Source organism: Callospermophilus lateralis, chromosome 2 (assembly GCF_048772815.1).
Source record: "Callospermophilus lateralis isolate mCalLat2 chromosome 2, mCalLat2.hap1, whole genome shotgun sequence".
Lineage (NCBI taxonomy): Eukaryota > Metazoa > Chordata > Mammalia > Rodentia > Sciuridae > Callospermophilus > Callospermophilus lateralis.
Window position 1 is genome coordinate 190,159,676 of NC_135306.1, and position 61,091 is coordinate 190,220,766.

Below are 61,091 nucleotides of genomic sequence, written 5' to 3' on the forward strand. Positions count from 1 at the left end.
AGGAGCCTGGCGCACGGTGGGGGCTTCTGTGAGTCCAGGTCCCCAGGACCCGCGCCTGGGCCAGGGCTTGGCCAGAGGGAGTGGGTGCAGGGGCTGTTTGACCCGGGACAAGCTGTCGCAGGGGCTTTAGTGTCCTCAGTGTTCCAGGAACAAAGCAGCCTGGGAGCAGAGGGCCAGGACAAGCTGGACCGGACAGTCAGGCAGACGGAACCACGGAGGTGACCCAGCCACTGCCCAGAGGCCACCAAAGCCGAGGGGAGAAGTAGGGGTTGCCAGCACTCCCCAACCTTCAGCGGGACCTAAAGGTGGACGGAAGCTGGTGGGGGGGGCAGTTTGGCAGGAGCTGTCCTGAGGTAGAGCAGGCCAGGAGGGCAGGGGACAGACAAGGGCTTGGCCTGGAGCTAAGGGGTCTGACTCACTCACAGCGGTGTCCAGGGCTCGGACCAGGCGCGGCCCAGCCCGGGGCGCCTCACAGAGACGGTGAATGAGGAGTCGGGGTTCAGCACCCTGAGACCCGCTCCCGGGGCCAGGCCTGCGGGGACTCTGGGATCTGTCTCTGTCCCCCAGGTCCCAGGGCACCTGGACTTCTGGGCACTGTAACCCAAGCCCAGGCCCCTCCTCCAGGTCCTGGGAGCAGCAGGAGGAGGGAGGAGGAGGACGCAGCCAGCGCTGGAGCCCTGCCCAGCCCCCCCATCTCGGCCCCAGGGCTCCGCGGGGAGCCGCTGCCTCCCGCCTGTCAGTCAAACCCCCAGCTTGGAAGTTCAAGCGTGGCCAAGGGGAAGCAGATTTCAAAACACACCTCCGCCCCCTCCCGCCCCGCCCCGCCCCGCTCTGGGCTGACCCAGGCTCCCGGGGGCTCCCTTGCCCAGAGCCTGTCCCCACAGAGCTGAACCCTCCCCAGGATCTGGGGCAGAGGCCAGGGAAGGGGGTGGGGTGGGAGGGACCCTGGGGGCTGTTCCTGGTGGTGAAGGCCATCAGGGGGTGGGGCTGTGGGGGACAGGGGACAGGGACCTGACCCCAGAACATCAGTGAGACCAGAGGCCTGCTTTCCACCCATCCAGGCTTGCTGGCCATGTGTCCATCTCATCCCAGCCCTAGCACACCCTGAGCTTCTAGAAGATTCTCCATAATGAACTTGCACCTTCCACTAAGGGGAAGTTGGCCAGACCTCGACTCTGGAGGTGAAGGGGTGCTGGGCTGGGGACCTGCTCACTGTCAGAGTCCCCCCACCTTCCTCTCAGCTAAGAAGCTGAGTCCAAGCCCTTGGGACCCCATCATGATGCCACCTTCTGGCTGTGTGACAGTGAGCAAGCCGGTCACCTGTACAGGCCTTAGCTTTTCTCACCTGTAAGACGAGAAGTCCTCTCTCTTCTACAGGGTGCTGGGGGGCTGGAGGGAGCCACGTGCCACAAAGGAAGCCAGCTCAGCCCTCCACGGGACCCAGGACTTCATGCTGGCACGGTGACGGTGACGTGAGGCAAGCCTGTCATCCGGGTGGCTCTGGAGGCTGAGGCAGGAGGATGGCGAGTTCAAAGCCAGCCTCAGCGACAGTGAGGCGCTAAGCAACTCAGGGAGACCCCGTCTCTAAATAAAACACAAAATAGGGCTGGGGTGCGGCTCCGTGGCTGGGTGCCCCCCGCGTTCAACCCCTGGTATCAAAAGAGCGGGGGAGAGGGGCTTGCAGACACCAGCGACCTTGTCAACCGGGTGTCAGTGGCGTCTGGGAGCGTGGCCGTGGCCGAAGACTCTCCACAAATTGCCCGGTGTCCTGTGACGTCTCACGATTTCTGCAGAAGCTGACAGAGACCCAGGGTGCCCAGGGCGGAGGCCGGGCGGGAGGCTCTCGGGGTGGTGGTGGGTTTCCCGGGGCCTGCCCAGCACCCCTCCCGATGGCCCACCATCAAGGACCATGAACGGTGACAGCCAGGAACGCGCTGTCCCCTTTACTACAGCCTTGCTTTCCCTGTGGAAAGGGCTCTCCCCGAGAGCGCTGGAATCTTGAAGAGGTGGGTTGATCCCCTGATGTCTTCACTGTCAGGACACTTCCTGAACCAGAGATAAAAGGTCCCCTTCCCGGGATGAAAGGCCCCCTCCCCGGCTCCAGGCTGGAGATGCCTCTAATAGCTCAGGAGCCTCCCAGTCCTGCCCCCCACCCTACCCTCCCCCACCACTCCTCCCCTCCCCTCCCCCCCACCCCTCCCCCGCAGAGGAGAGATCCACCTGGGCCGTCCCCTCTGATCCCCCGTCAGCCCTCTGCAGGGGACAGAACGGGGAGACCCGCTGCTCATGATGACAACGAAGATGACATTGTGGCAGGGGCCAGAGTCAGGGCTGTCGGACGCCAGGGGCCGAGGGCGTCCTCAGGAACAGCCACCCTCCGTCCTCTCCTATCACCCTGTCCCCTGCAGGGCGTCCCTCTCCCCAGGCCACCAATGATGTTCCCTCCCCCTGTCCCCGGCACCCCCACCTGCGCTGGGCATCCGCGCTGGGGCGTCCACTCGCTGCCTCCCCAGGCCAGCAGGGATCCTGGGAGCCCCGGGGCAGGACTTGGGGTCCACAGCTGGTGAGCAGGGTGACGCCCAGGTGCCGCCAGATGCTGTTGTGGGACCGAGAGGAAGATGCTCAAAGGACCTCGTCCCCGTCCCGCCAGCCTCCAGCCTGTCCCGGACAGCCCCGCCCAAGGCCCCGGAACCAGAGGCCACGCAGGTGTCCCCGGGTGTCCCCTGGCGCTGACTCGCTGTGTGACCAGGGGGAGTCCCCACGCCGCGGCCTCGGCTTCCCCCACTGTCCAACGGGAGGCTGGTCCCCAGCAAGCGCCTGGCCATGGCATCCCTGTCCCATCGTCCCATCCTGTGTCTACCCACAACCCACCTGGACCCGGGTGCTGAGTGCTATTCTTTAAATAAATGCACTTTTCAAGTTAAAGAAATTCATTTTATTCTATTCATACATTTTGGTGCCAGGGATTGAACCCAGAGGTGCTCAACCACCGAGCCCCGTCCCCAGCCCTTTTGATTTTTAATTTAGAGACAGGGTCTCCCGAGTTGCTCAGGGCCTCACTACGTTTCTGGAGGCCGACTTTGAACTTGCCGTCCTCCTGCCTCAGCCTCCTGGGCCGCTGGGATGACAGGCGTGGGCCACGGCGCCCAGCGACAGAAATGTGAGAGGACGCCCCTGACCTCAGCAAATGGGGCATCTCCGCCTGCCACGTTGGGTAAGATGCCGCGTGGCTCCAGCACAAACCCGAGAGCCGAGGGCAGAGGGCCGCTGCCCGGGGAGGCCGGAGGGCGTCCGTCTGCGTGAGGATGAGGGTGGGGGAAGCAGCAAGCTCCAGAGAAGCAACTCAGGAACGGCCCTTGGGCTGGCGGCTCGGCCTCCTGGAGGAGCACAGCTGGAGGAGGGGTGGGTGGCCCTGGGCTCCAGGAACAAGAGAGGAGGTCAAGTACTGCAGTCCCACCAGCCCCTTAGAGGGACCCAGGACCTCCCACTAGGCCTCATCTCTTGGAGTTTCCTGTACCCCCAATAGCACCAACCTGGGGACCAAGTCTCATGACTCGGTGGGGTCACACTCAGGATCTAAACCGCAGCAGGCATCAGCCACGCGGGATCTGCAAAAAGAGCATTTGGGGTGGAAAACAGCGCATGCAAAGGGCCTGAGGCAGGAGTGTGCCAGTGTGTCTGGGGGGCAGTAAGGAGCCCAGTGTGGCATGAGCTGGGGGAACAGCCAGGGCCAAGCTGGCACAGGTGGCAGGGGCTGCATTAGCAGGGTCAGGCTGGGAGTCTGGGGAGGGTCTGACAGAGGCCCCCTGTGATGCACCTGCGACCCCAGCTCCTCCTTGCCCACCTAGGAGGAACCCAGGCTGGAAGTCAAGGCCCCTAAGCTGGGCCGCAGGGACCCCTTCCCCCGCCCTCTTCCTCCACGGAGGAGGCAGCGCCGTCCACCCTCCTGGGGCTCCCAGACCAGGGGACACACGAGGGAAACAACAAGGCAGCACAGTGGCCTGAGGAGCTGGGGAGAGGTGACTCTGATTTGTGACTAGGGGAGGGGTGGGCCCACCTTAGGGTCCTCGAGGACACTTCTTTGGGAAGGGACGTGGTGCTGATGCCTGGCACACTGGATGAAGCGTTCTCCAAGGCAGTGCAAAGGTCCTGGGGCAGGTGAGCAGCGGAGAGAAGCCCTGCAGCGGGGCCACCCAGGGGAAGGAGGAGTGACGGGAGGAGCAGAGGGCAGGCTGGGCCCCGGGTGGGCCTGGGCAGCGCCTTGGGCAGGTCGTAGCAGGATGCCATCTCCATCTTCAACGGATGGCTCCAGAGGCTGAGAATGGTCTGGGAGCGTGGAGGCCACCGCAGCTGTCCAGGTGAGATGGCCAGGCGGCGGGCAGGAGGTGGTCCGGATGGGACGGAGGGAGGGTCTCACTGGGCGTCCATCTGGGGGGCGTTGGCAGGAGTTGAGAGTGGACGAGCTGTGGATGGAGCACCTGGCAGGCTGGGCACCCCGAGGGAGGGCAGTGTCCTAATCGCACTGCGCCCTCCTGGAGGCCAGGCCTGGGAGAGGGGAGATCCCAGCCACCGCCACCGAGCACGCAGTTCCCCGAGTGGCCACGAGATGGCAGAGCGGCGGCGCACGCCGAGGCCGCGGCCACAGGAGGGCGGGACCCAGCGCGCAGTGGGGCCTTCTGGGTGGGGTCAGCCTGGGGGGTCCGCGCGACCCTGCGGCGGGGCGGGGCTGCCAGGTGGCCCCGCCTCCGAGGAGCGCTCCCGCTCGCTGGGTCTGGAGCCCAGGGTTGGGGTCAAGGCGACCCCTCTACATCCACGGGTCACTGGGACCCGCTGCTCTGTGCCTCCACTCACAGGGGACCCGGAGGCGGGCGCCACCTGTGTGCCTGTCCCTGAGCTGGGCGTGGGACACAGACGGGAGCCGGTCGCGGGCTGCTTCAAAGGAGACGGGGAAAACAGCCAGGGAGCGGGGTGTGACCCATCGGGAGGAGCAGGCAGGCCCCAGGCTGATGGGGGTGGCCCAGGGGACGAGGGGACACAGAGGGACACAGGGGAGGCCGCATCTGAGAGGAGGGAGGGCAGAGGGCCCGACAGCAGAGGCCGTCCAGCAGGGACGGGCTGGTGCTCACCGGAGGGCCGAGGAGCCAGGGGGAGAGAGGGAGGCACTAGACCCCAGAGCTGGAATTCCAGGTGACAAAGGTCCATGTCCTCCACGGCAGCACCTGGAGACCCCACCGAGGGTCTAACAATAGCACATCATGGGCCTGGTGACTTATTGTCTCCCTTAAAATTGGGAACAGCTCAATTGTTATCAACCAGGATTGTTTTCTTGGATAGGGATGAAGAGACTGAGGGTCAGAGAGGGACACTGACTTTCTCCAGGTCCCACAGCTGGGAGATGAGGGAACCGGAGCAGACCCTGGGAGCTTCCGGGTCTTTGTGTGAGGAGTGAGAGGAGCCGCGGGGAGGATGCCAGGGCTTGGGCCTGGAGAGCAGGCAGGCTGGGTCCCCTCTGGGAGTGAGGCCGGCCTGGAGTTAATTACCGCTGGGAGGGGAGAGTGAGGGCGGTGACCTCTGGGGGACCGATGGCCCCCATGGACATCCGGCCCACTCTCACTGGCCTGAGAGAGGCTGAGGGCCAGGGTCGGGGCGGGTGCAGGTGGCCGGGAGCAGCCAGCTCTCCCTGCGAGTGGAGGACTGGGCCCGCCCCAGGCCCCTCTGCAGGACCTCGCCGTCCCCCCTCCCTGGCTCCTCCCCAAGCCTCCTGAGGTCCCTGGGGCCTGGGGGTGTGGAAAGGTCCACGAGGAGGGGTCTGGGCTGAGGGAGGACAGCGGGAGCCCAGGGCTGCAGCGTCATCAGGACTCACACTTGCTGAGCCCTTCGGGATCATGTGGGAAGGGCGGCCGGGCAGGGGGCCGAGCCCACGTGGGACCCGGGGCTCTGGCAGCTTTTCTGTTGGCTGTCCCCCAGGATGTGGCTTGGAGAGGCCCCCCTCCCCCGCTTAAAGGGCAGCCTGGAGACACCTAGTGGAGGCCCATCCCACTCAACCGAAAAAGGCCCAGAGAGGGCAAGGGACCGCCTGAGTCACACAGCCAAGGAGGGTGTGGGGACAGGGTGAGAGGGGACGCCGACCCAACCCCCCTCTCCTCCACTCCAGCGCATCTGCCTCTCAAGAGAGGCCATCGATCGCCCCAGGACCTGCTCAGGCAGGCACAGAAGGGTGTCACAGAGGTCCACTCAGGCCCCCGGCTCCCTGGCATGGTCCACAGCCCTTCCTCCTGTCCCTTCTCCCTCCGAGGGCCAGGCTGAAGTTTCCCTTTATTTCCACCCGAGAGACGGAATCTGTGGGGTAGAGGTGTCTGGGACGGCCCTGCCGTCCCCAGGAAATGCAGAGTGGACTTAGAACCTGGAGCGAGAAAGCAAGTCCAACCCGTGGGCGGTCGGGTCAGGTCTGGCCGGTCATCTGGTCCTGTCGTCGCCGTGTGGACCCCACTCTGCAGGTGAGACTCAGGCTCAGAGCGCTGAACGAGGCTCCTGGCTCCTCAGGTAGGACTGGACTCTGGGGCTCGAGGCTGCGGTCCCCTGGGGGCTGCCCCGGCCTGGACCATGGGCAGGACTCCGGCCGTTTCAGAGGCAAGGGCGACACCTGGTGGATGATCGTGAGCATGACGTGCAGCCAGGTGTCGCTGGGGAAGACGCGGGGCGTCAGCTCGCGGGCAGCTCCTTCCGCGGGGGGCGTCTGCTGGAGGTCCGCTGTGTGCCAGGCACGGTTTGAGGTGTCAGGAATGACACTAAAGAGACCTCACCCTCGAGGAACCTCTGATGGGAGAAGCTACACGACGGTGACATGTAGTCATTGTAGTGTGGACTGTGGAAACCAAGGTTCCGCTCCCCCCAGAGCTCCCGTCTCCAGAGCCGTCGTTGGAGCCGAGCCACACTGCTGCGACTGTGCAGATCTGGGGACGGTGTTTCTGGAGGGAGGGGCAGCGAATGCAAAGGTCCTGGGGTGGAGAGGGGCTTGGGACATTAGAGAAAATGAAACCGTGACTGAGGTGTGGGCAGGGAGGGGTCGGGAGGTTGGCAGGCGCTGGGTCGGTCACCTGCCTGGAGTGACACTGGGATTTCTGCCCAGGACCCGCTTAGGACCCCTTAGGAAAATGTGTGGGCGGACACATGACAGGATCTGATTGGCATTTTTAAAGGGATTTTGTGGCTGCTGCATGGAGAGAGAGGCCAGGGAGCAAGAGTGAAAGCAAAGCGAAGCTGGAGGGACACCATGGCGAGGGGCGACAGGGTGGAAGGAACAGAGATGGAAAGAAATGGGGGGATCCAGAGGCATTAGGAGAGGGAGTCGCTGGGCTCCTCGGTGGGCTAGAAATGGGGAGGGCCCAGGAGAGGGAGGGGACGCGGAGGGACAAGCGTGGACCGGGGGTGGAGAAGAGGGAGACTTGCCCGGGTGGCGTGTGGCCAGAGATGAGGCTTGAAAAAATGAGACTCGGTGCCCTGGAGCAGGCCAGACCTGCAGCCCTGAAACCAGGTCCTCCTACTAAGAAAAGTGAGCCATGAACCGGAAGAGGAGAAAGAACCCTCCAGCACCCCACCCTCCCAGCACCCCACCCTCCCCATGACCAGCACCATCGCTGTCGTCACCACCACCGGCAGCAGTCCAGTCACCCTAACCTTGATCATTTCTATCACCATCACCACCATGGTCCTTGGTTTTAAACGTCGTGTGTGTGTGTGTGTGTGTGTGTGTGTGTGTGTGTGTGTCTGTCTGTCTGTCTCCTGGGTTGTGAAACTGTCCTTTTAATTTTTATTTTGAGGCAGGGCCTTGCTCAGTTGCTGAGGCTGGCCTTAAATTTGCAATCCTCCTGCCTCAGCCTCCCGAGTCGCTGGGATTACAGGTGTGTGCCGTCACGTCTGGCCAACTTTATCCTCTCTGTAAAGCCTGAAGCCCTCGCCCTGTGGCCTCACTCGTCTGTCCATTCCTCCGTGATGTTGAGCTCACTTCCTGCTCTGCTCTTGGGGTGGGGGCATCCCAGGGAGGAGCAATTTTCACAGAATTAGCAAGGAGTAAAAGCTTGTTTGCGCAGTGAGGGCTGCAGTCAGGGCCGTGTACAGGGCAGCTTCCTGTTAGTGTAACAAAGTACCTGAGATAACGAACTATAAAGACAGAGGGTTTGTTTGGGCTCACAGTTTTGGAGGTACGCATCCAAGATTGGGTGGGCCCATGGCTTTGGGTCCCTGGAGGGCAGCAGGGTGGCAATGGCAGGGAGCCAGGGTGGGGCAAACTGCTCACCGTAGGGCCAAGAAGCAAAGGAGAGGAGGAGCAAGCGCCAGGGTCCCACGGTGCCCCTGGTGACCTGAAGAGCTGCCACCAGGCCCCTCCTCGTGCAGGGCCACAGCACCTCCCAGGACCCCAGGGCCCGTCAGCAACAGCTCAGCATTGGGAGATTCACTGAACCCCAATGGAACAAAGAGAAGCCACAGAGAGACGCTGTCGTTCTGCTAACAAAAGACCCCAAATTCAGTGGCTTCAGCAAGATGGAAACCGCTCAGGCCTGCCTGGCCCTGCCCCTGCCCCTCCCTGTCCCCGAGTCCCTGGCCTTTCCTCATGTTCTGCACCGTCCTCAAGTGCGGTTCCTGATCTGAGTCCAGAACAGCTGGCTGGCCCCGGGCATGTGCCCATCTGGGTCACCTCAGAGGGGGGCTCTGTCCTGCTCCCTGTCCTCTGAGGATGTGGCTGGGAAGTCACAGACATCACCGGTGTGTCCCCAGGGAGAGAGTTCTCAGGCCACCGAGATGCCTCTGGGTTCCCTTCTTACTTGGGATGTTCATAAAACCTGCTGCTCACGGGGGGCTACTAAAGGCCAAGTCCTAGGCCTGGACCTTCCCTGTCCCTTCCGGCCTCCTGGGTTGGACTCGCTCTCTCACAGGAGCCAGGCGCAGGGGGAGGGGAGGCGCCCGCTGTGCGCCGCTGGCCCTGCGCTGGGGCTCTCTGTGCGGCCGCTGTCCCCCAGGCGCCGCCCTGCGACTGTCCACGCGGGGCAGAGGGACTCGGGGGTCAGAAGGGCCGGGCTCCGGGGCCCCCCTCCTCTTCCTGGCTGCTTGGCCTCGGCCGCCGCGACTCAGACTCGGCTGCCCCGGGTTTTGGTTTTCCTTCTTAGAAGGCGGGAGCCAGAGCGCAGCTGCACAGGACGCGGGTGGCCTGGACCCTGGACCGGCCGCGCGTGCGCACAGCTGCCTTCGCTGAGCTCCAGCCCCGCGTGGGCGCTCTGCCCGCCAAATCCTTCCTCCGGGCCATCGTCCATCAGTGCTGCGCTCTGGATGCCGATGCACGTGTGCCATTGGTGTGGTTTGTGCACAGACCCGTGCGCACCTGTCGCCCACTGTGCGGTGCTTATACCGAGGCACGTGTATGAGCTGGTATTTTTTTTTTTTTTGCACGTGGGGACGCTGCCCGAGTTCCGGAGAGCGGCCTTGTCAGTCCCAGTCATCGACTTCCGGTCCCTGTGACACCGGGCAGCCCCGCCCACCGTCCTGTGACGGGCAGCACCTGCCACCGGGAGGACCCTGCCCTCTAGTGGAGAGCCCAGTCAGTCCTCGTTTCACCAAGGGATGGAGCCGTTCGCGGTCGCTTAACGTGAGAAATAAACCTTTGCTGTCCGTCAGGCCTGGGGGCTTCTTGCCGCAGGTGACCTCGAAAACTGATGCCGGACAAGGGCAGCCTTCCAGCCCTCCTCCTAGACGCCAAGCTCACTCTGCCCGTGGACTGGAGTCCTGGGTCAACCTTAGAACACCAGGTCCCTGAAGGGCCCTCCCGGGTCCCCCGAACCCCGCCCACTAAGTGAGCCTGGCTTCCTCTGATGTGTCGCGGCTGAGGGCCAGTAAGGGCTCTCCCTGGAGAGTGGCTTGCTTGCCCAGTTCCTGGGGATGCGGGTCCTGCGGGGACAAAGCAAACCAGGCTGGCCATGTCACTGCTCCTGGAGCCTTGCTTACACATCCCCTCTCCCTGCGGAGGCCAGTGCGGAACTAAGGGCACCTGGAAGGGACAGATGGCACTGGGCCAGCGGGCGGCCACAGGGCCAGGCATTGAGGGGGATGGGAAGGTCATTTTTGGGATGGGCACCGGGAAGGACGCGGGCACTGCTGGTGAGAGGCTGCAACGAATTCTGATTCCCAGCCGCCTGGAAGCCAGCCTGAGGCAATGGCCTGGGCCCCTGCTCCAAGCTGGAAATGGGGGTGCACAGCAAGAGACCGACTCTAGGAAGGGCTTCCCAGGCTCTGCTGCTGTGGCCCAGCAACCCCCTGTGGAGGTTCCCTGGGGACTTGCAAAGCTGCCTTCCCCGGGCAGCAGATGGAGGATGGTGACAGTGATAGCCACCCATGAGGCCAGGGCTGCAGTGCAGCTGGAGATTTTCTTCCTGGACCTCGGGCTTGACCCGGACCCTCCAGTCACAGCAATTTAGGGGGCTTTGTCGGAGCAGGTTAGTAACTGTCTTGCAGGAGCAGCTGGGTGGCACTTGCCGCGCGCGCGTACGACTCTCACCTGCTGCGGTTTGTCACTCCATCTCAGTATTAAGTGGAGAACCATCAGGTCCTTTAGGCCTCCAGGCACCCAGGGGGACTAAGATCGCTAGCCTTGGCCTGTCAATCCCACCACCCAAGTGTCCTTGTCTGCACAGGGTGGGGGGTCTGCAGGTGGAGCCTGGTGCAAGACCTAACTCCACATCCACTGTGGGCAGCCAGGCTGGATGACCCTCGCATTCTCCTTCCCTGAGCAGAGAGGCTCTGACCGACTCTATATCTCACAGTGACCTAGACATTGCCCGGGTCCCAGAGGTTGAGGACACATCTTCAAACGTGGGCGTGTGGCCCCATGGATTGAGCTACACTCACCTGTCCCTTTGTGATACCACCCCTTGGCCCTGTTCAGGATGGAATGTTCCATGAAATGCCCTTTGTGTGTCCCCTTCTTACTCTGCCCTTGGGTGTGGCCTACCCAGATGTCAGTCGCTAGACTCCACCCTGAAACCTGACCCCTTGCCTCATTTGAATGGCTTCTCCTCTATAAAAGGGGTCAGCAAACGCTCGCTTGCTCTTTCTGCAGACCCTTAAGGTCAGAGGAGCATCACAGGACCCCCCAAGAAAAAGGTCTCTCTGCCTCTTGTGTGGATATTTCGTGCAGCCCAGTGTTAGGGGCCGTAAACAAGTCAAGATGGCGCCTGGCACTTTGCCAGAGGGAGTGGTTTGAGAAGTAACGCCAGCGAGCCATTAAGATGATAGAGATTCCTTAATGACTGACTGCTGTGTCTAGATTATGTCAATTAAGTTAAGCTGTGTGTAATCATTAAGATGATTCCTTATTGGTTGACTGCTGTATCTAGTAAATGTTAATTGAGATAAGCTGTGTGTAATTAGTTATGTATATATACCCCTACTGTCCTACAATAAACGGCTCCCACTGCATCAATCTTCACAAGTTCCTCGCCCCCCGGTTAGTTTGCCCAGCCAGCCGGGCTGCGGCAGCCCAGTTCCTCTGGAGAGACCCTGAGTGTTTTAGTTTTGAGAAACAAGACAGTCCACGCTCTCCTGGTCCTTGGGCCCAAGGGAATAAAGAGACCAGGACAGGTGCACTCCCGCTCCTACCTGGTGTCTTTCCTATGGTCTGGCTGCTCTCTATTGGCTGCAGTGTGCACTGTGGACACCAGAGGGCGGTACATGCTCAACTTAGAGGGAAGCAGCAGGAAGTTTGTTTTCTTGCTTTTTCTCCAGTTTTCTAGGAAAAATGACTTGGACACAAAGCAAATATTGTGTGTGAAATGCCCTCAGCTCACAGGTGAGGGAACATGTCCAGAGAGGAGAAGGACCATGCCCAGGGTTAGTTACCTGGCTAGAAAGCAGAGCCAGGACTGAGTCAAAGCCACTACTTACCAAGGACCATGAGGCTGTGGGGGCTTTCCTGGGGAGGGTTGGAGAAGGGAGGGAAGAGGGGGTGTGGTGTCCCTGCCTCCCTGTGTGGCACTGAGGCTTCTCCAAATGCTCTCAGTCTGAAGGTCAGCTGTTTCTATTGACCCCTGTTTGCCAACTTAGGTGCCCCCCAGAACCAGGCAAGTTGCAGAGATGAGGGGAGCAAGTTGGGTGGCAACAGGGAGTGGTGGGGACTGCAGCCGGCGAAGGAGGTGAGCTGAACTGCAGGTGCCCTCTGGGCCCAGGACCAGCGCCCTTGGCCTGTCTGAATGCACGTCGAGATGTCTGACGTTCCTATTTGTCAACAGAAGCCGTACATGCAAATGTGAACGTGAAATTTCCCAATTCTCCAATGCTGGCCACCAACTCAAAATATTTTCACTGTGACTCTCTGAGTCTTGGCTTTCTTAACTGTGCAAGGGGAGATGTCTCCACGGTGGGCTCTGTGGATGGCAGGGGTGTTCTCTGCCACCTCGGCCTGATTCAGGAAAGGATCCCCCTGGTTTGTGGAGCTGTGGTCGGTGTGAGAGCTCTCCTTGCTCCTCTCCCTTCTGCAGGGCCTCCTTGTCCTGCTCAGGGACTTGCGAGGACCCTGGGGAATCTTCTTTTTCTCCTTTGCTGTTCCAACAACCCTTCCCTGTGAGCATGAAGGCTGTGCATCTTCTCTCCACAGTGATCCACTGGGGTCAGTAGAAAATGACAGGACTGTTCTGTAGAATATGGTTTATGACACGTATCACATATTTTATTGCTTTATTTATTTTACACATTTCTATATCTTTTAATTCATATATTCATCTTTTACGTTTTATTTTTGCATATGGTTCATAATATGCAAAATGACTAGTGCATACACGTTAATTATAAATAAAATAACACCTAATGGGGGTGTGGGCTGGTGACGGGGGTGCCCACCCCCCACCCTGGGCTTGAGCTGATGCCTGGAAAGGGAAGAGATTCAGCTTAACAGGAAATCGTGGGAAGGGGACAGCAGTTAGCCTTTCAATCAGCCACCAGAGGGCCACAGGTTGTAAAAGAAGTAAAGGCGTGGGCCAGCTCCCCGATAGGTCAAGTGTCCCCGGCTGCGGCTGCTGGTTACCCGATGAGCTACACCGGCTTGAATTAGTCATTTTAAAAATGCCTGGTGCAGGGCGACCACCTCCTGGCCCACTGAGGCTGCCATCATCATTGTTATCCCTGTTATTGGGGCGTTGCTGGGCAGGTCCCCCCACAGAGCTGCAGGTCCCCTGAAGCCAGGGCTGGTGGGATTAACTCCTGGACCTTTGAAGGTGGCAAGGGGCAGGGTAGGTGACTGACATCGGAGTGAACACCCCTCCCCCACCCCACCCCACCCCACCCCCGGCCCCCGCCCCAGCCCTGACCCCGCTGTAATGGACGCAGAGTTCAGACCCCAGGAAGTCTCCAGGTGAGACAAATGGTCAGTGGCCCCTTCAGAGGCAGGACTTCCTAAAGCTTAGGCATGAACTGCAGGCGGGGGCTGGGCCCAATGGGAGAGGAGACTGCCCCCCTGGGCTCCCTCCCAGCCCACCAAAAAAAGAAAGATAGAGGGAGGGAGGAAGGAAGGAAGAAGAACAGAGAGAGACGGAGAAAGGAAGGAGGAGGAGGAGGAGGGAGAGAGGGAAAGAACACACTGACCGTTCAGCGCTTCCTGGCCGGTGGGTCATCAGTGGCCTGCTCAGATCCGTCCCTGGGTCCTGCCCAATTTGAGTTTTTCCCTTGGGGCTCAGTGTCTGCAACTGAAAGTCGGGCTGACGACACACCATGTCTCTCTTTATCATTTCTCAGGTGACCTTGGGGAGTTTCTGAATGTCTTGGTGCCTCCATTTCCACATCCCAGCAGTGGGCCTCGGGACCTTGTTAGGACTTGGAGAGCACAGGGCCACTTGAGGGGAGGAGGTGCTAACTCTTGAGGAAATACCTTTTTTTTTTTTTCTTTAAATCAGCTTAATCCGGACCCCCAGCTCCCATCAGAGGAATTCCGCTGTGTCACTCTGAGACCCACAGAGGCGGGCTGCATCTGTCCCGCAGCCTGTTCTAGAACACCTGCCACACCCTCATCAGGACAGGGACCCAGGGACCACGTCTGTCTCCTCCCTGGGAATGGGACGAGCCCTTGTGATGACCACCACAGTTGAATGCTGAGGTGCTGAGGAGCAGTGCCACCCCGAGATGCCACCGGGGCCTACGTGTCCTCTTGCTCTGAGACCCAGCAGGCTCACTGGGGGGAAGCCCGGGCCACCTGTGGCAGCATCCCGGGGGGGGGGGGAGCGCAGCCTGAGGTCCAGGACTCCTGCTGGACCTCCCCTGACAGCTTCCTGGCCTGGGAGTGCACCCTCTGGAAAATGAACGCCCTGTCCCCAAGTGAGCCAGGGGACACTGCACAGAGATCACCCCAAGAGCAGCCTGAGGGGCAAAATAAACAGTTGGGGGGGATTTGGTGTAGAGCTGCCCTGGTCCAGGTATGGTCTCAGGTCCCCCCAAGATTCACATGCGTCCCGCTACGTCTTGTTAAGAGGGTAGGAATTAATCCAGCCGCCGTGTTTGGAGGGGGGTCTCCGGGAAGTGATGCGATCTAACAGGGTGTGGTGGAGCCCCATGACTGATGTGCTAGTCGGGGGTTCTCTGGGGGGCAGAGTCAACGGGAAGCATGATTATGAGAAGGGGATTTGATCGACTGGCTTACGCGACCAGCTGGAGAGTCCACGGTGGCCGTCTGCAGGCTGGAGAGCTGGAGGGACCAGCAGCTCGCAGTCCAAGAGGCTGAAGCCCCAGAACAAGAGAGAGCAAGGGTGCACCCCGGCCCAAGACCATGCTTCTGGGGGTCACGGGCGCAGGAAGTCGGCTTTGGAAGACAGAAGAGTCGAGTCTGTGTCTGCTGCTGCTTCCTCGTTCTCCCAACTTTTACTCCCCCCAAGCTCCCATCCTATTGGACGGTGCTGCCATTGACACACCCAGAAGCCTCGGAGTCTCCTGGGTCACTTGATCCAATCAAGTTGACAATTCAAATTGACCTTTGCAACTAAATACTGGTGGCTGTATAAGAAGAGGGAGAGAGCGACAGAAGAGATACAGGCACCCTCGCTGCCCCTTGCCATGAGCTGCCTGGAGACTCTGTAGTAAGCCATCCCCAAATGGGACCCCTCGACCTTGGGCCTTCAGAACCATGGGCCCAAATAAAACTCTTGTCTTTATAAAATTACCCAACCGCAAGTGTTTCCTTAGAGCCATGCAAAATGGACCGAGACAACAGCACCAGGAAGCAACCTTACCCCTTCCCCTCCCACCCTGAGCTGGGCAAGTCTCGGGGGCTTTGCTAGGGGGCAGGCACCCACAGGAACCTGCTGCTCATGCTCCTGCCAAGGAGGGCTCTGGGTCTCCCGCTCCACTGCTTCTCCTCCACACTTGGCACGTCAAGGGGGGATTTCTGAAACTGGGGCCCTGTGGGCAGACCCCTTGGAAGTCTCGGTGTCCTCCCAGAGCTGCTGGGGGTCTTCTGCCCAGGCTTGCTGGGTGCTCTGATCACCTTGCCCCTGGAACCAACTGTCCCACTAGGCAGAGTCTCTCACCAGAGGCGTCACTGCCTTCCACCTGACAAAATGCCCAACGTCACGACAAAGTCCGGCTTCTGCTGGGAGAGAGGGGAAGAGGACAGCTAGAGAGCATCTCACGCGGCTCTGCAGCCATGGCTCGGCCACACACCTACTCAACCAGGTTCCAGGCCCTGTGCTGGGGAGGCCAGGCCAAATGGCAAGTGCCACCTTCTGTGTCCCCCCAGAGCCCACGCCCTTTCTGGATCATGCTTCAGGCATCGAAAACCCTGGAACTCTCGGGCTGGGCTTCAAGGCCTGGGTTTCAAAGCCAGTTCCCAGGCTGACACAGGCCTCCTGCCCAGGTCCACCCTCCTGAGGATGATCCTGTCCCTGGTGTGTGACCCCCGAGGGGCCCAGCACTGGCTACAGGCAGGGCGTGTGGACAGTGTGGGCAGGTGAGCTGCAGGGTTCACATGCCCCTTGTGACCCAGGGCAGAGATGGAGAGAGTGGAAGTGGGGTGGGTGGGCTTGACCTCCCCCCCATGCTCCTGCGCAGAAGTGAGGGATCCTACATTTGAACATGGTCTTCTTGATCCTTTTAAAGAACATTTGTCAAGGTACGAGGATGAACTTTCTTTTCTTTTTCGTTTTTTTACAGTCTGTTAAATATTTAGACACAGGGTACGTGGGCCTTAATTGGCCGTCTCAACTTGGGCTTCCCACACAGGGTAGTCTGCATAATGGGACCAGCGCCCAGGCTAGGACTCCTACAGGGAGATTCCCTTCCATAGGCTGCAGAGAAGGGTGGGGGTGGAATATGGCCAAGATCCCAGAAGCCGCCTGCATTCTGCCCTCCATCTCATTTGGAAGAGGTGGCACTTGGGGCTCAAGTGAGGAATGTCTGCCCAGGGAGCAGGAGAGGGCAGATGAGATCCAGCTGTTCTGCCAGCTGCAAGCCACCACCACCAACACCCCCAGCTGGGGTTGGGGAGAAGATGTGGAGCCGGGGGAAGAGGAGGTTTTTGATACCCATTTTACAAGGGTTGGGTAGGGGACAGAGCTGGAATGTAGCCCAAGGCAGAAAAGCACAGTGGTTCTCAAAGTAAGGTCCCTGGACCAGCAAGCAGCCTTAGTACCTCACCCAGAAACCTGCTAAGGACCTTGGCCTCCGTCAGGATAGACAGTGTCCCTCTGTGGGAAGGACAACCCCGTGGGACACTGTTGGACTGTAGGGATTCCCTAGCTCCACTCGCCCAACTCGGTGTGAAAATTCTATAAAACAGACGTTTTACTGGGTAGCAAACATTCACTGGGCACGTGCCCAAGCAGAGGGCCAGACACTTCTGAATGCGCTCGCGTTCCACCTTCAGCAGCCAGTATGGGTGTTAGTCCCCTTTCAGGGCCCATGGTGGAGAGGTTACCTACCTTGCTTTGGCCTGGGTTGGAGCTGCCAGGAGGCTGCCTGGTTCCGGGCGATCCTCAGACCACCTTCCCTCCTTCACTGAGCCCTCGACAGTGGTTCTCAAGGTCTGGACATCATTCAGAATCACCTAGAGGCCTTGGGAAAACCGGTTGCTCCAGAGTTTCTTATTCAGAAGGCCTGGGTTGGGGCCCCCAGATATAATAAATTCCTAATAAGTTCTCAGGGAATGTTGGCGATGTCTCTTGTCCAAGGCCCATGCTTTCAGGGCACTGGGCTGGGCTGGGATCCAGCTTCCTGGCCTATTTCACCCAGGCACAACAGGCAGGGTCACACCCTCCCCACAATGGCGTTGTTGTGAGATGCAATGAGATAATGGGGCGAAAGAGCTTCGTCAGCTGCACAGGTTAATGGTCCTGGTCATTAGTCTGGGAACCGGCCTGAGGCTGGTCATCTAGAGTCTGTGGGTACGCAGGGCTGGGATGCAGGGCAGGGCCCTACAGCCTTCTGGAAGTCTTTGCAGCCCACCTTCATTGGAGGCCACTTCTCCAAGGAGAAAATTCACGTCCAGGGCTCAGGGCCCAAACCCCTCCTGCTCCCCCTCCCTTGCCTAAGGCAGCCTGCCCCACGGAGCTGGCTGGCCTGGGCCACTTCTCCAGGGGCCAGTCCGGGCAAGCTGGGGCAGCATTAAGCCTGTGATTCAGGGCTTGGGGCTGGATCCCGCTCACCACCGCCTCCAGCATGAGACGCCCAGACCACGACTTCCCTTCTCTAAGCCTCAGGTGGCACATCTGTAAAACGGGGCATCGTGAGAACTCCGTGAGCGGTGGGAGTTCAAGGGTTAGTTCATTTACAGCAGCTTGGCGTCCAGCCTGCTTCCCGACAGGCCTTCCACCAATGGTAGCTGCTCATTTTTTTAAAAAAAGCGCCTGGCCCCGGCCGCCTCCTGATAGAGCCGCTCCCACGCCGTCCCCGGGCTGCACCCGGATACAGCCGCCCTGGGCAGCCAGCGCGGGGCCCAGGCCGGCGCCCTGAGTGGGGCAGCGGGGCCTTGGCCTGGGGAGGCGCCGGGACCCCGCGGGGAAGGGGCGTGGCCGGGGCGTGGCCTCGCCCAGGCGGGCAGGGGCTGCCTTGGAGGAGGAGGAGGAGGCGGGGACGATGGGAGGCCCCGGGAAGGCCGCCAGCGGGTGTGGACCAGAGAGGCCGAGGGGGGCGGGCTTCCTTCCCGGCGCGACCTGGAGGCGGGAGGGGCCGGGATCCCGGAGGGAGGCCAGCACGGGGCAGGGCGAGGGGCGTGGCCTCCCCGCCAGCGGGGCCCAGGGGCGGGGCCGGCGGGCTCGCGAGGGGCCGCCAGGGGGCGTGTCGGGGCGGGGCCTCCGGGGCGGGGCCTGGCGAGGCCGCTGCGCTCCCTGAGCGCCTCCCGGAGGGGGACGGCGGAGAGACCCAGCCCCGGGCTGCGCAGTCCGACGCGGACAGGGGCGTGAGCGAGCCACCCGGACTTGCTGCAGCGCGGAGCCGAAGCCCAGCCGGCAGGTGAGAGGGGCTGGGAGGCCGGCCGGAGAGGCAGGGGCGAGTAAGTTTCGTCCCGGTTCCGCCGCCGCCGCCGCAGCTTTCTCTCCACCAGCCACAGGTCGGGGCAGCGGGCGGCCGAGTAGGAGCCGCAGCTGCGTCCCGGGCCCCTGGTTCTCCGTTTCCTTCGTGCACAGCGGCCGCTGCGTGGCCCCGAGCCGGTCCCGCACCGGGCTCGGGATCTCTCGGGTCCCAGGAGGAGGAAGTTGAGCCAGGTGACTCCAGGCTCCTGTCCTCACCCCGACCCCGGAAGGTGGGGGCCTGCCAGGAAGCCGCGCGCTCTCGGACCCTGCGCTCCGGCGCGGTGCCCTCCTTGCAAAGCAGAACCCGACCAGGCCACTTGCTTGAAAGATGGCACTGCTTCCCCGATGGGCTCCGACCCGAGAGCCGCGGCCGGGGAACCCACAGCAGGGGGTTTTCGTTCTGTCCCTCCTCCAAATTCTGAGAGCTCCGCGGAGGGTCCCCAGAGACTTCAAGTCGGAAACTCTGCGGGGCTTTTCCAGGTGAGCTGTCCTGAGGGGCCCGAGCCCAGCGGACCAACAGTGCTCTGCTGGTGGTAAATGGGGAAGAGAAGGGAAAACCCCACGGAGCCCTGCTCCCAGAGCAAGCTCAGGCCCCTGGGGCTCATGTGACAAGGCCAGAGTTAGTTTTGTGGGCTGAAAGGCCTGGCGCTGGTGTTGGTGTGTCCCCTGTGCTGGCCTGGTAGCTGGGATCCTAGTTCTGTGGGCAAGGATTTGGGGATCAAAATCCACTTCAAACTTCAAACTTCAGTTTCCTTGTCTGTAAATTGGGGGTAATGGCAGGACCCAAGAGAAGTAGCAGGAACTGCATAAAATAAGGTGTATTCAGTGCCTAGCATGGTGCCGGCACCCCGGGAGGACTAACTACAGGACAGCTACTTGAGGTGGCGGGGTAGGTGATGGACTGGCTGCCACCTGCTAACAACATCATTTGGTTCATTTGGGGGTTGGGATTTGTGTCACCTGGACCAAAGAGTAGCCGGGTTTTCTGTACTATTGTTTGAGGCTGCTAGGTGTTCAATTAAATAAACCCAAACCCATTTACTGAGCACCTGCTATAAATAAGACAGAGCTAGCAGGTGCAGAAGTGAACGATTGAGACCTGGCCCTGTTCTTACCCTGAGCTGCTGACATTCCCACCATGTCCCTGCTGGAGATGGTCACTTAGACCCAGGGCCCTGGGACATGGTTTTGTCAGGGTCTGTACTGTCCTGGTGGCTGGAACCCTGCTACTCCATTGCATGCTTGGCTGGGGGTGGAGGAGGTGAGGACAGGAGGAAACCTGTGTCTGTCTGAGCAGGGTCTCACATCAAAGGACACTGAAGGAGCTTCATGTCAGCTGCCTGCATCTTCTAGGGAGAGGAGCTGTACACTGTAGAACAGGCTGGAAAGTCCCATGGAATAGAGGCTGACGGAGGCTGCACACTATGGAAGGGGACTGTGTGTGTGTGTGTGCATGTGTGCGCTTGCGCGAGTGCATCCGCAGGGCAAGCAGAGGTGTTCAGGAGAGGAGGGGGGAGACGCTTGAGAAACCAGGGCAGGGGGTGAGACTTGAGCAGTACTTTCTGCCGGGCTCCCCAGTCCTGGTGGGGCTCAGGTCAACCTGGAGCACAGACTCCTCTTTCAGTGGCAGGAGGTTAGAGGTGGGTGTGGCGGGGAAGGAGAAGGTACAGGCGGGAGGGAGAGACGCCTTGTGGTGCCATCATGCCTAGCAGATATCTAACTCCAGGCCTCACACTCTGGTCGCCCTCTGGGAAGGGGCTCAGAGACGCATAGCAGGGACTCTCTGCAGAAAGAAAGGGTTGAGGGCTCTTCAGGGCCCAGGAGGGGAGAGTTGGGGCCTCCACAGTGGAGATGGCGTCTTGGGTAGAAAGAAAGGGGGGGCCAAATCTAGGAGGTGACCCCTTCCTTTCCCCACTCCCCAGGCACCGCCCTGAGGTTGGGCGTCTGCTGAAGTCTGAACTGCGGGGTGGGGGGTAAGAGCAGGAATGGGGGGTGTCCACCCGGCTGGACTCCTGCAGGGCCTTGGATGCCCGGGTGGGAAGTTCAGATGTGAGCTGTAGAAAGTGGGAGTCACTGAAGGTTCTCGAGGGACACAGAGTTGGCACTTTGGAAGGGCAGTCTGTGGCAGAGGTGGGGGGGCGGATCCAGCCGTCAAGGGATAAGGAACTGATGGCGGCTGTGGTGATGGGGACAGGAGCCTGGGCTCCTTGGGGACGTTGGCCCGTGGGCGTTAGCAGCCCCCCTTACCTCTGGCCATGGGGGTAGGAGAGGCCCCACAGGGTGGGGTGGGGCGGGGCAGGGCGGTATCCCTGCACGTCCGTCCTTCTGTTCCCCACCCTGCCTAGCCCCTGGCGCTCAGCAGGGGCTCAGAGGGCAGCGGAGTGGGGTGGTGGGGGTGCCCAGTGACAGGGAGGGAACCACTGGGGAAGGCCCTGTGTTCAGCCATGGAGGAGAGCAGGTGGGCCTGGAGGAGGCTGGGCTGGCCAGCGGAGGGTTTAGGATCGGGGTGGTCTCCCACCCAGCCCAGGGGGCGGGGCTCACAGGTCCAGTAGAGTGTCCCGCAAGGGCCAGGGGCCTGGTGCCCTTGGGCTCCCCTGAAGCCCAGCCAGCAGGGGCAGCCCCTCTGGGGGCCTCACATGAATAGGAAGTCCCATTGGCCACCTCTCCCCACCCTGGGGACCCAGCCGTGTCTGCTGAGGACCAGACACAGCTGAGCAGACCCAGCCCCGAGGCTGTCTTCCAATTTGGAGCAGCCGGGCTCTGTTGGCACTCCTGGTTGGTCTTGGCCTTGGCCCAGCCCCTGCTTCCTCCAGCCTGTGGAAGTTGTGATTTAGGGAGCTTCAAAGGGCCAGAAGCTGTGAGGCAGGAGACTGTCCAGGTGGGGGGGGGGCCTTTCATCTCAGCAGGAGCTGTCCTGCCCACCGCTCCCCTCCCCTGAGCCTGGGTCTAAGAGCTTGGAGGGGAAGCCCAGAGGTAAACAGCCAGTGGTGAGGGATGTGTGGTCCCCGCCCCCCACAGGCTGCCCTGCAGAGAGGCAGCCGGCCACAGACCAGCGCCTGTTTGGGCCAGCTGGTGTCTCTCAGGGCTGACTTGTTCCCCCACTCATGCCCAGGATTCCCCCTAACCATGATGATTTCCTGTCCCATCTGATTCACTCTGTGCTGACAGGGAGAAGCAGCTGAGGGGAGGAAGGAGGCCTAGATTCTGGCCTTGCAGTAAGTTCCAACTATGCTTCTATGCTGTGTGACCTTAGATAAGTTCCTTCCCCTCTCTGGGCTTCCCTTCCCTACTCTGTTGATGGCCTATCCTTTACTTGGCTTTAGGGGCATCTGTCCTTTATACAGTAGGGCACTTGTGAGAATACACACCTATGCACACGTGTGCACACACACCTGCTATACAGTCCCAACAGAGCAGGGCTGGGTAACTCCCCTGGGGCAAAGGATAGTTGTCCTGCCTCCCTGCTCTTCTTTCCTGGCCCCTCCCTGAAGCCCCTACCTTCTGCCTGTGGCACAGGGACAGGAGACAACAAGATGGTGCAGTGCTGGGCTTTAGAGCCCTAAAGCCCTGGCTCTCCTCCTTCCTAGTTGTGGGACTCCTTCTGACCCTCGGTATCTGAATCTGTAAGTTGGGCTGATGACAGTGACCTCATGGAATGTCATGCAGCTATAACAGAAGTGACGTGATATACTTAGCATTTTATACCTGGCCCATGGTAGATGCTCAATAAATGAGAACTGTCGCGACTCTGCGCCTGGCTGACTCGTACCGTGCTGCTTCTCAGGTCCCGTGACCGTCCGTCCTTCGTGTGCCTTCTGCGCCACCTCTCTGCCTCTCCAACATCCGCGTGTGGCCGTGACACCAGTTATCTGTGCGATGCTCCCCAGCTCCTCCCGGGGCTGGTTCTCCCCAGCAGGGCCCAGGCTTCAGGTGGGGGTCAGTCTGGCCAGCTGTGGGGACGCCCTTCCTTCCCGTCCCGGCGCACACCGGGAGCCCTCCGTCCCGCAGTGGTATACACAGTGCTTCCGCGAGTCCTCGTGGCAGGGACTGTAGCCTGGACACCTGGCACAGGGCCTGGCACCCAGCAGGCACTCGGGAACCGGGGGACCGGAAGCAGGACCTGCATGCCCTGCCTTGCCCTTCACGCCTGTCCTCCCCGAACCTGAACCCGGGTCCAGGCGGAGGGAGTGGCCGCTGGGCCTGCATCGCCGTGGCGGGGCTCTCTTCCTCTGCTGCCTGGCCTTTACCCCGCAGAGAGGGGAACAGCCCGGCTTCCTCCAGCCCCGTGGGGGGCCTTGTGACCTCTCCTGAGCCCTGACTCAGCCAGAAAAGTCACCTCGGGTCAGCTTTTATTTGTGGGTAGTTCTGCCTGAGGGGCACGGCGGGGGGGAGGGAGGGTGGCCTCCATGGTGGACATCGTCCATGCAGACCCTGGAGGGCCCTCTGGGTGGCACCTCTCTCCTCTGGCTTCTTGGCCTCCTGTGGAGGCATCTGCTGTTTCGGGGCCCAGCTCTGGCTTTCCCTGCAGAGGGGGCCTAGGCTGCCAGGACGCTGCAGGGGAGTGGACGCGGTGCTGGGGCTTTACAGCCTGGCTCTGCTGTGGAGCTGCCCAGTGACCTTGGCCGGGGAAGGGGCGAGGCCCTCTGGGCTGGTGCCTCACCCTCAGGGAGCGCTCCAGAGCCTTCCCGGTCTGGTCTGGGGAGTGGGGAGGGAAGAGAAGAGGCAGGATCACAGACCTCAGGCCAGACTGCCCGAGGGTGGTTCCCACTCCCGCCTCTGACCAGCTGGACGTGGCCTTGGGCAAGCGTCTTAGCCCTTCTCTGACCGGTTCCAGCACCTGTTAGCCACAGAATCCACACCTGCAGACTCAACCAGCTACCGATCAAAACTATTAGGGAAAAGAAATTCCTATCTATTGCAAACATGCAGACTTTTTCAAGTTGTCCTGTGGTTAAAGAATGCGGTGTATCAACTGTTTACATAGCGTTGACATCGTATCAGGTACCGTCAGGGATCTGGAGAAGAGTTAAAGTGTATCAGAGGGTGAGTGGGGGTTATAGGAAATATCATGCTATTTTTTTAATAAGTCACGTGAGCATCCGTAGATCCTGTACCCTTCTCAGGTACCGAGGTGCCACAGTGCTCCTTACCTCCTGGGCTGTCTGGCAGTGACATAGGAGCTGCTGTTTGTGCTGCATCTAGGACAGTGCCTGGCACCACGGACATGCTCTCTATACCTGTGGATCTTGGAACTTGTGATTGATAGGAAGCAGGATTTAAGTCTTTAGGAGAAGGAGAGCCCGGGGAATAGCCCTAGTCTAGGGAGCCAAACGCCTGGGTTCAGGTCCCAGCTCATCCTTTATTGGCCATGTGACCTTGGACAAGGCACAGCCCTTGAGTTGCAAAAACGTAACTATCATCCTGTCCCGTGGGGCTTTTGTCAGTGAGGTATGTACAGTGTTGGGCAGCTGCGGGGTTTTTTTTCTCAGAAAAATGTCTTCTGGGTGCCTGGCCTGTCTCCTGCCGTGCGACAGGCTGGACACAGGTCCCGGCTGCTGCCAGAGGGCACTGCAGACAGATCAGCGGAGCCGCTCCCCACTCAACAGGCCACAATGTAGGAAGCTACCTGTAACATACCTATTACAACAGACAATTACAGAGGTTAGATTAGAGACCATTTTCTTCTCCCAATCTTCTGGGTCTTCTGCAGTGGGCCTGTATAATTTTTATATTTAACAATAAAGCTCTGAAAATATCCTACATATTTAAACAAAAGCGTGCTACGTGAACTTGAACCACATTGAGGTTTCGTTGCTCTGAATTCCTATCTTCTCAGAGGCAGGCGAGAGTGTGGCTGGAGGTGAGTTATCAGCCAGTGGAGCCCCAGAGACGGTGGGGAGTGTGGAGGCCAGAGTCAGATACCGGGAGGGAGCCTAATCCAGCTGCGCAGGTGGTGGCCCACCCTGGCGCTGGGGGGTGTGACAGCTTTCAACAGTAGCTGGAAGGAGCTGTCCTCTGGGCTGTCACCTGGGACACTGGGGGAGAAAACACCTAGGGGCTCCTGGGAGGGTAAGTGGACTGAAGGCAGTTGAGCTCCAAGAGGAAGCTCGTGACTAGTAAGTGCTACCAGGAGTGTGGCCTCCCATCGCCCGGGGCTGCTCTCTGCCCTAGAGCTGGCCGAGTTAGCTGGACTGGCCGAGTGCCCCGCTGGACCGGAGCCTGCTGCCACGCAGGGCCAGGTGACAGGAGCAGGGCCGCAGCACGCTTCCTGCAGGTGCCCTGGCCGGGCCGGGCCTGGCCTGTGCAAGAGGCGACAGGCGATTGGCTGAGCGCGGAGAGTGCGGCTCAGACGGACCAATCCGGGAAGCCTCTGGGGTCTGGGGCGGGGCGTGAGGAGGGGGCGGAGCGAGGCTGGAGGCGGTGACCTGGTAGAGGGTCCCCAGCCGAGGAGCGGGTGACAACCGTGCACAGAGGAGGCACTTTGATGCCTGGTATGCAGTTAGCACTCAATAAACGTCGGTTTGCTGTTGCTGCTAATCATAATTAGTGATCCCTCCGCTGCGGTTGGAAACCGTCTCCACTCGCCGTCTTGGGAGATGGATTATCCGAATGCTGTTGCAATGGAATCTGTAAATTGTCATTTATATGGGGGGGGGGCAGGCGAGTGGGAGTCAAGGCTGTTGTCACCCCCTCACCCACACAGGCAGACAGCCCGTCTCCCTGACGCCTGGCCTCTTGAACACTCTACAGGAACTGGGGCAGAAAGGTTGTGTCTTGCTGGGTTCGGTGGCGCAGGCCTGTGATCCCAGCGGCTCAGGAGGCTGAGGCAGGAGGACCACACGTTCAAAGCCAGCCTCAGCAAGGACAAGGCCTTAAGCAACTCAGTGAGATCCTGTCTCTAAATAAAATACCCAGTAGGGCTGGGGATGGGGCTCAGTGGTTGAGTGCCCCTGAGTTCAATTCCTGAAACCAAAAAGGACCTGTCGTCCTCGCCCCTGCCTGGCCCTGTAGAGCAGCAGCCCTCATTTACCAGGAGGCAGAGTGGTTTTCAAACTTGTGTAAGTTACTAGCAGGGAAACCCTGGGGTTGTTGCTACCACTGGGGGTTCCTCCTGCCCCTCCGGCGGGGTGGACGTCAAGCAGACTAGGGAGGGGCCAGCTCTACCCCCTGGTGCCTGCTCACCTGCGGGCAAGTTCTCAGCCTCCCAAAGCTTTGGTTACCATGAGGATTAAATGAGATGGTACTGATAGCGAGCTTCAGATTCCCCTTATCAGTCCAGATCCCGGAATGGGGATGCTTACGGATGGTTCCAGATCTTAGAGCAGGGAACGGCAGGCCAGCGATTCCAACACGTAGGAAACAGATATTTCTTGTCAATAAAAAAAAACAAAAAACAAAAAAACTTCATCTTCATCTGAACCAAATGGCCACCAAAAATCCCCACCCCAAACTTTCTAATCGTGGGAGAAAGTTTTTGTGGAAAAACCTGTAGGGTAAAAAACAGACACACGGAAGTAACTAATCACCCAGAGACAACCACTGCCCACAGCTTGGTGTTTTGGCCTTTTAAAAACAGTCAGGTACACACACACCAGATTGGGATCACACCCCGGGTGAGCCACTTCCTGTGCCACCTGGACAAGCTCACTGCGGCTCAGGGACCAGCTTCCCGGGTGACTCAAAACTCTTCTAAACGAGTTTCCCAGCTTCATAGCATCAAAGCACAGGAACCTACGGTGGCCTGCCTGAGTGTCCCCAGCTGTCACACAGGTAGGCCATTTGAGTTTTTCATCAGCACCCACATTGCTATAGTGACCACCTTGTCGTCACATATTTTGTGCTTCAGTCTCCTGAGCTCACGCAGGGAATCTCACAAGTGACTTCCCAGCTGGGTGGTCCTTCAACTCCAAGGGTCAGGACCAGGTTCTTGGGGGAGAGCCCTTCCCCCACACACATGGGGACACCCCCCCCCCCCACTGCAGGAGGCGCCAGCCGCCCCTGTGCTGGCTGGCAAACTCACTCTGGGGTGTGCGTGTTAGTGAAAGAGACAGACAGCAGGACGGTGATAGACCGGGGGACGTTTCTCTGTGATTATGGTCTGACTAACCCTCTTCTCTCTGGCCCTGTGACATCATTAACTAATCATGGGATCCCTTTACTATTTAATGGCCTGTCCCTGCAGTGACTCCTTTCCAAGTAGCCTCCTGGAGACCAGGGACTGGGGAGGCGAGGCTGTCGGGGGAAGTGTCTCTGGAGTAGGAGGCGGGCCGCGGCGGGGCCCTGGTTCTCGAAATGACATGTGCGAGAGGCGTTTGGAGGCCTCTGAAAGCTTCACCCCCAGAATGTTCACTTCTTCCATTTCTCCTTCCTTCTCTTTCTCGCTTTCTTTCCCCCGTATTGGAGATTGAATCCAGGGGCCCTCTAGACTGAACTAGACCTTTTTATTTTATTCTGAGACAGAGTCTTGCTAAGGTGTAGAGGCTGGCCTTCTGTTTGCAATCCTCCTGCCTCAGCCTCCTGGGTTGCTGGGATTCCAGGCGTGTGCCACTGAACCTCCCTGAAAAATGTCTATTTCTAACACTTGATCCCAGGAGATGCTGCAGCACTGCACATTGAGAGCCAGTGGGGTAGTGGACTGGGGCCAGGGTGGGGCTTGTGTGGAATTTCAGCCCCTGGTGCTGCTGAGGATTGGAACCTTGCCCTGCCCCATAAAGACTCCTCCTGTGAGGCCGGAACTCACCAGCCCTCCGTCACCCACCCCCTCCCACTCCTTCTCCCCCAGGGCTTTGTGTGTGTGGAAACTTAACAGTGCGGCAGGAAGAGATGATTATCACCACCCCCACTTTACAGAAAGGAAAAACTGAGGTCTGAGTGGTACCTGCTGCATCTGAGGGTGCCTTGCAGCCGGAAGGAGCGCTCGAGCCAGGACCTGGGTCCTGTGGTGCCCCAGACCCCGACCCTGCTGCAGTCCTACCTTCCTGACCGCTGTAGCTGCCCAGGAGGCCCCAGGGAGGCAGGTTCCCGGACACCGCCTGAGCCAGGTCTTGCTCTGCTCCCCACCCACCCTCCAACCCCCGCCACTCCGTGCCCCTCCTGAGGTCCCATGTCCTCCCTGGGAAGCCGAAACTCTCTCCTGCCAAACCTGGCTGGGCCTGGCCGGAGCATCAGAGGAGGCGAACCCGCACCTGTTGGGTGTCGATGTGTGCAGGCAGCCATGACGTCCAAGTGGCTGTCCCTAGCGTCCCCGGGTGGGGCTCACAACCCCATTTTACAGATGAGGAAACCGAGGGTCCAGGAGCTGTGGCTGCCCAGGGTCACGGTTGAAAGGGGCAGAGTGGGGCTTTCGATCCCCCACTCCCGGGCTGTGCCTGGTCGGGGGGTCCCAGACCAGAGGGAACCCGGAGACGGAGGAGCAGCCCCTGCCCACCCTCCATCCACGCAGAGAGGCTCAGAGCCTGCTTAGGGTCCAGGGCCTTGCGGTGGGGGGCCTGGCTCTGTCCAAGAGGCCCGCTCAGCCCTGCTGGGTTGCTGCCTGACTCTGGGGTCCTGGGCAGCCCCCCTCAGGGGGCATCCGGTCGTCGCTTTTCATAATGATCCCTTTTGTCCACCCCTACAGCTGTCCAGCACCCCGGAGACAGGCGGGCAGGCTGTTGTCACCCAGCCTGTTCCCCCAGCAGGTGACGGTGAGTGAGTTGCCCAGGGTCCTGCCGCTGCGGAGGGCAGAGACCAGGGATTGGCCTGTGCTGTCCTTGCTGCCCGCCTGGAGTTGGGTGGTGACCCCAGCCGCTTCCTACATATTGAGACTCGACTCGGGCCACTCTGTTCCCAGCCTGAGGGGCCCCGGCTCTTGGCCAGGGAGGACAGGGGTCCAGGCTGTCCGTCCCCAGGCTGTCCTCTCCTGGGGACTGGGTCCTTCTTCCCAAAGGCGCTGTGCGTGTGGAATCTTCCAGACTCACTGGGAGCCTGGGCCCTGTGGCTCTGCCTGAGGCCACTCCTGGCCAGCTGCATCACAGCGTCCTGGTCCCTCCTGGCCTGGCCCAGCCACCTCCCCCACCCCAGGCCTTGATCCCCTGGCCAAGCCCTCTCTGCTGTCCTGGGTCCCTCCACTGGGAGAACCTGCTGACCCGGTTAGTTAACCTGGCGGAGGTGGAGGTGGGCCAGGCGCCTGCGCGGGCAGGGCCAGGGCCCCTGGGTCTGCGCCTGGGGACGGGCCAGCGGAGGACCACCGCTCTCCTGCGGTGACCTTGGGCAAGTCACCTGTTTTCTCCTAAAAACAGCAAGGGGCCTCTCCTCACTGAGGACTCCTGAGGCTCTAGGGAGAAAAGTGCCCGCGGCCTGCCGGGCCCTCCCCGCAGCGGCTCAGGCTGACTCTGTCCCCGCCAGAGCCCTCTGACAGGCCCGGGCTGGGCCCTGGTCTCAGGCCTGAGCTCCAGCTGTTCTGGGTAGCGCTGGGCGAGGGCTGGGCAGAGCCTGGAGAGGTCACTGGTCCCTGGAGAGGTCACGGGTCGGGTGCTGCAGGCCTCCCTGGACCTGGCCTGGCCCGGACTCCTCTCCGAGCCCACGTTCCCGACCTGTGCAGGGGCCCACCTCTCCGTGACTTCCGACTCCCTCTGATGAGCGGGTGCTGGACCAGCAGGGGTGGGGATGTGGGGGCCCCGAGGGCTCCCACACAGAGCCCTTGAGCCAGTACCTGCCGCTCGTTGACATGTCCCCTTTGCTTTCTGAAGTCACGGTCTATTTTCCCTCTCAGCTCTTTTCTTCCTGTGGGAAGGGAGCCCAGTTTCCCGCCCAGGTGTGAGGCCCTGAGTGAACCCACCTGCAACACACCTCCCGGGCCTGGCGCCTGGGGTCCACTGGGGGCACAGGCTCCTTCTCTGCCTGGCCGCACGTCCCGCTGCCCCACCCCGTGTGGCCCAGACCTCCTCACAGTGACAGTCATCAGCACACTTCCCCTTATTGTGCTGGGACCTCTCACTCCTCAGGCTCCCACCTCCTAAGGGACAGAGCGGGGCCACCCCGGCAGGGAAGCAGGCCGCCTGGACCCCCAGTCGGGACTCTCTGCCCTCACCCACCCCCGTCCCTGGCCAGGCTTTGCCTCCCAGAGGCTGCTGTCCCTCCTTGGGGAGCAGTGAGAGGGAGCTGGTGTCCAGGGTCAGGGTGGAGGGCCCCTGATTGCCACCCTGCTTCAGGGTCACACAGGGACTGTCCCCACCGCACGGGGAGGGAAGGGGCGTGAGTGACCATGTGGGGTGGGCAGCTCCGGGGCCCAGGGATTCCTTGGGGCTGTTTGGGACCTGGTCCGGTTCCTTCTCCGGCTTCTGCTTCCTCAGGGAGCAGCCCAGCATCCTCGGGTGACCGAGGCCCAGGCCTGCTGGGAGTCTTGGTGGGGCTGCGGGGCCCTGGGCCCGTCCGCTGGCCCTGGGGTCTGCGGGAGGCCCGGGCGGGCAGGAGGGGCCGGGAGGGGCCGGGCTGAGGGCTGGTGAGGAGCTGGGGCTGCAGGGCCCTCGGGAAGTCCCAAGGGGACACAGGGCCCTAGGCTCCGAAATGGGGTTGTCAGGGGGACACTCAGGGTAGCCCCTGGGGTGGCCCCGCGGGCACAGTGGACAGGTTGCTGGTGGGACCTTGGCTGGGCACAGGGCTTGCTCGCTGGGCCGGCTGCCCCCAGGGTTCCCCGAGGCCAGCAAGGGGGAGCCCCGGGATCCTGCGCACAATGACCCCCGACCCCGCCTCCCAGGGCGTCCGCCCCTGTCCCTCGCCTCCCGTCCCCGGCCGGGCGCTCATGGTGCCTCCAGACGCCTCTGAGCCCGGGCATCTCAGAGCCCCAGCAGGGCTGGCCTGTGGCCGCCCTGTGAGTACATCTGGGCTAGAGGTCACCCGGGCCACCTGTGGAAACCCTAGGGGCCAGGAGCCCGGGACGGGCGCCCTGAGAGGCAGTGCCCGCTCCTGTTCCCAGGTTTCCTGGCCGAGCTGCCAAGCGTCTGGCTGTGGCCACCGCCCCGCGGCCAGCCAGGGACGCAGCCCTCACTGTGGGAAGCCCAGCCCCCGCCCAGGCCCGGAGCCCAGAGCGCGGCTGACCGTGGGGGTGGCACCCAGGGCTGGAGAGGACGGCGACTGGGCTGGGTGCGGGTCACCCCGAGACCTGGGGCTCACAGGCCCCCTGTGTCCGGACGCAGTCCTGGGAGGGGACAGAGGAAGGCTGGGACCGGAACAGGTGGGACCCTAGAGGAGGCAGAGGCCACGCCCCTGTCCTCCTCCTGGCCTGGAGCTGTCCTGGAGCTGCAGGCCCTGGCCCCTCCTGGTGTCCCCCTCAGTGCCCCAACCCAGGACAGCCCCTGTGCCTCGGAGGAGGGACTGTGACCCATTCTACAGTCGCAGGAGCCGAGACTCAGGAGAGTGGAGTGACAGGCCGGTGGCCGGCCAGCCTGTGAACGCCCTGTCCTTGGGGCCGTCCTCCCAGCCGCCAGGCGGTGCCCTGGGGTCTGTGCGGGACTCTGTCCTGGGAAGGGGACCTGGATGAAGTGGCCTTGCCCCGCCCGCCTTTGCCTTTTAAGTTCCCTCAGTGATGGGCTGACAGGACCCTGCTGTCCCCGGGGTGGGGAGCCCTGGCCAGCCCACGTGGCCGGGCTGGGGGTGGGCATGAAGCCGCTCAAGTGCCCCGTGGTGGCCCTGAGTCTGAGGCTGCGTCACCCTCAGGGGAGGGGTCTTTGGCCCCTGTCTTCCATCGCCCCTTCTGCAGGTGGCCCCGTGTGGCCCTTGAGCACAGGGACTCCGCCCGACTGCTGTGGGATTCCCGGCAACACCAGCTGTGGGACGGGCGCGAGTCTCTCTGCCACCTGGGCCTCAGTTTCTTCAGCTGTAAGTTGGGATCAAAAGCATCTGGGCGCCGTGGCTCACACCTGTCATCCCCGCGGCTCCGGAGGCCGAGGCAGGAGGATCTCGAGTTCCAAGCCAGCCTCAGCCATGGTGAGGCCTGCGCAGCTCAGGGAGGCCCTGCCCCTAAATAAAGTTCAGAACAGGGCTGGACGGGGCTCAGGGGTCGAGGGCCCGGGGTCCATCCTCATCCCCTCCAGCCTAACAAAAGCTGCGCTCCTCTCTTGGGGTCATGGCAAGGGCCAGCCAGGCCAGGTGACTGCTCAGCGCCACCGCTGTCAGCTTTGTCATTGAAAGCTGGGGACTGTGTTCTGAGGAGCCCGTCTTGTCCCTTGGCGAGAGGGGGATGGGACCCTGTCCTGCGGTCAGTCACTGTTTACTTTATGCCACCTCCAGACTGGGCGTCTCTGACACAGGGAGGGCCGTCCGCCGTTCCCATGTCCAGGCTGGGGTCACCCCGGTGGGGACTCCCCTGCTGGAGAAGGCAGGGAGCGGCCACTTGGGAGGGCAGCTCCCCAGGGGCCACTCACTTTGGGGGGACACTGTCTGAGCTGGGCTCTGGGCAGGAGCTGGTGTTCGAGCCCCGTGTTTCGGCCTGGCCCTGGGAGCCCGCCTGGCCCAGTGAGGACAGTTCCAGAAGCTAAGGGCAGACACCGGGCCCACCCTCGGGGTCTGGGCGCTGCCCGCGACACCTAGCTTCACTCGTCACCCCCAGTCACAGCGCGGGTGTGACTGTGGGCTCAGAGCAAGAGGCCTGCGTGCGGAGCTGGACTGTCCCCTGTGTGACCGGGCGAGTGCCACCCCTCCTGAGCCTGTGGTCGGCGTCGGGCTGGGGGGGGCGTGTTCTGCGCCTCAGGCTGCCCTCTGCTGGACCCCAATGGTGACAGTGACCTCCTGGGCAGTCTGTGGGAGCTCTGTCTGTCCCAGGTCTTTACGCATGCCCCTCTGCCATGCCAGGAGGGGACTCCTTGCCATCAGGGCTAAAACAGCCCGTCCCCCGCGTTGCCGTCACCTCTGCGAGCCCACGTGCTCTGTCAGGTGACCTCAGCCGTCTTCTTTCTGGAAAAGCCCCGATGGGCCATTTTACAGAGGAAGATACTGAGGTTCCGAGGGGGTGGTGACTCGCCAAATGTCGCACACAGCTCTGAGAAATGAGACCGGAATTTAGGTCTCTTTCAATTCAAAGTGCCTGTCACCTGGTTCTTTATTCTGTGCCCACTTGGGGGGCTGGAGAGGGGTCCTCCAGGGTCTGGGGACTGTTTATTATTAAGAGCCTTGGAGTTGGGGGTTCCTGGACAGCGTCTCGTACAGTCCCCACATGTCCCTCTCTTTCCCATCCAGTATCCTCAAGTGAGTGGGCCGTGTTGAGGTGGCTGGTTCCTCAGCCTTAGGGACAGAGCCCTGGTCAGCCACTTCAGGCCAAGTGGACCCCGTCTCTCCATCTCAGGGCGCTGAGCAATTTCCAAACAGTGCCACCATGTGAGACAGGCCACCAGTCCCCTCCCCGACCCCCAATGTCTGCTAAAGACACACATTCCCAGGGAGTCCGGGATTCACTGTCTCCTGTGGACCCAGGGTCTTCAGGACCAGGTGATGCCAGGTGCCTCCCCAGCCTGTGGGTCTGAGCTCACGGCCCTGGGAACCCAGCCTCTGGAGGGAGCAGGGGCTGCCGGGGCCCCAGCAGCCTGCTGAGAAGCCGAAACCAGCCCAGAGGGACCGTGGGAGGCCCGAGGCCAGAGGCTACGGCTCAGCCTCTGCTTGCGTCTTTGGCTGCACAGAGGCCAGGGGTGGGGGCAGGTGGGGAGCACCAGGTGTCACTCGGCACCTTCCCTCCATGTCCTCTTCCTTCATCCGGAGGTTCCCCAGCCAGAGAAGGGCCACACCTGTTGGCCTCATGAGCACACTGAGGGAACGTCCTGGCCGGGTGAAGCTGACAGGGAGCTGAGGGTCAGGCTGGGAGGGGACAGGCCACAGACGAGGGGTGGAGGGGTGGGGCGCCGGCTCCACCACCCACTGCACCCACCTGAGAGCAGGCGAGGAAGGAGCGCGGGTCTCCGTCAACCTGAGCTTGAGTCGTGGCTCCGGCACTGGGTGACCCTGGGCAAGACGCTGGGCCTCGCTCGGAGCCTCCGACTCCCTGTTAAGTGGGCATCACAGTCTCTCAGTGGGGAAGGGGTTCCGGGGGTTCCAGGAGACAGTGGGTCCAGACAGGGGGCAGACAAGCCTGTCACTCTGGCTGCAGCTTGGCAGGGTGGCTGCTGGCCTCCTTCCTCCAAGTGCCCGGAGTCGAGCCCCGTCGCCTGGTGACACTTTGGGCTCTGAAATCCTCTGGGGACACGTTTCCCCAGCCTGGGAGGTGGGGCAGGAGGGCTGTGCTCCCTAGTGTTTGAGTGGCCAGCAGTGCCCCCAGAGCTCTGTCCACACGTCTCAATCATCCAGCAGCCCTAGGAGATGGGGTTCCACCAGCATCTCAGTGCTTGAGGTGAGGACGTGGGAGCCCAGAGAGGTTTAGTAACTTCCCAACATCACCCAGCAAATGAGTGAGTTATGTTGAGATGGCCACTTCCTCAACCTTCAGGGGCAGTAAGTAGGAAGCAGAGCCAGGGTTCAGAGTCCATCTCAAGGAAAGCTGAGGTCCATCCTGCTGGGTGGCCGCAGGCTTCGTAACCCAGGGAAACCACTTTTTGTTTTGTTTGTTTTGTGTTGTTTTCAACAACAACAAGATAAGACTGGAAGTTGGAGAATGAGGTAGTGGGAGGTAGAGGTCAGCCCCTGGAGTCACCCATCAAACATGAAGGCAAACACGGCGGCCGCCTGGGACCAGCTGCTCTCCCTGGTGACCAGGACAAGGTCCAGAGCTCTGGGGCGGCCGCGGCCGGCTGCCTCTCTCCCCGACTCCCCGCCCCAGTGGCAGACACGCCCGCGGTCGGTCCCAGACACCCACAGGCTGGACCTCCGAGCCTCAGATGGCCCGTGGGTCCACCCAGAGCAGGGGCAGAGCCCTTCCTCTGGTCCCCTGGCCCAGGAGCAGCAGGGGCTGTCCCCGGCAGAGGCCTCCAGGCCAGGACTGGCCTCCAGAGGACTTCCGACTGTTGGCAGGAAACCAACTTCCAGGTCACCTTCGGTCACGTTTATTAGGCCCCTGCTGAATGCCCGGCCCTTCAGCTGTGACTTTGGCTTCACCCAGCCCCTCCCGTTCCCAGGGGGACAGCTGAAGCACAGAGGTGCAGTGACCGTCCAGGGCCACCGTGAGCAAGGCGGGAGGGGCTGGGAGGAGAGGGTCAGCGCCCTGCCATGGCCGAGGGTTACTCCAGTCACCTGTGGGGTCCTGCGGGGCCCACATCCCACCCACAGATGAGGAAGCGGCTCCATGGTGTTTCCCAAGGTCCTGGGGCAGGTACCAGAGAGCCGCCGTGGGAACCAGGCTGGGGGCAGCTGCTCTGTGCCCGCTGTGTCTCCGGCACGCTCTGGGGGGCAGGGCTGGGCGGCAGGGAGGGGAGGGGAGCCCTGGGCTGGACACCGCACATCCTCTGCTTGAGGCTCTGTCCGGGCTGGCGGGTCACCTGCGGCCTCTTGCGGTCTCTGGGCCCCTCGGACAACTCACTGCCCCGATGGGTCTCCTGCCCAGCGATGCTGCCCGGCGGTGAATGACGAGGAGACAGGCCTTCAGGACGGGGCGGAGAGCCCATGGGACACTATCCTAGCCAGCTGTCCCTGGCCAGGCACAGCCACACCGGGACACCTAGGTCAGCCTGTGCCCACGTGGGAGCAGAGGGGCCAGGCCTTCTGGGGACAGAGCTACAGCGGTCCATCTCTGCACGTGCAAACGCCCAGGGAGACCTCACCCTGATGCCCGGGCTCACCCCAGAGCCATCACCAGGCTCTCTGGCCATGGGGACAGGGGCCGGTGACTTCAGAGCTCCAGGGTCACTCCACCAAGGCCGGGGGCACTCCTGGGCAGGGCACGTGGCTAGAGGGGACAGCGTGGGGACATGAGCCTGCCCACTGCGTGGTGGGGTCTGTGGGTGCCACCTGCTGTTCTGCCCTAAAGAGACTCAGGTCCCGCCTCGACGGAGGCACCCCGTGCCCGCCACTGTCCCCTGCCCGCCACTGTCCCCTGCCCACCACTGTCCCCTGCCCGCGATGCCATTTCTTCTCTTTTGTCTTCGTTTGTTGTGACTGGTCGACCACGACGGCAGGGTGCACTTTGACACAGACACAAGTCGAGCAGGCCTCTCGGGTTGTGATGACGGAGAGCCACCCGGGTCGCGTGTGCACCAGGGCGATGTCCCATTCATTCTGCCATCACCCCCCCCGCCCCCCACCTTCGCTCCCCTCTGTCCGGTCCAGACTCCCCCTGCTCTCCGCCCCCACCTTATGTGGAATCGTATCCGCACATCAGGGGAAGCACTGGCCTTGGGTTTGGAGGATGGCTCATCTCGCTTAGCACGACAGCGTCCAGCCCCATCCGTCAGCAAATGCCATGATTTCCTTCTTTAAGGCTGAGTAATACTCCGTGTACCGGTTTCCTTATCCATTCGCCTGCTGAAGGCACCTGGGTTGGTTCCGTATTTAGCTGTTGTGAATTGAGCTGCTGTAAACACTGATGTGGCTGCGTCCCTGTCCTGACTTTAAGTCCCTTGGCCGTTTCTTGCGTCCTGCGTCTTCCTCTCGGGTGGAAGTTGATGTGCCCCTCAGAAGCCCTCCTGGCCTCCCAGGCCCCCTTCCCTGTCTGTGCTCCTGCACCCACGTCCTGAGCACTTCCGTGCGCCAGGCAGGCTTGGGGACGGGGGAGGCAGGTGCAGCCCTCCTCTCAGGGCAGCTGCCGTCTGGCTGGGGATGTCCACACCAGTGAACAAACTGGGCAGCTGCCGTGAGGGCTGCGTGACAGACCCCTGAGTCACGTAGAGAGCCTGACTCCCCGCAGTGCTTCTCAGGCAGGGCAGGGGCATCATCCGATTCTACTGGTGGCTGGGGTGATGCCTCTGGACAGCTCAGGTGTTCAGGGGAGGCCTGGGGAGGAGGACCGCAGCCTTCTGAGCTGAAGAAGGCTGAGGTCTACAGGAGGATTTCTGGAAAGAGTGTTGTTGGCAGTGAAACTGCAAGTGCAAAGGTCCTGAGGTAGATAAAGCCAGATGTACTGGGATGTAGGAAAGAGACCAAATGAGCATGTGCAAGGAGAGCAGGTGACATAAATAAGGGGGACAGAGGAGGGGCATGGCAAACCATGAAGGGCCTTGCCAGCCACTTAAGAGCTGATAAGTTTTTATAACTGAAAAGTTGTCAGCTGCATCCTGTTGGATGGCTGCAGGCAGGGGAGGGACAGGGCGCATTTCTTTTTGGGACTTGGTGGGGGCCAGGGTGGACCCTGCGACCCGCTGGCTGAACAGGCAGGAGATGCTGGGGACTGAGATGTGGCAGAACGGGGGCACGGAAGGAGCCCTGAGCTGCCACTTAGGTGTTGGTCTGAGCTCGGTGGGTGGAGGGCCCAGGGACCTCCTTGGCTGTGGATCGGCATTTCCTAGGTGTGTCCCGTGCGGTGTTAGGAGCCGTTAAGTGAAAGGGTTTCCCTGGTGGCTTGGGAGAGGCTCCATCCGGGTGCGGGGTGCCGGGTGCTGGGCGTCGCAGGACGCCATTGGTGTAATGGACGCGGCTCTCAGGGAGGGTGCGTGCAGCTCAGGGCCAGGTGACAGCGCCATCTTTGTTCTTCACAGCACAGGTGTCTTCCGAGACTCGTCTTCTGAGGAACCGCTCCGGGAAACACTGCCCTGGTCCAAACCCGTCACTGGTCAGGTGAGCAGGGGACCGGGAGGGCCGTCACCTATGCATGGTCACATGCTGGTGTCCTTTGGGAGCAGGGAAGGACCCACACCCGTCTCTGGGCCTGGGGTTGCTGGGGTCCTGGTTCTCCCCAGGGCTGCTCAGCAATCTCCAGGTCCTCCCTGGGTGCGCACCCCACATGCCGCCTGCCACACCCCGTGGGCGGGGACAGAAGAGACCTGCAAATTGTCTCAGCCGACTCAGGCCGTGGGTCTCAGACCCCTTCCAGATGGCTAAGCGTTTAAAATCCTGGTGTTCTTTTCCTTACCCCTCCTGCCCCAGCCACCAACCATCAGTCTGTCCTTCTGTCCATCTTTCTGTCTATCCACCCATCCATCCATCCATGTGTTCCACCATTCACCCATCTATCATCTCTCTATCCTGCTATATTCACCCACCCATCTAACCGTCCATTCACCCGTTTATCCACCCATCCATCCATCTGTCCATCTTTCTGTGTATTCACCCATCCATTCACCCAACTCTATCCAACTATCCTTCCACTCACCCACCATCTCACCTCCATTCTACCATTTACCCATCTATCCACCCATCTGCCCATCCATCCTACCATTTCCCATCCACCCTTCTATGCATTCATCCACTCACCCATCCATCCAACCTCCCATTCATCCACCTATCCATCCATCCATCCATCCATCCACCCATCTACCCGTCCATCCATCCATCCACCCATCCAGCCTTTTGTTAGGCAATACAGTTGGGCACCTACTTTGATCTCATGAAGGGCACCTCGTCTCCCCCCAAGGCTTCACCGTCCACAGGGGAGATGAACAGAGCAGGAAGTGACCGTGCAACCGAAGAGCTGTTGACCGCCCGTCACGCTGGGCCTTCTACCCAATTATCTAATTTAGTGTCTGGAAAATTTTGCAAAATATCTTTTCTCTTCCTCCTTTTGCAGATGAGTAAAGTGAGGCTCTGTAAGATTAAGTCACTTGTCTAAGGTCACACAACTAGGAGGTGACAGGATCCGTGCATTCCAGCCCGGGCCGTGGGATGCTGGGGCTTATTCTGGGAGTGCTCCAGTATTGGCCCCTTGAGAAGGAAGCCCTTAGCCAGGGTGTGTCGGGGGCCAGGGGATGCAGTGCCGTGGAGACCAGCCCGGCCAGAGTAGGAGCCTCCGTAGAAGTTAGTAAGATATTAGCAAAATGATTTCACTGTACAGTGGTTTGGCATAAAATGATACCTCTGGTCGATTTAAATTATAGTTGCCTAAAAACGCCCAACTGACCTGCTGTGGAGCTGACCTGCACTCCATGACTGTTCCAGAACCTTCCCTAAGATGCGCTTGCATTCCCTTGGGTGTCAGGGTATTTAACGCACCTCGCAGGAGGCCTGGAGTGCAGATGAGTGCACAGCCCTGGGAGCTTCTGTTTGCTTGATTTCATCTGCAAACACGATACTCAGCACTCGTTTCTGCAAGTACCCAGCCAGCCAGCCCGCCAACGGACGGGCATTCAGACACTGAGCCTGCCCTGTTCACGGGCTCCTCACTGCCCCTACAGTGGGAGGTGACAAGGTGCAGGAGGTGCCCAGTCCACAGGGAGGAGAGGAGGCCCAGGAAGTCCCTTCCCAGGGGCTGTGTGACTGCAGAGCCGGGGTTCGAATGGTTGACGAGGACCCTGCGTATTCTCTAAGTAGCCGTCAGTTCCTGCCACCTGGCCTGCTGTTCCTGTCTCTCCTAGACCCCACGCTGAGGGTGTCCTTACCCTCACTGCCTCTTACTGACCCTGGCTTGGACATAGAGGCCCTACGCCAGGCTACAGGATTTCCTGTAAAAGGCCAGTTGGTCAGTCTTAGGCTGGGAGGTATGGCTGCGGCCAAAAGCCTTTGTTTATGGGGCAAAAATTGGCATTTCATGTCATTTCCATGAATTAAATGTCCTTTTAATCTTTAAAATATTCATATTAAAAAAATGTAAAATCTGGCCTGGTGCAGTGGAGCACACCTGAGGCAGGAGGATCACGAGTTCAAAGCCAGCCTCAACAGCAAAGGTGAGGCACTAAGCGACTCAGTGAGCCCCTGTCTCTAAATAAAATATGAAATAGGGCTGGGGATGGGGCCCAGGGGTCGAGTGCCCTGACGTCAATCCCTGGTGCCCCCCTGCAAACAAAAAGTAAAATCTGTGCGTAGCTTGCAAGCTACTCAAGTGACAGGAAGGGGCTGGCTTTGTCCAGAGGCTCCACCCCCCACCTGGACCAAAGGCAGAGGCCACCCCTCAGTGTGGGAGGCCCAGGTGGGACTCAGCCCGGGCCCTCAGCATCCAGCTTCAGGGTCTCCGCCGGGCTTGGTGGTGGCTGGGGGCTCTCTGAAGTAGGTGCCACACTCCATCATGGGGCAACTGGGTATGTCCCCTGCCGTGGCCGAGCTGTCCCCCTGGTCTTGGAGGACGGTCTCCTCTTCAGTTCAGGGTGCAGAATGTCCTTCCCGTCCTGCTCCCGGTTACTATGAGGAGAAACACTCTACACCTGTGGGGCAGAAGGACGCGTCCTGGACCTTCGCCTCCTGCGCCCGCTGCCCCCCTCCCCCGGGAGTCTCAGGTGGCCTCCAGGCTCCTACCAATCACCTGAGCTGCCTGCGGTCCAGGGCCTTCTGGCTCTCATTTCGACAGGGAGACCCTTGGCCTCTTGCTTAGGGTGGGGACCAGAGTTCTGGGCGCTGTCCTTGCCAGTGCACATATTGGTGGCCTTGGGCACCCTCTTTGCCCCTGAGCCCGCAGGTTGCGGCAGAGCTCAGCTAACGCCTCCTACAATTCATGTGAGTGACTGAGCGCCCCGCAGAGGTGCCTGGTCGGAATTCCAGGGGACACCAGCCCCGCAGCCTGCCTTGGTTTGCCTGTCCAACCAGAGCCCCGCCGAGCTGTCCCCTTGATACCCAGTGGCTAGCTGGACCAGGGACCACGCTGTCCCCACAGAGCCCTTATGGCCTCGGCTCGGCCCAGCAGGAGCACTTCCTGGAGGAAGCAGCTTGGACTCTGGACCCAGCGCCTTAGCCCTGCGGCAGGCAGGTCACTAGCCTGTGGGAGCCCCAGGTCCCCAGGGATGGAAGCCCGCCCCCCCCCAGGGCTGGTTATGAGGATCCACAGGAACGGCGGCCCCTCCCTGCAGCCGCTCCTCCACGAGCCCCCATGTCTGCTGTGTTAAAGTTGCCATTTCCTGAGCCCCCGCTCCCTGCAAGGCTGCTTGGAGACCTGCCTGTCCGGCCCGAGCGCGGTCACTGTCGCAGCCCTTGCTGGACACGCTAAAACGGCAGCGGGACCTGAGGCCGGGTGCTGAAGGGCCGCGGCCACACTCTTCCAATTTCACGGGAACCAGAGGTGCCACAGACCAAGTTCCCCTGGGAAGTGGGGCCTTATCTGGGCTGCTTGGACCTGTGCCAGGTTGTCCCTTGAGCGTGCCCCACGTCCCCGCGTCCTGGGAAGAGGCCAGCCAAGCCGAGACAAAGCAGGTCCCTCCCTGGTGGGAAGGAGCAAGCCTTGCTCCGGAGAGGGGCTTTCTTCTGCCCTTTCTGTTCTGGCAGGTTCTGAGGCCTGGGCCATGCCAGGCGCTGGGCTGGGGCCGGGGAGGGAACACAATGGCCCTCCTTGTGTCGCATCCCGAGGGCCTTCCCCGGCCGGGCCTGGGCAGCGCAGACCTCCGGCTGTCCTGATGTGGGGGAGTCCTGCCTCTCCTCTCGGGGAGGCTGTGGGCCAGTTGCTAAGGCCAGCGGGCCTGCCCCGGCCACTCCCCTGCTGCCCCCAGGCCCGGGTCCCTGGAGGCTTCAGGCCATCTGCCACCTTCCCATGTAGCCGAGTCCTCCTGATGTTTCTGCAGACTTCTTCCACGCCGCTGGGGACGGCGCTCACTGTCCCCCGGGCGGCCTGTTCTCCTTGCTTTCTGGAGTGCTCAGATCTGTCCCCTAAAAAGAGCCACTGTGCAGTCCAACAAGGACGAACCGAAACTCTTGGGAGGCAGGGAGCCCTGTCCCTCAGCCTGTCCCCAACCCCCAGACAGGGCAGGTGCATGACATGGAGGCTGGACTTGACAAGGAGGACAGGACATTGTTGAAGGCAGAGAGGCCGGGGACCTGCGTGACGGAGAGGCTCAGAAGGGACAGAGCCAGCCTCTCCCTCCCGTCCCTGTGCTCCTGTGCTCCGTCCCTGTGCTCCGGGGCCCGCCCCTCCCCTCCAGGGGCCGCTGGAGCACTACTGGGCCTGGTGGCCTTGCCCTGCCCCCTCCCAGCTCTGCCTGTGCAGCTGTCCCAGGCCAGCTGTCCAGACCCAGCTGCTGGGCACTGCTCCCCCGCCCCCCAGGCTGCCTGGCTCAGGGAGGAGGGAGGGCAGCCCGCTTCCCTGTCCCTCCGGTCCCCTCTCGGGGGATCCTTCTGTGTGGGATTCCATCACCCTGGGTGACGGGGAACTTGGAAATAACCTGCGAGTCCCATCTTAGAGGACCAGATGGCCCCTTTGTGGCCTCTCCAGATCTGGGGCTCCAGCTTGTGGTCATTGGGATTTCTCAGGGGGTTTCATGGGGTCCGTGAACCCCCAGGAATTGTTTGCAACATGCTACCTACATGTGGCTTTCTAGGGGAGTCTGCAACCCCAAAATGTTAACCGTAGGTCCTGGCCGACCGGACGACTCCGGTGCCGCCTGTGAAGTCGTGTTACAGGAGGACGTTTTGTCGGCGTAGAGACTGTGTCCTGTGACATGCCGACAGCAGGCCACAGAGCACGGACTACTCAGTGGCCAGTTTTGTTTAAAAAACATTTACCGCGCGCGTAGGAGGCGCAGCTGCTAGGCGCTGTCTGGATCTTACCCCTGGGCGAGAGAATGGTCTTTTGTTCTGTTTTCTGGATCCGTTGGACATTCGGTGCCCGTTTATTCCCTTGGGGTTGGAGGGGGGTCTCTCAGCCCCCTTTCTGAGAAGCCAGGACCCTGTGGCCTTAGCTGACCTCAGAGCCCCAGGCGCTGGTCCCGGAGGGAGTCTGCAGGGCGGAGGGACGAGCCACAGGTCTCTGCTCCGGGTCCTCAGTGGGTGGCTGACCCCCTTGGCCTCTGGCCTGGGGCCGTGGAGGAGAGGCCTCCCGTGCTGTGGAGTGGCATGTCCAGGCCCTCACTGCCCAGCGTCCAGGGCCGACACTGCCCGGGGGACCGCGCTTCTAGCTGTGTGGCTTTGGGCCCCTCACCCAGCCTTTCTGGGCCCCTGTGTTCCACAAAGCAGGGACAGTGGCTTCCTCAGGGTGGATGAGGTGGCCAGGGCTGGAGGTGGCAGTGCTGGCTGCCCCCCACCCCAGCCCGGCCCCTCCCTGACCTGCCTGCTTCTGTCCTCTCTCCAGGGGACTCTGGGACCTGAAGGATGGGGGCGGCCTGCATCAAAGTCACCAAGTACTTCCTCTTCCTCTTCAACCTGCTGTTCTTCGTAAGTACCTTGGTCACCTTGGCCGCCACCACCCGGCTGGGGTCCCCCAGGCCACCCAGGCTGAGACCCCGCGGAGGCATGGGTCGCGGGCACCTTGGGGGTGACTGCTGCGGTCGAGGACAGTCCTGAGGGGAGCGGGCGGGGCTGGAAGGGCTGTGGCCAGCTGGCCCCCTGGTGAAGCGCGGGTCACTCTCCTGTGCTAGGAGACCCGGGTGCCCTTCCTCCTCAGGGGCTGTGGGCAGAAGCCCTTGGCATCCCCGGGTCCATCCTGACGGCGCCCTGGCCTGGTCCGTGTGCAGAGCCTGCCTGTGAGGGCTCCGGCTCCCAGGGCCCCCCGACACTGACCCCACAGGGCAGCCTCCCTGAGCTCCCAGGGGAGTCCTCTGGGCTGCAGTGGGACACACACCTGCGTCCCCAGATCCCCTGGCTGGCCACCAGTTCCCCCCAGCTGGGCATCTGTCTGCCCAGATGAGAGCGTGGAGGGGCCTTGGAGGCCCCGGAGTGGCCTGGGCTCTGGTGTGTCCTGCCCGGGTCACCCTAACTGGAGGACCAGGTAACACAGAGGCGGCTCATTTGACCCCACGGGATTTCTTTAATTTTGTGAAAACATGGACTTTGGGGAGGAGAGGGAGACACCCCAGAGTGTCCCCTGGGCTGCCTGGACGGTCTGTCCCCTGTGCTCCTGAGCTGGGCATCCCTAGGTGGTGTGGCCCGGGAGGCAGCGTCACCTGCAGCTCCCGCGGCTCCCAGGAAGTCTGGCAGCACGGCGGTCTCTGTGCCTCGCAGGTGTGACCTGGCACACGCTTGGGCAGCCCTGGCGCTGCCTGCCCAGCTGTCCTCCGCCCTGGCTCAGCCCAGCCCTCCCTGGGGACCCTGTGAGGCCCTGTGTGCCCTGCCCTGTACAAGGGCAGCAGGCCTGGAGGCTGGCTGGGCCTGGGCACCGGGGCTCCCCCACAGGGGGTGTGTCCCACGGGGCTGGCCAGGCCTCTGGGAGGCCGCTGCCCGGCAAGCTCTCCCTAGAAGGGCCACAGGCCAGGATGCGGCAGCTCTGGTGCTGTCCCCGGGCCGCAGGGTCTGGGCTCTGGCCTCGCCGCGGCAGGGCTTGGTTCAGGGCAGCCTTGGCCAGGGTGTCCTGCCTGTCACCATCCCAGCCCCCGTGGTCACAGCTCTAGGGACTGGTCTTGGCCTCCTCCCGCACCCCCAGGGCACCGGCAGGGTGAGGCCTTACTGCTGGCCCAGGTGACCCCTCAGGAGGGAGGTGACACCTGCTGTGCCTTTGTCACTCCACAGCAGGCTGTCACTCTGCCTCTGGGGCTCCGCACCTGTGGGTCCAGCCAGCTACCGAGGGGACCTTGTTCTAAACAGCCGTCTGCAGGGACAGGCACCGACTTTAACTCGCCACGTTGACAAAACGTGCGGTGCAGCGGCCACTCCCCTGGCCTCTGCGTTGTCACCAAGCATCGTGAGGAATCTGGAGAGGAGGGGACACATCCGGGAGGACGCGTGTCGTCACATGCACACATGGTGCCATTTAGACGGGGACGTGAGCCTCGGGTTCTGAAATCCTGGGGGTTCCTGGAACCAGTCCCCGGCCCCGGGCCTCTGTACTAACCTCCGCTGCGAGTCACACACTGGGGCAGAGGCTAAGGGGACGCTGGGCCGGAGTCCCATGATGACGCTGGTGGACAGTGAGACCACAGAGGCCGGGGTGGGGACACGCACAGGCCGCAGGCACCTGGCCTCCTGGGGGTCAGTGCTGGGGGGTCCCCGTGTCAGGAGGAGCAGCACAGCTGGGGGAGTGGCGGAGGGCCCTCCAGGGCGCCAGGGCACCGGCCTGGGAAGGACGCTGCTGCCCTCTCGTGCCTGCTGGGAGGGTCGGGGCCCTGTGGCCTGGAGATGGCTGTCCCCCGCTCACCTGCGCCCGCACACTCTCACCCGAGCTCCCTCCTGACACCAAGCGCCCTGGCAAACTCCCGGGAGGCCAGCACTGGCCAGTCCAGGGAGGAGCCGTGTCCCCTCCCCGTGGGCCTGGTCCGCAGACCGGGGCGGGGCTGGTGGTCGGAGCGTGGCCCACGGTGCCAGGCCCGGCTCACAGGAGGGGCCCGGGAGGCCGCCTGCCTAGCCTGCTCTCCCTCCTGGCCGTCCCGCGGCCTGTGGCTGCGCTGGCCACACCCGACGGCCAGCCTGTGGCCATCCGCCTGCACAGCGGCCGGGGACCAGGCGGGAGTGGCAGCCCTGGGGTTCATCCACCGGGGTTGGGTTTTGGGGGGGTTCTGCCTTGTCCCCACTCCCTTTTTGGAGGGGCAGTTCCCCCTCCTGCCTGTCCTCTGAGTGTCCCTGTGTGGGGCGGGGACTCTGCCTGGTGAGGCTGGGGACCCTCAGGCCCGACCCCAGGGCAGGTGAGCAGGACTCCCGGGGCCAGGTCCCCAACTTCCCACAGATTTTGGCGGCTCTTGTGAGCCCACCTCCGGGGACCCTTCCCCTCTGCCGTGTCCTAGCCACCTGCCTGTCCCCAGAGACGGATCCCAGAGGCAGATCCTCAGGCCACCACCCTCTGGCTTCCAGTCCCCAAGAGGTGAAGCCGGGCCTCAGCGTCCCCGTGTATAAAATGGCAATAGCAGGAAGGTGGGGGCAGCCCCGGGGGCACATAGGTGGCCCCCGTCGTCATCGCGGCCACCAGCCTTGGTGTTCTGTGTGTGCTGGGACCCGGCTGCCCAGGGGAGGCCCACGCAGGACGCCGCTCTGTCCTGCAGCCTGAGGCAGAAGGAAGGGTCCCCACAGGGACGGTGTCGAGGCTTGTCTCAAAATGTGACGCTCGCACGTAGGCTTCTCCTCTTTATCTTTTTTTTTTGCATTATTTTAAGAACCACTGCCGCTGCCCGGCGTGCTCTGGGTGCCCTGGCATTCTGTGCCCGGGCCCTGCCCGGCCCTGGCTCTGGTCTTTACCAAGAATGGAACAGGCTGCTGGAGGCCTGGGGCAGCCGCTGGCCCTGACCTTGGCCCTGACCTTGGCCCTGACCTTGGGTCATGGATGGCGCTGAGTGGGGAACTGGGGCTGGTGAGACGGAGGACCCTCAGGTGGGTCACCTGCCAGGGGTCCAGCAGGCCCAGGCACAGTGACACAGGCCACCCCCTCCTCAAGGGACCTGGGCCTCTGCCCAGGCTCAGGGGTGTCTCCTGCCCCAGCCGCCTGAGGGACTCCACCTGCAGGACTGAGGTCAGGTTGGGGACGTCACCCCAGAGGAGGGCCCGAGGCAGGGAACCCTGGGTCCAGCGCTCTCCACCCCTCGCCATCTCCCTCCTGGCCCTTCCTTTGTAGAGTCCGGGTGGGGGCGTCCAGTGCCTGGTGAGTAGGGCCACCTAGCTACAGAGTCCCGTCCCCCGGCCCTGACCCGGGGAGCTACAGGCAGCTAGAGAAGCCCTTTGGGCACCTCCAGGGCCTGAGTCGGGCTGGAGTGGAGTGGAAGGACCGGGAAAGGCCGGGAGGCTGCCCTGTGGGTTCAGCGTGACCGCAGGTGGCTGGCGGCAGGCAGGGACGCCCCCGGTCTGTGGTCTTGCGTCTGTGTGCTGGGGTCCGGCCATCCTGGCACCCCTGGGCAGGGCAGGAGGAGGTGGCAGCCTTGGTGCCCCCACCCTTCCTCCCCTGGGCCCTGGGGCAGCTGGGCAAGGCCCTGTCCCCCTACCCTCTCGGGTCCCCTATTAACTGCCCCTTGTCCTTCCAGATCCTGGGCGCGGTCATCCTGGGCTTCGGGGTGTGGATCCTGGCCGACAGGAGCAGCTTCGTCTCAGTCCTGCGTAAGGAGCTTCCCTGGGAGTCGGGGGGCCACCCAGCAGGGCTGCTGCCCCGCGTGCTTGGGCCCAGCCTGTCCCTCCTCCTCCAGCCGCCTTCGGGGATGTGGTCTCCGAGGTGCCCAGGGTCCCCCCGCAGGGCCTCCAGGAGGACAGAGGAGCGGCTGCTGCCTGGACAGAAGGGGACACGAGGGAGCCTGGTTTCCGGTCCCTTCCCTCCACCCTGGCCACAGGGGAGCCTCTGGGGTTCTCTGTCCCTGCGTTGACCAGTCCAGCAAAATGCGGGTGGCAGGTCAGGGAGCCGCAGGAAGAGCCCGCAGGGGCCCTCGGTGCTCACGAAGCGCCTGCCGAGCCGGGCACTTGCTGGGTGCTTCGGGGCGTGCGGGGGAGGAAGGGCCCCGGCAGGACGACCGGGCCACTCCCTCCATGTCCAGTGCTGGGTGAGGTGACGCGCCTCAGCTCACCCCCACCTGCCTTCAAACGGAGGAGCAGCTCAGAGAGGTCAGCTGCTGGCTGCAGGCCACTCAGCCCCGGGCCAAAGACCCCCGGGCTTGCTGGCTGCCTCTTGGGGACTCTTGGGTGCCCTTCTTGTGCCTGTGGCCTTGGGCATTCCCCTCCCAGCAGCCGCCCAGGCGGCCAGTTGGACTCTGGCCTGGGACAGCTGCTTGATCTAAGTAGCTCCAGGTCAGAGCAGTGACCGGGGCCACACCTGTCACCTGGGCCTGGGAGCCAGGCTTCCCCAGGAGATGGGGACAGTGTGGTCCACCTCTGGCCACAGCCAGTAGGACCCGGGGCCTCCTGTGGGGGTTAGGGCTGGTTTCCTGCCCCAGCCCCCTGCCCCAGCCCTCGGGGACACACCCTCCTGGCCTGACCTGCCCAGGCTCCCTGCTCCCCTCTGCCCACACCCATGGGGGCCCCGCCCCAGGGCAAAGTCTGGAGACCCGCCTGCATTTCTGCCCTCTGGGCACCTGCCGGGGCCTGGCCAGACCTGGGCTGCAGGTGTGTTGATAAGCACCAGAGACCTGATCGCTGTGGGTGGGGCCCTGGGTGTCCATGTCACTTAAAGCACTCTCCACCCCACCTGGGACTCCAGAGGGTGCCAGGGGTCAGAAGCAGGAATCGGAATCTGCTGACCCAGTCAGTGGACACTTGGGTAAACTGAGCCTGCGGGGGCGGGGTGGGGGTATCGCTAGGAGTCACTGGCCAGAGAGGGTCAGAACGGGAACCCGAGCTCCGACCTCCGCCTGCTGGGCCTGCCTGACCCGGTTCTCTTCTTACCTGGTAGAATCCTCACTGGAGCCCATGGGGCTGGGCCAGCCCCATTTTATGGAAGAAATCAAAGCACAGAGAGGGGAAGTAACTTGTCCAAGGGCACACAGCCAGCAGGCCAGGGAGCTAGGAGGTGGCGCAGGAGGTGTGGCTCCCAAACCTGCGCCCCGAACCCCCACACCCCCCGGCTCTGCGCCGGGCCCCAAGCCAGGGCTTTCAACAGAGAAGACCTGGGGTCCACCTGGCCTCACTGGTCACCCGGGCCATTTGCTCCCACCCTGTGGGTCCCCTGTGGGCAGGTGCCCCCAGCACGCACTCCTGCCCCTCCTGGGTCAGGTGCCCAGGCCCCGGGTGGCCGGAGACCCCCCACCCCACCGCCCTCCGGGGAGGACCCCGGCCCTGTCCCCTGCAGTCTCCTCGCGGCCTCAGCTGGCCGGAGCCCAGGTCACCCCAGACACACTCGGTGTGGACTCGCCCAGGCTCCGCAGGGGGACAGGGTGGCCTTTGGGCCACGCCAGCCTCGTTTTCCCTGGCAGTTGTCACCAGGAGGAAGTGTTGGGACCTGGGCACAGGAAGTGGAGGGAAAGCCCAGCCCCCGTCCCCGTCCCCGTCCCCGTGGACAGCTGGCTGCCCACCCGAGGGCTGCGGGGGAGCGGGCTCTCAGGCAGGGGGCAGCCCTGCCCTGGCACCCTGAGGCCGGTGGCTGCCCGGGCTCCCCCGGGGTCCAGACCCTTCTGTCTGTGACCAGGAGCCGAGCCTCCTGCCCAAGCCCCGCTGTGCGTCATTCCTAGGGACGCTCAGGGCCAAGGTGGGGCGTCCCCCCAGGCAGCTGGGGGGCAGAAGTGCCGGTCCCTGGCCCTCTCGGGGCACTGATGGACAGTGTGCCGGTCACAGGCCTCGGCCCTCCCTCTGCCTCCTGGACAGCCTCCTCTGCTGGGCAGCACAAGTGCCCGGGTATCCGTGTTCCCAGTCCCTGCTCTGGCCCTTGCCAGGGGGCCTCTCTGAACCTCGGTTTCCCTCTCTCTGAAGTGGCCAGCCTAGTGCCTGCCGGGCAGGCTCAGGTCAGAGCGGAGACGGCGCGTGGAAAGCCCCTGAAGCGAGGCCAGTGGGCAGGAAGGGAGTCCTCGTGTCCCTGGCCTCTGCACACCCATCTGACCCAGTGCCTCTGCACACCCATCATCCCACAGCCATTCATGGGGCACTTTTGTGCCAAACCACTGTCCTGCCAGTGGGGGCCCAGCAGGAGCAGACCAAGCCCCTGCCTCCCGCGGCCTGCATGCTTGGGACGGGGGCAGGGGCAGACAGTGAGAGAGAAGCAGCAGTAAGAGACAGAGTAGGCTTGATCCTGAGAAGGGCCCAGGAAGAAAAATACAGCAGGGCTGCAGGTTGGGCTGGATCCAGGCGCAGCGTTGCAGTTTTATGTGGGGACGCGGCTGATCCAGGGGAGGCGGCTCCAGCGGAGGTGGGAGCCAGTTCCTTGTTGGGAAGGGGTGGGGGAGCGGGGCTGGACGAGTTGCCCCCGGGCCGGCCGATCCTCCTCTGTGGTCTTGCTCTTGGTGAGTGGACGCCCTCCCCTCCCTCCTAGAAACCTCCTCCGGCCTCCTCAGGACGGGCGCCTTCGTCTGCGTGGGCGTGGGGGTGGTCACCATGCTCACGGGCTTCCTGGGCTGCCTGGGTGCTGTCAACGAGGTCCGCTGCCTGCTGGGGCTGGTGAGTGCGGCCCCGCCCGCTGTGAGCCCTGACCGGGTGGGTAGGGGCAGCTGGGCCGCCGCTGACCGCGCCCCTCCGTCCCCAGTACTTTGCCTTCCTCCTCCTGATGCTCGTCGCCCAGGTGGCCGCCGGGACCCTCTTCTACTTCAACGTGGGCCAGGTAAGTGCCCGCCCTCGCGGGCGGCAGGGCCCCAGGACCTTGGTCCCCTGGTGGGTGGACGGGAGGCCAACCCCGGGCCCTGGGGTGGCCCCAGGGGCAGCACTGCTCGGTCTGCATGGCTGGGCAGCGCCTCACCCGGCCCGACTCACCGTCAGCAAAACAGGGACAGTAAGGAGACCCGAGGCCCCGGGTGCTGAGGACCTGGAGGTCATCTTGGAAAGCCCCCAGCCGGCCTGTGGCCTGGTGTGTGCCCCTACCTCACAGTCACAAAATGGCTGCCACAGCAGCAGGCACACCATCTGCTCGGCTGTGGCCATTCTTTTACTCAGAAAGGGAAACCTTCCAACAGACGTCTCCACACTAGGGGACAAAGGCACCTGTGGCTTCATGGGAGGCTGAGCCTTCAGAACAGAGCTAGGAGTGGCTGTCAGAGTGACCGCAGGCAGAGCACCTACTGTGTGCCGTGGTTTCTTCTGGAAGCTTTACCACCTGGTCCTAGCGACAGCTCTGCAGGGTGGTTTATGTTGACAGATGGGGCAGCAGGTGCTCAGAGATGGGCAGCGGGGATGACATCAGGACCCCGTCCCCCCAGTGACCCCCACACACTGTGCGCCAGGGGTCAGCGAGGCACAGAGTTCAGTTATCCCTCACAGCAGTCCTACGAGACCACGGGCATTAATATCGCACATTCAGAAGTGGCAGGGGAGGCACAGAGAGGTTGAGCAGCTTGCCAAAGCTCACACAGGAGTACGTCACAGAACCTGGGCTGAGTTCCTGCTGGCCACACGGTCACTGGGCACTTCCGGGGTGAATCTGCTCTACTTGTTTCTGACCCGTACCCAAGCTGCTCCCCAGGAGAACTGGAGCAGTCTCCCAACATAGGCACAGGATGGCTGAAATCAAAATGAGGTGGAAGCCTACCCCAGGAGGAAACCACTGTGTCTGAGATCCGGGCTGAGGGACGTTCACCGCGGAGGGCTGGCTTGAGCACTGAGCTTCCTGGCAGCCAGGGCAAAAGAGGAAATAGTGATCCGCTACACCAAAGAGTGCTTACTTGGCTCTCGGACAGGAAGCCCGTGGTCAGGAGAGACGCTCCTTTCCCAGGCTAAGGGTCAGGTCCCCTCTGGGCCCAGTCCCCGGTTCACTACCATCAGGTTGGCAGGACCAGGCCCCAGAGAAGTGGCTCCTGCAGTTCAGGGGCTCAGGGCCTCTGCGGGGTCTCGGGCAGTCTGCCCTCCCACCCCGGGATTCGTGCCAATGAAGACGGCCCCGGGGTGGCACGGGGCACACCACCGCCTGCTGCACTCCGAGAAGCCGAGGCCTAGGGGCCGGTGGTTGGGGCTGGTCACAGCGCGAGGTGTCCAGTGCAGAGTCCCAGCCTGACGCCCGCAGCCCCAGGGCAGGGCGAGCGTGAGGACCAGGTCCGACTGCCTGGGCCTGTCCTCTGTACCCCGCGGTCCCCTCCTCGGCCTCCCACCACCCAGGTCCATGCCTCGCACCTCCTGGCCCTGCGGGCAGTGGGCCCTGCCTTTCTGGAAGCCAGGGGAACGTCCCCGGCCCCTGGCTCTGCCGGGGAGCTCTGTGGTCCCCGGTCCCCGGGCTGGAAGGGGGTCATCCTCTCTTCCCGGCTCCTTGTCCGTCCCGCGGGGACCACACAGCGCGGCCTGTTCCCTGCAGACGAGGCCCAGCTGGGCGCGGGCTTCCGCCCGGGTCTGCAGCCACCTCCGCCCTTCCCAGCGGCCACTGTGGTCCTGGGGGGCCCGAGTCTCCCTCCTGGGCTCCTCTTTCACCCGTGGGGGGGCCACACCCGCAGACGGTGGCACTGCTCTGTGTCCTGGGTGAGTCACCCAGGCTCTCTGGGCTCCGTGTCCTGGTCAAGTGTCACCGTGACGTCGGCCCCGGTCTCCGACCTGCGGTTCTGAAGTGTAAAAAAAACGTCCTTTCAAAGCCCCCCAAATAGCAGTTGTCACTCCCCGGGTGGCAGCGGGGACGCTGAGGGGCAGGGAGGGTCCTGGGCCTCTCCATGCGGGTCCCTCGGGACCGTGGATGGGGTGACTCTGGGGTGGGACGCGTCCCCCTCATCCCTTTCTAGAATCTGGGCCAGAGCCCCGGGGGGCGCCAGGCAGTGCTGTGGAGCCGAGGACGCTGGCCGAGGGGACAGTGCGGTGGCAAGTGCTTGCCGCCACCCATAGGAACCAAGGGCTCGGTGCGGGGCAGCTGGGCTTGTTGGTGTGGGGACCTGGATTCAGGTGTGAAGGCGCGTCCTCGGGCTGTCCCCTTATCTGAGCTTCCTCCCGCCTCCTCTGGGTGGACGGAGTCCAGGTCTGTTTTGGGGCCCTGGCTTCTGGGACAGGTCCTGCCAGTGATGGCTGTGTGACTTTGGACAAGTTACCAAGCCTCTCTGAGCCATCTGTGACCTCTAGGCCCACTGCCAGCTCTGACAGTCTGGATTCTGATCATCCTCCCTGACAGCTGTGGGTGGGAGGTCAGAGGAGGACCGGGCACGCTGGGTGCTGGGTGCTGGGAGCTGGGTGCTCCCTTGGTGTGCACAATGGCCGTAGCTCACTGCCCAGCGGCCTGGGCGGGTTGGCTGCGGAGGAACAGTGTCGGGGGCTGGAGCAGGGGCTGGGGGCCCAGAGCCTGGAGGGGAGGGCTCTGTGGCCTGGGCGGGGCGGGCAGGCCCTCCAGTGGCCGGGCTGGACCACTCGCGAGAGGGCCTGGGGGACCCAGATTCCCCTCCCCCGCCCACCAGGAAGCCCAGGGTCCCCGGCGTCCATGTGCCCAGGCGGCCAGGCGCGGACGCCCCAGGGACAGAGCAGGTCTGTGGGCTGCCTGCCCCGGTGTGGGGACGCCTGGCCTGGTCTCCTGGTGCCGGGTCTCGGGGGGCAGCAGCTGAGCCGGGCAGGGAGGTGGCCTGGTCTCCTGGTGCCGGGTCTCGGGGGGCAGCAGCTGAGCCGGGCAGGGAGGTGGCCTGTCCCTTCCCTGCAGGGAGCAGGAGGGTGGCACGGAGGCCCCTCCAGAGAGGGCGGCTCCCCTGTCCCCGGGGCTGGCAGTGCCTTGGGGACGGAGTGGCCCCTGTGAATTCTGGGCGGCTGGTCGCGGGCGCTGAAGTCCGGCTTTCGGGACAGACTCAGGTGGTCACAGCAGTGGCCCGTCCGTCCCAAGGCACAGGTGGCCAGGACACGGGAGGAAGCCTCGTGCCCCTGGGAACACCTGGGGACACCTTGACGAGGCGGCGAGCCCAACCCGGGTGCACCTCTGACAGGTGCCCCTGCTGCTGGGCGCTGGGCGGGCATGGCCACTACTCTCGGGTCTGGCCAGCTTCGCCTCTGAAAAGTGACAGGGAAACCAGAGCCAGCCCCCGGGGAGCAGCCCCGCCCAGCCAGAGGCAGTGAGTGGCTCGCCAGGTGGTGGCCTGCCGTGGCCAGGCCCTCAGGGTCAGCAGGTGTGGTCCTGGGCTCCAGCTGCTCCCAAAGGCCCCCTCCTGGGACATGGGAGGGGGCGGCTTCCTGGCCCCGGGACCCCTGCCTTCCTCAGGGACTTGAAGGGCTCACTGCTTGGCTTGAGGCCCTGGGAGACTTGGGTGCCGGTCACTGCACTGGGGGACCTTGTTAGCAGGGGCAAAGGGACCCTCTGAAGGCATGGAGCGAGGCCAGGGCACGTGCCCCGTGGCAGGCCGAGGGGGCCGGAGCCCCTCGTCATTTTAAACAGGAGGCCTGCGTGGCCACTTTGCACTGGGCTGTGGTCTGCAGGCCCCCGGGCGGGACTGTGGTTCTGGGGGACAGAACCCTACTGAAGGGCAGAGCAGGCTACAGGCTTGGCTGGATCCAGCACAGTGTCCCTCTCTGTCACTTGCCCTTGCCCTCTCTTGGGTCCCCAGAGAAGCCTGAGGTAAGCCCAGGACCTCGTCTCACCCTCTCAGTAGAAAGAGAGGGTCCGTGGGGGCCACTGGCTGTGCGAGAGGGACAAGGACAGCTCAAGGCAGTGGGTCCTGGGCAGCCTACAGCAGCTGGCAGCAGGGCTCAGGGGCCGCCAAGGGACAGGGTGCAACCAGCAGAGAGCCCTGCAGGATGGAGTGAGGCGGCCGGTCCCTCCCTGCTCCTGCTGGTCTCCACCGCACCCTGGTTGCCATGGTGATGTCCCTGGGTCCCAGCACAGCCCCCCTGGTCCCAGGATCCCCAGGCTCAGCCCTGAGCTGTGTGGTGAGCACTAGTGGCCACCTGGGCCCTGCCCTGTGGCCGGGCTGGTCTCAGCCACATCCTGGGCTGCAGGATGGTGTGTCTCCATGGAAACCACAGCCATCAGCTCCTGCCTGGCGGGGCGGGGGGGTGGGGGTGGGGGGGGAGCCGCTGTGGCCACGGGGTATGAATAGAGCTGGGGCTGGGGAGGAGCTTGGCGGGAGGATGTGGCAGGCGGCTGTCTACAGGATGCAGGGGGATCCCCGTCTTCCCCCGCCCCTCAGAGAGCAGGGGGCTGCCAAGGACAGACAGACCCAAGATCTGCATGCCCCCTTAGCTTCTCTGGGTCCCGGATAAAACTTTCTGACCTTCTTCAAGGCGACACCATGTGGCTTACATCCTGATAGGGCTTCAGACAAGCCTGAACTCAAACCCCAGATCTTTCACCTGTTGGCTGTGTGGTCTTGGACAAGTGAATTAACCTCTCTGGGCTTGTCTCCTGTATGTTCCTAAAGAGGAAACAGGGTCAATACCTAGGCCACAGGTCGGCTGTGAGGATTAAGTTGAGATAATGCTCTGAGAACTGCTTGCCCCCGCACCTGGACTGCAGTGCACATTTTTGGGTACCAGGAATAGAACTCGGGGGCACCCCACCCCTGAGCCCCATCCCAGCCCTGTTTTGTGTTTATTTAGAGACGGGGTCTCACGGAGTTGCTAAGCACCTCGCTGTGGCTAAGGCTGGCTTTGGACTCGAGATCCTCCTGCCTCAGCCTCCCGAGCCGGCAGGTGTGGGCCACCGGCCTGCACTGTGCAGCTAGGGTCACCACAGGGCAGCTTTGTGACCCTGCTAAGCGCCTCAGTGAGGGGGCTGATGTCCTGGGGTCCCCCAGAGGGACAGGGGAGGAGCCAGAGCCAGGAGCCTCCTGAGGCCCGTCCCCTGGGGGTCTGTCCCAGCTCCCCAGCCTGGTCCTCAGGCACCGGAAAGTGTGTCCCTTGGGGTGTGTGGCCTCTCTGGGTCCCTGCTGCAGGGCTCCTCAGCTCAGCAGGTGACCTCGGTGGCCTCTCTGGGGGGACTGAGGGTGGCTGAGGGGGGGGAGGGCCCATGCTTTCCTGAGTGGCTTAGGAAGCCCCTTTCTGAGGAGGTGACATCTAGCAGGTGCCTGGAAGGCCCTGGGCAAGGTCCACGGAGCCGTCAGGCCGGGGCGGCTGGTGGAGGGCGCCCTGCCCTCCTCCTTTGCTGCCTCCCTCGGGCCCTGACCAGGCCACAGTCAGCCCGGCCGCCCTGGGGCTGGACCTTTGTCCCGGTCTCTCTCGGCCTTATTTGTGAATCTGTTTCTCGTGGGTTTGGCTGAGACCCGCTCCTGTCCACGCCGCAGGGACCCCGAGTTCCTGCCCAGGGTGGGGACCAGATGTGGACGCCGTGTCCCAGCTGCCCTGGCCGAGCGCCTGCCCCGTGGTCTCAGGGCCCTTTTCTGAGGCTGCGCCGTCCTGGGGGAAGGAGGTGGGTCCAGCCGGTCCTCTCCCGCCCTGATCTGTGCGGTGCCGCGGCGCCTGCGCTCTAAGTCCCCGAGGGGCGTGGCCAGTGCTGGCCAGGGCAGTGGTCAGGCCATGGACCGGCTGGTCAGTGTCCACCACGCAACCCGCAGACTCTAGCTCTTGGGACTCCAGTGACACTCCAGCAGAGGAGAGACAATAGACCTGAAAGCCACTGAGTCCGCCGCGTCAGAAGAAAACCACCCCACGCTTACCCCAGTAGATTGGGGGGCACTGAGGGTGGCTGAGGGGATGGGGAAGGGCCGATGCTTTCCTGAGTAGCTTAGGAAGTCCCTTTCTGAGGAGGTGACATTTAGCAGAGCCCTAAAGGAAGCAGAGGAGCAAGCCACGGTAACATCTAGGGAAGAGCTTTCCACACAGGGAACAAGTGCAAAGGCCCTGGGGCAGGAGCGTGCCCAGCACGAAGACAGCAGGGAGCAGGAACTGAGAGAGGCCTGCCAAGAGCAGGGGCAAATGGTGGAGGGCCCCTGGGTCATTTAGAGGCCGCTGGCATTTTCCCTGAGTGTGAAGAGGCCACCGGAAGCTTTTCAGCAGTGACATGAGAAAATGCACATTTAAAAGGCCCTGCGGCTACTGCGGGCAAAATAGACCACAGGGCAGGGGAGGAGGTCAGCACTGACCAAGCGGGCCCCAGGCAGTGCCAGGAAGTAGTTCAGGAAGGGCGGACACTGGAGCAGTGAGCCGTCCGGGGTTCTTGGGGGTGTGGCGGTGGGGACAGTCTGCGGTTGCGGGAGCCGCGGCTGGGCACGGGTTTCCGGAAATCTGACGGCCACCCCGGCTCCCTCTGCAGCTGAAGCAGGAGATGGGCGACGTGGTGGGGAAGCTCATCCGGACCTACAACGCCAGCGGCCAGGACAGCCTGCAGGAGGCCTGGGACTACGTGCAGGCGCAGGTGAGGGCGGCGCGCGGGGCTCTGCGAGGGGCGCGGGCCCGGACTCTGCCGCGCGAGTGCGCCTGACCGCGCTCCTGGGCCGGGCGTGGGTGCGCACCTATTGCAGGCGGGGGCTCCCGATCAGGCCCCTCCCTGGCACCCCCCCCCGCACCCCCTTCCGCCCCCCCCACAACCCTCGCCCCGATGCTGAGGTCCTGCTGGGGGCGTGGCCTTGGAGGCAGCGCTGGGGCGCACGATGCTCGATGCACGATGCTGGCGTCTGAGGTTCTCAGACGGGAGGTCCCTGCCCCGTGCCCCAGGAGGGCCAAGGAGGGCTGCTTCGTTTTGCTCTGGTGCAGGAGCCTGTGGGTATCGCCCAGCCCTGCAGACCGGTGTCCCCTCCCCCTGGGGTCACCCTTTTCCGCGGGAGAGGAGGCCCCCAGGCCCCTGCGGTAGGAACAATCCAGGGACGCTAGAAGCTGCCTGCGCGCCCAGCGTGCCTGGCACGCCCCCTGCTGGCCATGGGCTGCTGGTCTGGGACTCAACACCCGGAGATGGCCCAGGGACAGCTGGGGACTGTCACTGGACACCTGGGCATGCCACTACCCAGCTGTCCCTTTGACCCTCCAGGGACCTCTCAGTGGCAGATCTGAGCCTCTGGCTTGGAGAGGCTCCACACCGCGGGGGGCGGGGGTGGCCTGCCCCCGGTGGGCGGTGGTCACAAGGACCTGTCCCCCCTCTGCCCAGGTGAAGTGCTGCGGCTGGGTCGACTTCCACAACTGGACGGACAACGCGGATCTCATGAACCGCACCGAGCTCACCTTCCCCTGCTCCTGCCAGGCCACCGGGGACGAGGATGACCCCTTGTCCCAGAAGAAGGGCTTCTGCCAGGCGCCGGCCAACAGCACGGCCAGCAGCCCCCAGGGCCGCAACGACCCCGAGCTCTGGCCTGTGCACAAGGAGGTGTGTGCGGCCACCATCCCTGTGGTGGGCGCCTGGGCCACCCGGCTGCGCTCAGTCCTTGGTGTCACTGATCCGTGCCATCGACTTCGCAATTCCTGCGGATTTGTTAAGCTCCTCCTGCAGGGACCCGCGTGGGTGGCCTGGTGGCGCAGGCCCCGGGTGACGCCGTGTGCTCCCTGCAGGGCTGCATGGAGAGGGTGCAGGCGTGGCTGCAGGAGAACCTGGCCATCATCCTGGGCGTGTGCTTGGGCGTGGCTGTCATCGAGGTCAGTCCCTCCCCGCTTGGTCCTGCTGGTTCATCTCTGCCCAGCCCATGTCCTCCCCGAGGCTGAGGCCCAAGGGGCAAGCGGCCGTGAGCTTCTAGAGCCTCTGGCCTGAGACCTGCCTGGCTCTGTGACTTCAGCCAAGGCACTGTCCCTCTCTGGGCCTCACCGTTTTCTGGCCCTGCAGGGTGGCTGTGAGGCACAGGCTGAGGAAACATGGGGGTTGACCTGGAAAATGGGTAGGGTGCTGGGTGCCTGGTGGGCCCCCTCCCTGCCCTCCGTCCCTCCCTGTCCTCCGTCTGTCCCTGACCTCCACCCCTCCCTGGCCTCCACCTCTCCTCCACAGCTCCTGGGGATGCTGCTGTCCATCTGTCTGTGCCGGCACATCCATTCTGAAGACTACAGCAAGGTCCCCAAGTATTGAAGCCTCTGCCGTCTCACCTCCTTGCTGGTCTCCGAGCTCAGGCCCCCCGGGGGTCTCCTGGCTCCTTCTGCCCCCCACCTCCTCTCTAGGCCCCCGTCCTGGGCTGGCAGGGGGTGGGGGGCTCTCTGGGCCTGGCCCCCTCACTGCCTCTCTGCTTCCTGATTGAGCCCTGGGGGCTCTGGCCTTCTGCTTCCTGCTGGGGGGGGCCTCTTAGCAACTCGGGGACAGGCTCCCGTGGCCCCCAGTCTGCCTCTCTGCCTCCCTCAGGCCGAGTGTGTCGGACGGAGGACAGTGTGTTAGAAACCGGGGGAGGCTGGACCAGGCACCCTGGGACGCCAGGACCGTCCCCTGGGTGGCCGACTTTCCCCACGATGACGCTCATGTCTGTGGTTTTTCGCATTTTGCGGAAGGTAGTGGTGGAGGTCGGCCTCCCCCTCCCCAGGCCTGTCGCGGTCCCAGGCGGGCAGCCGGCTCAGCAGGCCGTGCTCGGGCAGCGCTTGGCCAGTCTGGGTGGGGAGGAGCCGGGGACTGGGCAGAGCGGGCCCTGCCTTCTCCCGGATCCTGAGCTGTCCGGGGACTGACCCAGAGCGGGGCTGGCCTTTCTTGGCAGCTGTCCTCTGCCGCTGGACACGGGCAGGCGAGCCGGGCCTTGGGCGGGAGCCGGAGGGCCGTGGGCTGGTCCGTGACACTTTCTCAAGCTCTGAGGCCTGACTATTAAACAGGGTCTGTGACATCCACCCGCGGTGCCGGCTTCTTCCCGGGGCCGGGCAATGGCGGGAGGGTGGGGGACACCTTGCTACTGTCCCTCAAGGCGGACAGGCTGGTGCCCGAGGACCGCAGTGGGCCAGGCCTGGCTGGCGGCCGGGTGCTGAGGTGCCTGGAGGTCAGTTTGTGCCAGGTGAGCTCTCACCTCCGGGTCCTGCTTCTGAGACCAGGGCCAAGTCCCCCAGAGGGTCCCCCAGCGTCCTGCTCCACGGAGGGTGCAGAGGCTCAGCCTTCAGGACCTGCGATGGGAGGTGCCGCCCGTGCAGGTGGGCACGGGAGGCCGGGCAGGCAGAGGAGGGCACCTGCCCAGAGTCTTCTTTCCTCTCCCCTGGGGTCCCTGGAGGAGGCACAGGGGCGTCAGGGATGGGACCTCCCAGCCTGAGGGCGGATGACGGCAGGTGTTTCCGAAGGCCCCAGCAGGGGGCGCTGCTGCCACAGCCAAGGATCCCAGTTACAGCGGGATCTGGCCACCCCAAACCCGTGCTGTGTGCCCTGGGGACACCTGTGGACTGCGGGCTCCGGTGTGGCAGATCCAGGGTGGGGACAAGGAACCTGCCCTGTGAAGGGTCTCTGACTCATCTTGCTGTAGATCCTCGGGCCTCAGGAAGACGTCACCCCAGAGAGAAGATGGGGTGGGAGCGTCCAGGCCAGAAAGCCTGGTCACCAGCAAGGAGGAGGACACATCCCTCCCCATTGCCCTGGACCTACCCCCTGCAAGACGGCGGCTCAGGGCCTGCCCAGGCTCAGCCGGGAGGAGGGAGACCTGAGTACCGTGGGGGCCCCTCACCTCGGGACCCTCCCTGGGCGGCCATCCTGCCCCAGGCTGGACCCTGAGTGAAGCCATCAGCTGGTCTCATCAACACCCGCCTCCCACCGAGAAGGTCCAATATTAAAACATAAACGTTAAAACACAAGACGGCGGGAAGGTGCACGGCGGAGAGACGTGCACGTGGAGGAGGCGCAGGTCAGGAGGTAACCGCGGAGCTGCTCACCCAGCGGTGGCAAAAGGACCTCGCACACAGAGCCACCTCCACGGCCACGCTCACAGCACCAGCTGGTCACAATGCTCATTTCTTAGCCCAGGTGCCCCTGACCACACCTAATGGCCCACCTCACTCATTGTGGCCTCAGATGCCTTCTCAACTCGACCCCGTCCAGCAGTCTAGCTGGGACACAGATGAACGCAGTCGCCATCCCTGAGCACTCCCTGTTACATTGAACCAGGAAGCTTCTGAGCTTCCCAGTGGCCAGAGCAAAAAGGGGGGGAGGAGGAGGAAACTTTGACGGTTACATGGCTCTCATTTCCCAAGTTCCCTGTTTAACTGCTAGGAGAAACGTGGCCAGCTAGAGCTTAAAGTTCATGACTGTCCCCAACCCAAACCTCAAGAACCCTTCATGGGGAACAAGAGAAGGCATTGGGCCACATGGGATGTAAGGCCCCTGTGTCCCCATTGAGCACTGGGTGTGAGTGGTGGCCCAGGTGCCATGTTGCTTGCCAAGGAGGAGCTGGGAGCGCCCTGTGACCGCTTGTGAGGCGGTTTCCCCAGCAGCTGGTCCCCAGCGGGCACGCGTCTCGGGGACGCCTGATGTCAGCCCACTCACTGGAGCCTACGAGGTGCCTGTTGGTTACTAGGTCCACTTCTCAGATAAAGTCAGTGAAGAGGGAGGTGAATTAGCTGGCCCAGTGGCGCACGCCTGTAATCCCAGAGGCTCCGGAGGCTGAGGCAGGAGGATCACAGGTTCAAAGCCAGCCTCAGCAACTCGGTGAGGCTGTAAGCAACCTAGTGAGACCCTGTCTCTAAATAAAAATAAAAATAGTTGTAAAAAGGGGGTGCTGGGGTGAGGCTTAATGGTTAAGCGCCCCTGGGTTCCATCCCTGGTACCAAAAAGAAAGGACAGAGCCCCTCCCAGCCATGATTGCTCAGCCCCGAGACCTACCGCCCTCTTGTGGCAGCCGAGAGCAAGGACACGCAGTTGTCATCCTGAGCACCTGCAGAAAGGGGCGGGGTCTGTCCCCAGCATAAGCCCCCACTCTGACCGTGGAGGACCCGGGTGCTGGTCCTGCCTGGGGTCTGCAGGAGGGAGAGGGCCCGGTGAGCAGGACCAGGAGGCTTGAGGTCCCTGGCCTCCTTGGATAAGGAGGCTCTGGGGCCTCCGCTGACTTGGGGTGGGGGAAGGGCTGACCCAGAGACCCTGGACCCAGCAGGTCTCACCAGGGAGGCTCCCGGGGGCCCCTCCCTGCCTGAGGGAGGCCTGGGGGATGAAGGAGGCCCCTGCACCCCACCTGTGACAGGGCTGTGTGGCCCGCCATGTGTGCCTGTCACCCCAGTCCCAGTGTCACATGTGTCCCAGGCTCTGCTGTCTCTCAGCGCTCTCAGCGCTCTCAGCGGAGCACACACCCGCCAGGTCTCTGCATGAGACCCTGGTATTGGGTGCAGCGCTGGGTGGTGCTGGGTGGGGACCCAGGAGCACAGGGTCCCTGGGTGACGGGATGGCCTGGGCTTGGA

General features: G+C 62.8%; 1 protein-coding gene across 1 annotated transcript; it reads left to right on the forward strand.

Annotated features, from left to right (window-relative positions):
• Nucleotides 1–18,316: 18,316 nt before the first annotated feature.
• Nucleotides 18,317–58,556, forward strand: Cd82 (CD82 molecule). Its single transcript, XM_076844354.2, has 10 exons — nt 18,317–18,471; nt 37,115–37,193; nt 42,556–42,638; nt 46,361–46,433; nt 49,282–49,406; nt 49,492–49,566; nt 56,089–56,190; nt 56,917–57,132; nt 57,315–57,398; nt 57,742–58,556. Exons 3-10 carry the CDS (start codon nt 42,576–42,578, stop codon nt 57,817–57,819), a joined length of 816 nt encoding a protein of 271 aa, XP_076700469.1. The 5' UTR covers nt 18,317–18,471; nt 37,115–37,193; nt 42,556–42,575; the 3' UTR covers nt 57,820–58,556.
• Nucleotides 58,557–61,091: the final 2,535 nt, after the last annotated feature.

What these genes read in the sequence shown, in the direction of transcription:
- Cd82 (XM_076844354.2), top strand. Translation starts at nt 42,576, where the DNA reads ATGGGGGCGGCCTGCATCAAAGTCACCAAGTACTTCCTCTTCCTCTTC. An exon ending in TCTTCAACCTGCTGTTCTTC is followed by an intron (nt 42,639 to 46,360) that starts GTAAGTACCTTG and finishes TTGTCCTTCCAG; the next exon opens with ATCCTGGGCGCGGTCATCCT. An exon ending in TCTACTTCAACGTGGGCCAG is followed by an intron (nt 49,567 to 56,088) that starts GTAAGTGCCCGC and finishes CTCCCTCTGCAG; the next exon opens with CTGAAGCAGGAGATGGGCGA.